Source organism: Rhipicephalus microplus, chromosome 6, assembly GCF_043290135.1.
Source record: "Rhipicephalus microplus isolate Deutch F79 chromosome 6, USDA_Rmic, whole genome shotgun sequence".
In the NCBI taxonomy this organism is placed as follows: domain Eukaryota; kingdom Metazoa; phylum Arthropoda; class Arachnida; order Ixodida; family Ixodidae; genus Rhipicephalus; species Rhipicephalus microplus.
In genome coordinates this window covers 161,569,667-161,640,496 of record NC_134705.1, presented here as the reverse complement: position 1 = coordinate 161,640,496, position 70,830 = coordinate 161,569,667, and the positions used below count along the sequence as shown (strand labels likewise).

The 70,830-nt window shown below is 49.5% G+C and overlaps 4 protein-coding genes across 4 annotated transcripts; all 4 read left to right on the top strand.

Annotated features, from left to right (window-relative positions):
* The first annotated feature begins 5,841 nt into the window (after positions 1 to 5,841).
* Positions 5,842 to 8,358, top strand: LOC142766067 (uncharacterized). Its single transcript, XM_075867892.1, has 3 exons — positions 5,842 to 6,133; positions 7,158 to 7,335; positions 8,053 to 8,358. Exons 1-3 carry the CDS (start codon positions 5,889 to 5,891, stop codon positions 8,356 to 8,358), a joined length of 729 nt encoding a protein of 242 aa, XP_075724007.1. The 5' UTR covers positions 5,842 to 5,888.
* Positions 8,359 to 9,094: 736 nt separating this feature from the next.
* Positions 9,095 to 11,217, top strand: LOC142765016 (uncharacterized). The gene is made up of 2 exons (XM_075865560.1): positions 9,095 to 9,428; positions 10,591 to 11,217. The coding sequence occupies exons 1-2, from the start codon at positions 9,159 to 9,161 to the stop codon at positions 10,990 to 10,992; spliced, it is 672 nt and encodes a 223-aa protein (XP_075721675.1). The 5' UTR covers positions 9,095 to 9,158; the 3' UTR covers positions 10,993 to 11,217.
* A 23,996-nt stretch (positions 11,218 to 35,213) lies between these two features.
* Positions 35,214 to 53,878, top strand: LOC119168377 (iris). The gene is made up of 5 exons (XM_075865559.1): positions 35,214 to 35,665; positions 45,582 to 45,802; positions 47,261 to 47,492; positions 52,338 to 52,657; positions 53,337 to 53,878. Exons 1-5 carry the CDS (start codon positions 35,516 to 35,518, stop codon positions 53,668 to 53,670), a joined length of 1,257 nt encoding a protein of 418 aa, XP_075721674.1. The 5' UTR covers positions 35,214 to 35,515; the 3' UTR covers positions 53,671 to 53,878.
* A 2,452-nt stretch (positions 53,879 to 56,330) lies between these two features.
* On the top strand, positions 56,331 to 67,289 carry LOC119168378 (iris). Its single transcript, XM_075865558.1, has 5 exons — positions 56,331 to 56,638; positions 58,522 to 58,742; positions 63,070 to 63,301; positions 65,241 to 65,560; positions 66,701 to 67,289. Exons 1-5 carry the CDS (start codon positions 56,489 to 56,491, stop codon positions 67,059 to 67,061), a joined length of 1,284 nt encoding a protein of 427 aa, XP_075721673.1. The 5' UTR covers positions 56,331 to 56,488; the 3' UTR covers positions 67,062 to 67,289.
* The last annotated feature ends 3,541 nt before the right edge of the window (positions 67,290 to 70,830 follow it).

Below are 70,830 nucleotides of genomic sequence, written 5' to 3'. Positions count from 1 at the left end.
TGTTAATCAGTCAGGATAACGCTACTATACATCCGCAAATTATTTACGCACTGACATGGAGTTCACGTGTGAAGACGACAGAAGCGCGTCTGTCATAGCATTTTTACTTTAAACATCTCCATTCTCCAAAAAAGTCAGTTTCGCCAAAAAGGCAAATGAATGCGATAGCAACATATTCGAATGTTTTGCGAAGCATAACTAGCATTTTTAGGAGCAATATTAATTGTAGTAAACATGCGCTTGCTAAGTAACCAAGTTTCCCGCGGCGCGAACACAGTAAGATGACTACAACAGTGCTCGTGCGTTGTGACGGCGTTGATATACGAAGTGAGGCTGGCAGTCAGCTCATTTAGATCCGATCTCGCGTAAATGTACAAAACGCTGGTGTAAGGAAACACAGCCGCTCCAGGTGGACTTTTGGCACTTTTTTTTCGTGTTGAAAGACAAGCCCGTAGAGGCTCCCGCCTGCTGTGGGGGGGGGGGGGGGGGGCATAAGGCGCGCGGTGATCGTTGCCGCAATAGCGCGGCAACCATAAGCCCCCCTCCCCCTTGTTCGCTCACGAGATAAGCACGCTGGCAAGTAGACGACCCCGGCCAAAAATGATTCTCTGTATATATATATATATATATATATATATATATATATATATATATATATCTGAATGACGGCGTCAGCGAAAAACCAGCCGAGACTGTCCATATAATATACTTGCTATCACAATAAAACATCACATAACCCTGTGTATAAGTGCCATGTGATTTGTTATTGAAGCGCTATTCGCAATTCGTGCTTATGCATGTATGTTTGATGGGTCGCTATGTGGATAGTGTGGATTGGATGGCGTGGATGTGGATGTGTGTGGATGTGGACGGATAGCTATGTGAGTGGATCTGCGCTTCTGAATAACTACGCAATGTACGCGTGCTTGGTAGGTTTCACGTGCACATAAGCTTACAAATTTTACTCAGAACGTTTGTGTAAAGTACAGTCGTGACCACTGTTGAAGGAAGCACCTGATTAGTGTCACTGCTGGTGATGCTAAATACGAATGAGACGGGTTGATCTCCGGGAAATGTCGTTTCGATTGAATATTTACTGCTGCGAACCCGTTATACGCGCAGCGACCACGTTTAGACATGGTATACGGCCTTTAGAATGCAATTTAGGTGTCCAATTTCGCATGGGTTGTATAATATTCCGTCTAATATCATCGTGATAATTTCTACGGCATTTTACCATGCGAAGGGTTATCGCCTATCGGCAATATTTCCGGGATTTGGCCAAGGCCAAGTAGACAACAACATAAATGAGAAAAAAAGGGAATAAACAAATCTTCGGCCTTTTCGAGCACAGGGTTCCCAGCCGGTCCATGAGATCTGGCTAACCTCATCGTCTTTCTCGTCTCCCGCTCCTCTACCACGTTTTGCTTGTTTTTTATTTCCAAACTCATTTTCATTTAGCACAAGGTGGACCATCCACTGAATAGCTAATCATCCGCATCGGGTGCGCCACATATGCAAAGCAAATATCCACGCATTATTTTGAACAGTGATGCTTCCAAGAGTCAAAACCACCATTTATTTACAAGAAAGAGAGGCCGGGGGCACGTATTAATTTTTCCGGACAAACTTGGACCACCTATGATTCTTTTTGAAACGTGCAACTAAATGTTTGCGTCTAAAGAAGCGCTTTCGGAGATTCGCAAGCCCACCTATCAATGCAGTCGCGGTAGCAGGTATTCAATCGCGCATCCTCGTCATGCAGCGCAAGTAAGGGTCGGTGTTGTTAAGGTCGCAGGAGGAAGTTGCAGATGATGGCATCCCACCGTTGCCACCAGTTATTGCGAATTGGGGTCTACCCGGTCTCTTGTGGTAGCGTGGTGTAACCGGGTGGAGGAGACGAACGCTGACAAGAAGAGGATACGGAAAACAAAACAGGTTTATGGCACTATTAACACATATTTACAGCAAAGAAAGATAAGTGGTTTCACAAACCACGAGTGGTGGTTGAACCGTTACATGGTTCAGAGCGACGTCCAGCACTCTGCGGCGTCGTTTTAAGCCCTGTCGGGCTCCTCCTCTCCGAGTGGAACACCAATCACACACAACAGGTGAGGGGGACGAGCTTGCACGGCCCACGTGCACGTCCAATATTGAGTCGTGATCACTGCACTGCAAGGTGGCACCAGCAGGGCTCTTCCTCGTCGTGTGTGTGCCGCTAGTTGAGAGGTCCCAAGATCCTGACAGCATACATCAAAGGGTCCGCCGATTTGTTCGCTTAATTAGCGGGGCGATTTGCGGTGGCCGCCACGGTCTCTTGGTCTCTTCCAAGGAAGATGCTGTCTTTGTTGTCCTCTCTCGAACGGTTTACGGCGTCGTGGCGACACGACGTCTCACCCTCGGGCTAGCAGGGACAACGCCTGGCGGGCATAGGCAGCCCGCCGGTCAGCTACGTGATTGAGGATTAAAAGAGCGCCGCTCCCCTGTCAGCTCTGGCGCCGGTCACAACAGCTTCCCCATCGCCAGATGAGTCGCCGAGGCTATCAGTCACCGCTGCTGCTCGAAGGGACGACGAAAGGGTCCGTAGTTGAAAGTCAGGAACTCGCCTTTGCTTGCTACATGGTCTGGGTAATTGCCGAAATCTTCTACAGAGTCTGGCAGACTGGGCGCCGGAGGGATTGAGAGGCTCCCCAGTAGATCGGCTTACGCACAATGGCGTCTGCCCAGACGAATCGCCACGCCAAACGTAACAGTGTGTAGTCGGGGGTCTGCCCATAGGACTGGAGCGAGCCAAAGTCTCGGGAGCTGTAGAGGAGAATAGCCGTTGCTGTTAGCGGGAACTCTTAATAACAATATTTACATATATGTGGTTGCGTTGCTACATATGGTGGTAGCATCATGGAATTCTCTCGATGGAAGCTTCATGGGAGCTTCTCGGAGCTTGTAGGGAGCGTCTCGTCGCGCGAGTCTCATGGCCTGGTCTTCCCAGGATTTCCTGCAGAGAAAACAATAGAGGCCAGGCCAGTCCAATGAAATTGCCATTTTCACCTTCGCCCCCAGAAATGGAAGGTGAAACACCACTTCCTTTTCCACCCAAGAAACAGGGAAGAGGAACGCCCAGAATATACGTCCCATGGGGAAAGAGAAAGCACACCACAAACCCAATTCGCACGACACAGCACATCGCGAAGACGTTGGGTCCTACATGCAGACTAACTGTGTGGCCAGGGGTGCAGTGGTGACTGATCGATAAGGCATGCGGCGCCAGGCTGGCTAGGGCTCGTGGAAAACGGTGGCCATAAACTCACCACGGAGTACGTGAGAAACGCCCCCGCAGACGGATCTCGACCGCTTGGCTCACTGTCCGCGGCACCTTGACGTGCAAAGCAAGCAGCCTCGACAGCCAACAGCTCTTCCTAATTCATCAGTCGGCGTGTCCAAAGGGTTTTACGAGGGGCGGCCGGCGGCCCTGGATAATTTCAAGAACAACTTTCTTATTGTCGCCGCTCTTGTCGCATCTCTGGGAGTTCTTACGTTTGTACCGGCAGTTCGTCTCAGCAGACGCCACTGTGCGTTAACCGGTCTGCTAGAATGCTTTCAACCCCATCGGCGCACGGTCAGAAGCACCATGCACGACGCTGCCCTGTAGGTATTCCAGGGAGCTCGCTGTGCTCGGGTCACAACGAAAGCGTCGAGAAACAACCCTTTCGTCGAACGGGTTCGAACAACGTGAGACGGCGCCAGTGTGGCAGTTCTCATGGGGTCAGCCTCTCGACTCGGCAATTGTCGCCCCCGCGAGGTCGTCACAAAAGCACCGACAGTTCGGAAGCGTGGGAAGGCGTCGTAGTTCTCAGGGATTGAGCACCTGGCCTGCCGAGTTCGGGAAACTTCTGGAAACACTGCAGCAAAACGCAACCTTGGACCGCTGCTCACGTTCGTGTCAGCGGCCATCTCATCGGAGGAGCTCATCTTTCCCCCTCCACCGGACTCTAGCTACCTCCTCTCCCTTCAATGTCTTCAAGACGTGGGCCGAGTGCGTCATTGTGTGGTGCGCTCGTGCTACCATTGGACATTTGCGCCCGTATTGCTCATCAGCCGAGTGGTCCGATATCTGCACCCTTTCTGGTGGGTGGATAATTGATAATTAACGTCACCCGATTCGTGGCAACAGTGGTCACCACCTTCTTCAGACTGTCATGTAAAGAATCAACGGGCTATAAAAGCCGAACATATTTTGTTCACAATAGCTGAATATCTGTACAGTTTCATCTTTCTCATCATGTAAATAAACCTACGTTTTGTCTCTCTAAGAACGCGTCTCCTCACTGGCGAGCATGGTCTATGCAGACGACGGCGGGGAGCCAGCTACCATAAAGAAACCCGCCGTACCTGCCATCGACCTCTTAACCCCTAACAGAGCGCTGACACCGAATAAATCAGGGTAGGTGTCCAAGCGACGCCAAGCCAGGGAGGCCGATTATAGCAGGGTGAAGTTTCTAAAACTTTTCACGCGGCGCCAGTTCATAAACGAAATAAAAACAAATTCAGGAGAAAGCTGCCGAAACATAGCGCTTGCATTCTATAGTGGTTCCGCAGCTATAGTGGTTCCGCAACCACAGGAGCGTTTGACACACACACACAAACACACACACACACACACACACACACACACACACACACACACACACACACACACACACACACACACAAACACACACACACACACACACACACACACACTACTTATGTCTTATGCAATGTGTACACTGTTGGTTTTTTCTCTATCTTTTACCCCTTATTCTCCTCATCAAGTGTAAGGTAGCTAACCGGAGGTAGTCTAAGTTCCATGCCGTGCGTGTATTCCTTCGCTATGTCCCTCCACGCGAAGTAAACACACAGCTTTGTATTAAATAGCACATTTTCGTTTTTTATATATCTTGACATGTTGATTTTGTTCTCTTTTTACCACTTGTAACACGACGTTACACGGTGTAACACTTTACTTTTTTTCGCGAGTGTTACGTTTGGCCCGGCAATTCGTCTGGGCTCAACTTTTCCTCTCCGGACTCTACCTCCTCGCCCTGCAGTGCCTTCAAGGCGTGGGCCGGGTGCGTCTTTGTGTGGTGCGTTCCTGTTACCATTGGACCATTCCGCCCTGACGAGTGGTGCAATATCTGCACCTTTTCTGGTGGGTGGACAACAAAGACTTCGTCTCCTGCTTTGTGGCAAGAGTGGTCACCGCCTCCTTCGGACGGCGGTGACGGCAGGCTATAAAAGCCGAAGCATTTTTGTAAATAGAGCTGCATCATGTGCTGAATCATGAACTGAATCTCTGTTGTACATAATGCGGGATCTTCTGGATCCCTGTACAGTTCCTATCTTTCTTCCATAATGTAAATAAACCTTCGTTCAGTCTCTTTTGACGCGTCGCCTCACTGGCTAAGATCGGCTATGCGGACGACGGCGGGAAGCCAGCTACCTTCCCCGCCATACCATGCCATCATCATCTATAGATAACGATGGCATGGTATGGAAGGTAAGGAAGTATACTTCCTTACCTTCAACTGGTGACAGCGGTGGGATGCCATCAATTTCCTTTGAGCTTTTACACGACTTGCGCGGTTTATGCGAGGTCATATTGAGGAACCAAGCAACTAATCATTATCATCAACTATCATCATTACCAGCAGCATTTTCTGAGATACCTTATTATTCATCTTGTTATCTGATTCATCCCTCTTTTAACGAGCATTGTATAAATATTTACGTTATAAGGTAGAGTGTGGCCAATCCCCGTTGTGGGTATGAGCCAAAATCTTCTAGGCGACTAAACAGAACAAACAAAACAGCACGGCTGGGTCGAAGCGCCCACCGTGGGGAAGTCGGCCATGCCCTCGGCCGGCCAGGTGGGGACTCCGGCGGCGACGAGCGACGCGGGCTCCCAGCCGGTCCCCGCGGCGACGGCTTCGCAGACCAGCCGAGCCGGGTCGACGGCGACGCTAGATGCGGAAGTCTTCAACGAGCAGGCCATGGCTCTGTTCAGGGCGGCGCTGGACTGCAGCCCACCCGACGCCAACGTGCTCTGCTCGCCGCTCGGCATCGCCTCCGCCATGGCAGCCGCCGACGCGCCCAGGTATACACGACCTATATATACACGGACTCGCACTGTGGATTTCGTACTGAACGGTTGTGTCGTCCATAATCGCCGGTGCCGGCATATAGCTCTCGCCGATCGGCCCGCCGTCCGCGATTTTCTCGCGCCGCGTAGTTCTCGCCGATCGGTGCCCCGTCCTTGGGCGCCTTCGGCCGTGTCTCCCATATTTCCTATCTCTTTTCTCTATTTTCTTTCTGTCGCTCCTGTGCAGCAAGTTCTCCCTGTTGTTTACCTTCCTGCTGTTATTTTTATCCTCCTTTTCCAACAACCAACAAGGAGGAGCCTAGCCGTGTCGCCAAATCGGCAGGCAGACATTAGCTCCCTTTTGCTCTTCTTGAACTACTACTACGACTACTGATATATACATATGCTGACCACGAAATCTAGAGTGCCAGTTTTGCTTATAATAATCAGATTGGGGCTTTTGTTTTGCCTAAGTAATAGTAGAATTTTGCATTCGCTTGTCGCGTTTTTCGAGGCTTATTTGCATTTTCACTGCAGATATATCTAGTGATCATCACGTTCACCAATAGCGCGTTTGCCGATGACTTCGAGTAGTTGAGAGTTGAAGTCAATTGCGAGTCGAAGCAGGGAGAATCAACATTCATGGAACAGTTGTCAGAATGATGACAGTCGCTCCGGAGACCCGCTCACCGAAGTGGGCCGCCGCTCTGCGCAGCGCAGACCTCGGCATCCAAACGTGGGCAGTCCAGCAGGCCCGCGAGGCGGCGTTGAACAGAACAGAACAGAAGGTTTTATTGTGCTAAATGAAGAATACATGTGCATGATATACAGAAAGAGGTCCCATAGTCAGAGACTGCAAACTGAGCCAAGGCCTTAACGATTCCATGTGAGGACTAAGCCCTGTTCACATTAAACCTTGCCGGATGTCCAATAAGACCGTGTCCATCCATTGACAAACGCGCCTTCAACAGAATGGAAACAATGTTAGAAAACTGACAGTCTCTGCAGTGTATTGACTGCACCACACGATTCGTTACAGACGCGAGGCGGCCAGGACGACGGGTCCCTGCATGGGCGACGTGCAAGGCGTGGCGGCGTGTGTGCGTCGTTTTCGCAACTGCGATGCCGTCTGCATCGGCAACCTGCTGCACGTGGACGCCACGACAAGGCTGGACGACGAATACCGAGCGCTCTTCGAGGGAAGCCTGCAGGGAAAGGTATAGACGTCTTGCAGTTGACTTCATCTAAGCCGCCATGCTGTTGATACGAGCGATGCCGTATAGTCGCATCTGTTGTGGTAAAGCACGGCGGTTAGGCTGTGAGCTTCGGCACACACGCCAGCAACGATTATATAAAGTGTGTCGCGGTGACATTGAAGAGTGCAGTGGCTCTGCTGTAAGCGCGCGAAGTGCCCTGTTTCGCGCCAAACGGAGATTGCATGGTGATCGCACATGTTGGTTAGCGCACAAACATACGCGGAGATCTTTATGATATTTCAAGAGCTTGAAATATAATTCAGATTATACTTTGCCTTACATCACTGCTTACCGCCAACGTGACACTGCTGCGAAGTGCTGCTGCATTGTGTCATACAGTCACAAGGTGCTTTCGATTTGCTTCACATTGGATTTGTCCGTTCACCCTAATTTATTTAGCTTTTTCTTTGCCCTCACAGGGCCTACAATTTGACCATCTTATGTAATCGAACTGGTACTGCGCTGGGCGCGGAGTTTCCGTAATACACGATGCTCCCATCTGGAGAGAATCGTGACACGTCTTTTAAGCTGTATCCGCTGTATTGCCAGAGGAAGCTTTTGTCTTGGTACAGCGCCAGTCTGCAGTTCGTTTCGGGTGTCCCCTTGTATGTCATTGTGTATGGCACGTGTTAAGACCATTCAATGGGTAATTATACATTCGTTGCTGCGTCTTCGCAGGTCCGGACGACCAAAGCGGCCTCCGAGCGTGGAGCCACGGCTTCCAAGGACATCGGCGACTCGACAAACCTCTGGGCCTCCGAGCTCACCGGCGGCGCCGTGACGAGCGTCTTCGGATGGTCGGGAGCCGCCGCGAACGACCAGAGGGAGCCAGCAAAGCGTGCGGCAAGCACGGAGATGACGGCGCAGCTGCCGGAGCCGCCCCTGGTGCGCGCTCTTAATCCCGTATACCCACACCGCGGCCGCTGGGTCAAACTGCGCTTTGATCCCGCGGCCTTTTCTTTACCAGCACCTCCTCTATATTAATTTTTTTTGGCTAGTTCAAGCGAAAGTGTTCTAGTGGTTACGGACGGTGTATCGACTGTTGATCAGAAGGTCGCGGGAACGAATCCCAGCGGCCACGGCTAGATTTTCGATGGAGGCGAAAATGCTCGAGACCAGAGTACACTTCGATTAAGGTTCAGGTTAAAAAGCCGGACTGTCGTTATGCTGTCGTCACTTGGCGTAAAGCAGTCAAAACCACGCATAGAAACAGAAGATGAAGCAAGCGAGAAACAGAAAGGAAGAAGGGGGGAAACTGGAAGACGAGAAATAGAATTGACTAAAATATAGGAGAGAAATAAAAATGGAAGAGAAGGAGGGGAGGAAAGAAACACAAAACCGAGGACACAAAAGAAGACTTGTGTCTTTGTGTTATGACTTACCCCCGTATTCACAAACGCTCCTCGACTCGACTGCCACCCTTCCTTCACTTGACAGAGTTGAGCACTGCGCCACCACTCGGCTGAAAATGACGCTGCACTGCTCAAGAATCGCAGCAGACTATCGCTAAAGTGCAGTGACTTGCCGTACCCAAAGATGGCGTTCCCATCGGCTTTCTCAAGTGAAGGCAAAGCGTTATGTGAAGGGATGTTCTAGAATACGGGGGTTAGTGTCCCCGCTCTGCGCCTCATTCTAGGGCGATCGAAGCTTTCTTCGTTTTATTATTATTTATATTTACCCCGAAACTCGCCCCGCATAACGGTGCGCGTGCGCAGGCCGCGTGCCTGGTGAACCTGGTGTACCTGAACGGCTGCTGGGAAGAAGGCTTCACGGGGGCGGGCGACATGCCCTTCTACGCCAAGCCCGACCGCGCCCACATGGTGCCCATGATGACGCAGCGGGGAACCGAGATGCCCTACGTGCGGAGGCCATCCTTCTCGTGCCTCCGGCTGCCGTTCGACTGCCAGTCGTCGCACATGGCGCTGTTCGTGCCCTCGCTCCGGTCGGGCGGCGTGGAGAAGGAGCTGCTGCCGTCCATCCGACGGTGGAGCGACATGCGCGCCGTGCTCGACGCCCTGGCCTGGAGAACTGACGTCACGGTCACGCTTCCCAAGGTAACCGGACCGCAAGTTCTTCCGTTTCCAATAGAAATTCTCAGACTGTTCGACATACCCGGCAGCGCGAAGGCGTAGCGTAATGCACGATAACGTGTCCCCCAGTACATGGGCTTCTAACAATTTGCCTACACGAAAATGCGATCACCACGGCCGGTATCGAACCCGCGACCTTCGTGTCAGGAGCCGAGCACCCTATAGGCACTGATTCACCGAGGTGGATAATATAATTATACACACGTAGGTTTAGCGAAGTGACAACTCGTACGTGCATGTAACGTAAACCAGCGCCTCGTTTATGAAAAAAAAATTACACCATCTTCGCTAAAGTTAACGACGTGTAGATGCGAAACAACAGGCGCTAACGCTTAAACTGGCGGCGACGTTGAGCCTGGCGCTCATCGCTGCATTGCGTAGGAGAGAAACCTAGAGAGGCGCAAAGCACGCAGCGATAAACCGGTGTTTCCTACTGGACATGCCAATCACTGCTAATGGGCAATGTAAGACAGGCAACTCCGATTGGTTAACACGTACGCTGCGAATTTTTTTTTTTCAACAACGCACAGGAGGGATATCCCACCGGTCCTACATTGGAAGCCAAAAGTCTGTGAACGGTTGTTTAGCGCAAGCAGTTGGTTTTTTAAATCAAGAAACTCGCTAGAAGGCGCAGCCCGCGTCGGCGTTGCGAGGTGAGAGAGGGAGGGTAAGAAAGGAGAAACAGGGGACGTGCATGTGCAATGGAGGTGTAAAGGCCGCGGGGAGAAATGCCAGGAAGAGAAAGAGAGGGGATCGAGCAAAGGTTAGCAGAGGCTCCCTGCGTTGGCGTTGTGAGGCGAAAAAGGAGGAGCGTAGGAAAGGAGAGAGAGGGGAGAGTGGACACGCGTGCGCGGTAAGGGTGGTCACGCCGCACGCTGGATTACCTCGACTCTGAGCTGCTTCGCATCCAATAAAAGCGAGGAAGCGTTGCTCGAACACGCAAGGGCACAGCTTATGGTCCGACACTGCTTCATGTGTTCGTGCATGTGTTTCTGTGCGTACGCGTAAACTTCATAGCGTGTTAGGAACTCCGAAACCTCTGACTTCGCCACTGATACACACGTACAAGCACTCCCAACAATGTGCAAGTCCAGGTGCACCTGCAGAGAAGGCCCACACCTCGCAGGTGCTGCTCGAGTCGCCCACCATAGACCTGCGCAAGTGCCTAAAGACGCTGGAACTCCACCGGTCTTCTTCCCCGACAGACGTCTCCGGTTCGGCGCCAAACGCGGTGGCACCGGGCGGCCTCAATGCCTCTAAGGCGCCGTCCAAAGCCGAGAGCGTCTCCTCGAGCGCCAACGTCCAGGACCTCCGGGTGGAAGGCCTGTACCACAAGGCATCGCTGGACCTGACCACGAAAGGCGGCCCGTCTCCCCCCGGTTTCTCAACCCTCCTGTCCGTGTGCTCGACCATTCCACCCAACGAGCCGGTGCGGTTCGTGGTGGATCGGCCCTTTGTGTTCGCCGTGCTCGCCGAAGGACTCTTGCTCATGATCGGCCTCGTCAGGAACGTCCAGAGTAATGTCTAGGACATCGAAGGGACGCTCCGAAAAAGTACTTCTCGTGACATTTGGCCCGCCCGCGCATACTGCGCCTGGGTAGCTTGTGTGTTTTTGCACACACGTATTTTGTTAATTAAATGTTTATTGCCTTCTAAGGGACGAGTGGCGAGGGAGCTGGGATCCAGCGCGACGGTACTCTAGCTGTCCAAGACACGTCCTCTATGCCCGTAATGATCAATAAATTGTTTTCTTGATGGTAAACACGACTATGGTTGTAACACCTCTGTAACCGCTAGGGAGCGCGGACGCCGTGCGGAAGTAGCTCGAGAACCAATCGTGCATTGAGGTGCATGAGACCAAAAATCCAGATAAGTATTCCCCTAGTTTGACCGAAATGTTAAACAGGACATGACACGGTCACCGAACAATTTGTGGTGTTAAGCGAGAAAAACAGAAGTCGAGGGTCAATTACATCTACACATATATAAAAAGTAGACTTCCGAATAATACTTCACTGCAAAACAAACTCTAGAAGTCGCCAGCTGTACACCCCGCCGGCCATGCACCGCCATTTTGCAATGGCACCTGTGACGTTACATGAAGCAACGAGTGGTGCCATCGTCTTATACCAAACTGTTTAGAAATGAGAGCGCACTACTTGGACACGTACAGAAAGACGGGGACATGTCTGTGCGTGTCTAAGTAGTGCGTTTTCATTTCGAAACAGTCGTGTATCACCAACTCGCCCAATCAACCATATCGACTTATACCAAAGTTTCTGTCGCTGAAAATCGTCCAATTTCAGTGTCAAGCTAAAGAAGGATAACGTACCTCGATTTCACGCGCAGCCTAGTGCGGAATAATTCGCCGCAATACGCTCGCACAGCTATCAACATGTTAAGGCCTGACCACAAGTACGCGTAGCAAAGCGTCAGCGCATTTTTTTTTTACGCGGCATCGCGCCCCTTTCGTACGACGCACGCGACCCCGTGACGCCTCCACATGAAGAGATCGCGACGCCGCGTCAAAAAAAAAAAAAGCAGGCGTTGACGCGCTGCAACGCATGCGTGTGGTTAGTCCTTTACGTCCCGGCTCGCTAGTGCGCCAGCGTTGCCCGACTCCCCGATCTCTCGCGTGTTCGTCAAAATACTCGACTCTGAATTCAGTGCTCCACCGAATGCGGTAAGATTTCGCCGGCTTGTTTGTGAACCAACTTACGTGACAGAGATTGTGCTCGAAACTGGGTGTCATGACTCACGGATCCTTTTCCTTTAAAGGAAAAGGATCCGTGATCCTTCACAGTGCGGCTATGGTAGCGGTGAAGCACGGCTTCCCCGGGAAGCGGGAAATTCACAAACCAGCCATAAGACGAGGGCCTTAAATCGGCGAGGAAGCGAAAACATAACGGGTTGAAAAACGTGCCCCCCCCCCTCCCTCTCCTCCGTATATATGTAGTCGCCTCGTTTTTCTAGCTCGTTCGCTTGAGGAAAACGAAGCAGAAAGCACTCACGAGGTAAAAAAAGAAAAAAGAACAAAAGAAGAGAAAAAGGTTGCTCTGTGGCGCCGTGTCTCGTTCGCGAATGCTTCAACAGGGACAGTGGAGCAGTTTACGAAAACGACACTACACCAGCGACAGCGCACTGGCGACCACGTATACTCTTACGGGTGGGCAGAGTCAAGGGCGAAGCAACGCTACAAGAGAAAAAACAACAACAAAAACAAATGTACCCAGCCACCATCTTTCCCGATCGCGCGCGTATCGTAACAACGGATGTAGGCGCGTAATGCGAAAAGCTACAAAAAGCGAGGAATGAAAGCGAGAGCTCTTAGAAAGGAGCAAGTCGAGTCGGGAATATGTCGTCTCCGGAGAGACACCATATATCTCTCTCCTCCCCCTCCAACCTCCTCTTCGGGTCATTCTCCGTGCGCGCCAGTCTCGTTCAGCGGCGAGTTCTGGTTTCTCGTCGGCAGCAGCAGCAGCAGCCACACGCTCGCGACAGGTAAACGAGAGAAAAGAGGAGCACAAGCGATCGCGTCGTCAGGCCGTTGACAGCAGCGACGGCCACGCGCATGCGCAGATGACGCGAACGGAGAACGTGACGCAGGGGCCCCAACAAGATGGCCTGGTGGGTTCAGTTGGTATCGCATTGCACCTTGCGAACGTCATAGCGCAAACGGACGGATCAAATAAAAGACATCACAACACACAACGCTGACGTCTTGAGTTGTCTTCTTTTGTACTACCTGTGTGCGCACTCTGTTTCTAAGATGCGGCGGCACTGCTAGAACCGTCGACCTTCGAGTGAAGTGATACAAAAGTCGCGGGTTCAGATCACAGCCAAGGAAATTGTGATTTTTCGTTCGCTTTCAACATCATCATCATCAGTCTGACTACGTCCACTGCAGGACAAAGGCATCTCCCATGTTCCGCCAGTTAACTCGGTCCTGTGCTTGCTGCTGCCAATTTATACCCGCAAACTTCTTAATCTCATCTGCCCACCTAACCTTCTGTCTCCCCCTAACCCGCTTCCCTTCTCTGGGAATCCAGTCAGTTACCCTTAATGACCAGCCGTTATCCTGTCTACGCGCTACATGCCCGGCCCATGTCCATTTCCTCTTCTCGGTTTCTACTATACGATATCCTTAACCCCCGTTTGTTCCCTAATCCATTCTGCTCTCTTCTTGTCTCTTAAGGTTACACCTACCATTTTCCTTTCCATTGCTCGCGGCGTCGTCCTCGTTTGCTTTATTTTATTTCAATTTAAAGGACCTCTCAAAATACAAAAACAAAAGAAAACGAGTGCGCATTATTTCCTCCTAGTGATTCCCGCGACGTCGACAGTGCAAATGCTCTCGATCAGTGCACACACGCGAAATAATCAGGCGTGATTTGTCTACTGCACTGCTTTCCCACGCAGTCGCCCTCGCGCCAACCTGGACCACATTATCTGGACATGTCCCCGCAGCGACACACGCAGTCAAACAAAGCGCCACTCCTACATTTAGGATAACCACGCCTGAGCAGCGGGAGGCCGTGCTGCTCATCGCGTGTCCGGATGACCAACCCTGTGCAGTCCGGCTGGCCGAAGACGTAAGGTCTCGCTGCCACCTGAGGAAAGGGGAATCCAGTATAAGGCTAGTGTCCCGGCAACGACCTCGCTTGACCCCCGGCAAGGACAAAATCTAATGCATTCTTTCTCTCTCTCTCCTTTCGTCCTTGTCTCTCGTGAGATGATTATCATGGCCGATCAACTGATTGTAGTTCATTTTGTGAGTTTCCAACCGCGCCAGCGGCGAAGCAGCGATAAGAGCGTGGCCCCTCACCACCCCGAATTGAAAGACGAGAGAGTTGTTTTCTCCTCGCCTTCGCTGCCCGTCTTTCCTTCGTTTTATATATCTTCCTGGCAACTTAGTTTTTAAAAAGATGTGAACACCGTAAGCTCAAAAGCGCTTGAACCCACCAGGACTTCGCGCTTTTCGGAACCATTGCAGTACAGTCAAGATGGATGAATGAAGAACTTTATTGGGGTCGTAAAGTATTCCACCCCCGTTTTATAGGGCTATGATCGCGGTCCGCTCCCACGTTGGGACGGGGAGGCCTAGCCTCACCGCCGCATCGTGGGCCTTCTGGACAGCCTTGAGTTGTTGTGTGAGGACCAGACTCGTGAGAATTAAATGAAAGGGGTTTTCAGAAAATTCTTCATTTCTTTCTTTGTAAAAAGGGGCACTTCAAGAGCATGTGGTTAAAATCACTGCAATTGTGGCAGTCCGCACAAAGTTCTGAAATATCCAGCGGAGTAATGGCTATAGGTTACGAGGCTAGGGTATATTACCGTCTGGAGCATGCGAAGAAAGATTGCCCTGTGATTCATTGATTGATATGTGGGGTTTTACGTCCCAAAACCACCATATGATTATGAGAGACGCCGCAGTGGAGGGCTCCGGAAATTTCGACCACCTGGGGTTCTTTAAAGTGCACCCAAATCTGAGCACACGGGCCTACAACATTTCCGCCTCCATCGGAAATGCAGCCGCCGCAGCCGGGATTCGAACCCGCGACCTGCGGGTCAGCAGCCAAGTACCTTAGCCACTAGACCACCGCGGCGGCGCAGATTGCCCTGTGGCCTAGACAACTTTTCATGAGGCAACGGAAAACCTACGGCCTAATTGATAGTGCTTCGTGATCTCGTCGAAGGTAGACAAAATTTCCCTAAAATGAAGGTTGAGGGCTGATTCCTCTGTCTGAGAAGCACAAGTACCGGCGCGGTAATTGAAGCCTCGCGCCTTGGAGTGGGCTAGCTCGTTGACATAGGGAAGGTCCCCGACTTTCAAGCCAAGGTGAGCAGGGAATCAAATAATAGGGTGTACAGTGAAGAAAACACTAATGATGTCCCCTATGCTTTCTTCTACTTAATGTCCATCGGTTTCAATAGTGGTGTACGGACAATTTGCCTTACTTTCGCACCTAATATTCGAAGTCACACAATCAACCGACGACGTAAGGCGACAATGTTTCTGTTGAATTCTTCTGTGTTTAATCCTACATACTCGGGAGCGCTGCAGGAAATTTCGAATTGGAAGGCTCAGACGCCACATGAAGCGCGCAAATTGACTCTCGGCGGCGTCAGCGTCCGACGTCGACGGCGTCAGCACGAGCGATACAAAAATAAACGTCGGCAGGAAGTGACATCACAATATGACGCCATTACGACGTCACAGATCGTCAAAATTTGTGTCGTCCTTGCATGACATTGTCATTTGTTCAAAGGTGGGCTGAAAACGGAGGCCATGCAACACCAGAATGGGTGCAGAAAACTTGCACTGCCTCCGATCTGGAGGCAATACAAAAATGATGGACCATCTTGCCGAAGGGAACCCTGATGGGATGCGAAGTTGCAGCGGTACACGCGGCGTTCACCCGGTTTAAACAGGCGTCGACACGGGTGCTGGACTAACGGCTTGAAGCGAAACTCGATGTAGCCTTCACTTGAGTAAACGTTTGCTTTAAACGCAAAGACACGGGAGGCGGGTTGGGTTTCGTGTAAGTTTAATCGCAGATAAACGAACCGAAAGAGTGTTTCCACTCGATGTTCTGTCGAGCGTGGCGGGCGATGGAGAGAGTTAAGCGACAGAAAAGTGTGTTGCGAACCGGAGGATGAGCCGGCAGCTCCACGCACTGTGGCGAGCGTGCTGCGCGTTAGAGAGAGAGTGACGCCAGCACGCACCTGCGAGCAGCGTGCGAGGGGAGCGTGACGTCAGCACGCAGCTGGGGCGTGACCTACTCGGCACGGCTCCAACATTCGAGCGAGGGGAATGCATTGCTGCGCATTCGTACGGACGTACGCACGGCGTTACACATGTGAGTCAAAGAGATGCGTCGCATCTAAACACGTAAGGGACTGAAAGCTTTAGGAGGGCAGTGAGGGACGATCACCAATCGATTGAGAAGTACAAGGAGATGGTGATTATTTTTGCCTTCGGCTCATCTAAGGCGAATACATAAGGGACCTTGTAAGTTTATTATTATTATTATTATTATTATTATTATTATTATTATTATTATTATTATTATTATTTGTTGTTGTTGTTGTTGTTGTTGTTAACAACGTGAGCATCTTTATGCCTTCATGTGCAACTCATCTTGCTCGTCCCGTGTAAGCTCTGGCTACAAAAACAGTTTCGTAGCGGTAGTTGTTCTCAGCTTTCAGAACAAAATTTACGTTGGAAGTATTTTTTTCTCTGCGCGATAAAGAAACATTTTTCAAGAAAGTTTCTTTTACTTTATTCAAATGAAGTGCCACACAAAAGTGTTTCATGCCTCTGTCCATCAATCATTCACTTCTGTCACCTCCGTCACCGAAATGACGTCAGTGAAAAATGCATGCTAAATATTCAAAAAGAAAACTGCTCAAACTCCTAGGTCTTCGGGGACGTTTCGGCCAACTCTCTAATACTTACCTTAAGTACGTTTAAAAATAGGAAACGTGACGTGTAGTGAGTCAGTAAAGATGGTTAAGGGTTATGATTTAACTAATCTTGAAGCGCACTGGCACGGAGACAGAATAAAATAGGTAAAGCGGAGAAGCGAAGCTGCTTTCGAAGGCAGGTCTACAAGTTACGCTCTTTAGGTAGCCTTATCGGAAACAGATATTACGACTTTTACCATTTCGTATACTCCACAAAACTTTCCAGCCAGGAGCAAAGTGCGGTTACGTTCACTTTTTCTAATTCGTCGATAGTGGATACCGCGTCGCGCTTCTAGGTACGCCAGAATACGAACATTCTTTTTTTTTTTTTTAAGGAACTCGCACAAGCGTGGCACGCGGCACTTCCGTGGCGGCGCACCGCAAATCCAGCCGTCAAAGCAGCAGCCGCGAAACAAAGCAAATTGGACGAGGCAGCCGCGCGCCTCTCACGCGAGAAGCCCGCTATAGGCTGCAGGCGAAAAGTAAAACGGGACACGTCAACCTTCTTTTGGGGCGGCGGAAGTTATTGCTTTCGCGCCCCTTTTATTCCGACGCTCCCGCCCAGATTTTTCTTTTTCTTTTTTCAATCGACCCGGACGAGAGCTCGGTGTGCAACGGGGAAAAAAAAAGGGAACATCTGAAAGAAGGTCCGCTAGGAGAAGGAATGCTGAAGGTAGAAAACGGCCGGCTTGTTTATTCGGAGGACGCGCACTACGAATATTTACAAAGCTTGTTTCCGTTTGTTTTGCGCCTTGGTTCTCCAGACCATTGCACGTCCCCGGTGCACCACCGATCCACCTTAGCGGGCGACGCTTAACGTATACCTGAGACTAAACAGTTTAGCTTTAGCGAACAGTAAAGCCACCATCGTCCAACTCTTAAGTAATGATATTAATCAGCAGTTAAGGCATGATTACCCCATAGCAGCTATAATTTTCGAACAGTTGATCACAATTAGGCAGCATAACAAACAGCTAGTTGACGTCAGGTAACATTAGCCAACACGAGCCAACAGTTGGGGATAATGAGCAAGCAGTAGCAAATTACATCAAATAGTTCGTCACCATGAGCTAAAAAAAAAAAACACCAGGCAACGTTGCGGAACATCAACGAGTACTAGCCAATAAAATCTAGCTGGTAGTCAACCGTAGCGAAGGTATACCCGAGATTACCGGACTGTTAGCCTATATCGGCAAGCATTACCGAATAGTCTTTAACCAAAATATCGAAACGCCAGGTCACAGTGAATCAACAGTAGCGAAACGTCAGGCAACATTAGTGAACATCAGCTACCATTAGCCAATAGAAGCCATAACTTGGCAAGCATTAGAGAATATTTAGTGACAATAAGCGAGTCAATCAGTCGGTCACCACAAGCCAACATAAGAAACATAGGCAAATTCATCGAACAGTATCATCATCACACAAAAGCAGCAGGCATTTAGCCAAAACAAGTGAACAATAGTGAACATTAAAGACAATTAGCCAATAGAAGCGAACTGTTCGCCAACATCGTCGAACAGTAGGCATCGGTTGGCCAGCAATAGCGAATGATTAGAACTATTAGCCGACATTAGCCATTTCCAGCTACAATTAGCCAGTGCGAGTGGTACCACAGTGCATAGGGTAGACTTCAAACAAATTGTACGCTTTATTCTTTGCAACCAATTGATATATTATAGTTAGGATTTCGTTTTGAGTGCCCTTTCATGTGACAGTTCATACTATACTTAACACCACTGAGGACAACTCTGCCGATTCTAACAAGGAGTGAGTGAGCGAGTGAGTAATCTTGCACGTGTGTGTGTGTGTGTGTGTGTGTGTGTGTGTGTGTGTGTGTGTGTGTGTGTGTGTGTATGTGTGTGTGTGTGTGTGTGCTGACGTGAGGACCGCTTTTCGATTTCCACTTCCTTTCCAGTGTGGTACTTCTCAATAATAAAAAAAAAAAAACCAAGGCCACTGTAGACCTTCTTAACGTCGAAGCACGCCACTCAAATATTGGCCTTGAGCAAAGACCAATCTGCTCGATGCGGAAAGGGTAGTTCCGGCAACCCCACGCTCATAGACACTTTCAACTTTTCGTCGTCGCTTTTCCGAATGGAACGGCGGACTTCACCAGGGGTCACCGTTGTGATTTTTTTTTTTTCGACAGTGGCGCCACCTTCTAAACTGCCGCGCGATTTCCCTGAAAGGCAGTGCACACAGACTCAGTGCGCCTTACAGCTCCAAATGCATATCGGGAGCGGAGGAACCCGTGAAGAAACACAACCACCTCATCCAATATACATGAGACCCTAGGTGAGTAAACACACCGGCGGCGCTGCGGAAAAAAAGCGGGTCGGGAAAGCCGCCCGAGGTATTCAGACGGCGTGCAGCGCCGAAACGACAGCCTCGGAGCGTCGTCGACCGGCTTTGCGCATACGGTACAAAATGCGCACGCGCGTGCAGATTTTGTTTCTACTTGAAACGTACGACCCCGTACACTCGCGCAAGCGCATTCAACAAGGCGGCGAGCAGGAAAGTGCGCGCGAGCTTTTGGAATTTTCGCCGTCTGCTATCGAGAGAGCAGACGGCACACCGTTTTCGCTTTCGAGAAATATAAAAAAACCCGAGAGGGAAGGAAAGGAAACGAAAATTAAAAAAAAAAAAGCCAGACGACAACGACGCGGCGCGAGCGAGACACCGGAAACGCAAAGCAGAAGAGCAAACGCGGAAGAAATCGTCTGCGGCGGCGTCTTTGCGAATCTTCTGGTGTGTATAATTTCGCTGCTGCACGCATACATGAGCGGGAGGCACAAAGCAAATTTGATGCGACCCGCCATTTATTGAGAATGGTCTTTAGGAGACACCCTCATGCGCGCACCGTGCATGAATATGTCGTTCCTTGATTCCCTCGCTGAGTCGATTCCCTCGCTTTTACTGGGCTTTTCGAAAACAGTGCTTTCGTGGCTAAAAAAAGCAAATAAATAACAGCACGTAAAGTCCTAATCTAATGTCGTTCCTGTGCAGCTCCTGGTGGAGCTCTATTATCATTATCAGCCTGATGTAGCTCTATAATCCAGTGATTATTGAAGCCACACTATCGCGAAACTAAGTGCGTCGCACGGGCAATCCGGTGATTAGCACAGCAACCACGCGCTTGCCACCGCCTCGGAAATCGCGCGCTTGCCGAGGAAGTGGCGCCCTCTGTTGCACGGCGTGGGTACAATACAGATATGTTTCATGGAAATTTTTCGCGATTTCAGGTAGATCGCTGTGATAAAGACTTGGTTATTTCTGCAGCCTGTATTATTTTAGATTTCATTTGTTTAGCCACACCGCCGTGGTCTACAGTGGCTAAGGTACTCCGCTGCTGATCCCCAGGTCGTGGAATCCAATCACGGCTGCGGCGGCTGCGTTTTCGATGGAGGCAACAATGCCGTAGGCTTGTGTGCTCAGATCTGGGTGCATGTTAAAGAACCCGAGGTGATTGAAATTTCCATAGCCCTCTACTATGTCGTCTCATGATCATATGGTAGTTTTGGGACGTTCAACCTCAGATATCAGTCAATTAGTTTATTTCGCACTGGTTTTGGAGTCTTGCTAACCTCGTTTTTGAGCTGTACTGACTACTGCATGATCATGCGACAGGACAGGAGATTTTGGATGATACACAAGCCAAGCCCCTAAAGTGATATGCACTTGCAGGGGGGGGGGGGGGGGGGTGTCTCTAACCACCCCGACAACAGGCGTAGTCTCTGGATGTGTATATGTGTATTATATGTGTGCTGTGTAGACTTGCGTTGTCCGTGGCTTAAAAAAGTGTTTTGTCGCAATCTATTATCATGTCTCTCTTCTTGTAACCTTAAGAGACAAGAAGAGAGCAGAGTGGATTAGGGAACAAACGGGGGTTCAGGATATCATAGTTGAAATCAAGAATAGGAAATGGACATGGGCCGGGCATGTAGCACGTAGACAGGATAACCGCTGGTCATTAAGGGTAACTAACTGGGTTCCCAGAGAAGGCAAGCGGGTTAGGGGGAGACAGAAGGTTAGGTGGGCAGATGAGATTAAGAAGTTTGCGGGTATAAATTGGCAGCAGCAAGCACAGGACCGGGTTAACTGGCGGAACATGGGAGAGGCCTTTGTCCTGCAGTGGGCGTAGTCAGACTGATGATGATGATTATTATCATTTATCCAGCGGTCCAGCTCGCAGTGGCAATGTGAGGGAGACCGGTGTATACAGTGGGAGCAATTGCAGAGGGAAGGAGAGAACCTTTATTAAAAAAAAAACAAAACAGACTTTTTGCCGGCATCTAAAAACAGCTACACTCTGTATAGGGATGGGGAAGGGGACCAAACGATTTCACAAAAGAGAGGAGAAAAATATGAAAACAACTATTAAAAAATATGTAGCGACCAAGTGAACCTTCATGATATAACTATATACAATGTGGGTATCAGGTAAATCAAGGCTTCCCTCTGTGAGGTATCATATCGTTAGAGATCGATTGGAACATGCCCACTCCATGTTTCTTTCAAACGCGACAAATTGTTGTGCCAGCATAAAGTTTGCTAATGATAAGCGCCACAGTCAGTGCGTATATATTGTAGCGAAACTTCTGGGTTGCTTAAGCTATAGACACATCAGATGTCCATCCAGACGAATGAATAAGTGTGGGAGCAATTCCGCACTGTCAAGCAATGACAAGTCGACACGACGATTCCGGGAAGAACTCATTGGGGGTTTATTAATCTAATACAACTTAAATTTACACGATGCACTAATTCACAAATACAAAACATGAAAAATGATGGCATACACCTCGGCTTGCATGACTGGTCTCCGGTGGTCAGATGCGTTGTTGACCCCGAGTCCGCTCACCCCAAAAAGGGCCCGAGTCACTGCTTAAATAGGGCTTTCCAGCATCCACGGGTGCGCGGACCAATCAGGCAAGCCGAGGATAAGCAATGCCAACACGAGTTTTCATGGTCGCGTGAAGCCTGCCTCGCAACAAACTGTAGCAGCTTTTTGAAAACGGGCACATTCTCTAAGACGCGCACATAAATGCTCAAATGTCAGCCCCCGATTGCCTCGGAGGACGCAAGCGGCGGCTCGCTCGTTTGGGGCGGGGGTGGTAGTGGTTAGAAGAGGAGAAAGGCACTTAATTTCTGCAGCCCGGTCGGGAGCACGACACAGTGGCTGGTTTGGCGCGAAGCGCACAGTGACCGACCAGCTACAGCTTTTTCTGTTCAATCTTCCTCGAGGCGCCCTCCTCGAGACAAGTCGTTAAACAGCGCCCCTAACAAGAGCATCTGGCAAAGAACGAACTCCTGCTGTAGCTGAAAAAAAAAAAAAGCTTTCCGCGAGACATTGCCTTCGCGACAATATGTCACCGTGATTAACGAAGTAGTTAAACATGGTAGCCACAGTTGATCGAACGACTCTTGAACGGCACTGCGTAGCTTAGAAGTGTGGCAGCTTGGGCTAGTTGGTATGGCACGACGATAGTTATAGCGCGAGAACAAAACGACGACACAAAGACAAGAAGGGCTCGTGTCTTTCGTGTCCTTCTTGTCTTTGTGTCGTCGTTTTGTTCTCGCGCTATAACTATCGTCATGGACTGCGTAGCGTCGTGAAAACAAGTCAAGCGTGTCAACGTTCTCTTTCTCCACGGAAGTCTTCAAGGACGCCACGCAGTTTTGTGCAAAACACGCCTGCGAGCGTCTGGAAAACGCGAGCCTAATTGCACGCGGGGCACGCGCGGCAATCTTCCAATTTGCTCTTTGCTATTTCATCTCACGAGGACGGACTATTTATTCTTGGCCCATCCTGCTCACTGTGTGCTAGTCGTGAACGTGGTTTGTCAGCCGCTGCGGAGACCCTTTCACTGTTTACAAACACGGGACCTGCATGACATCCGGTTTCGTCCACCGATGTGCCTCCTTCTCTTATTTGACAGAATATATTCAAATAAATGTTCTTTTCAGCTACATAAAAATTAAGGAAAGATCTCCTTGTACTCTACGTGCGTTCATTTTATGTGAAAAACGAAAGAGAGATTTTCCTTACCCTTGAAAAGAACTGTAAAACGTGCTTTCAGTTTCGACGTGAGGATGAGGTGGTAAATAAGGTGACTGGAAGTTTTTTTTCGGGTACAACGCTTGCAACCTTGAAAAAGTCTATAGTGGATGATGCTCGGTTGCATACCCGAAGGTCGCGGGATGGAATCCCGTGCGCTGCGACCGCATTTCGAGGAAGGCGCAACCAGTAGAGCATGGCCTCAAAAATTACGGGCGCGCGGCCGCACGCCTGCCATCTCAGAGGCCATGACTAGAGGCCCGTGTGCTCGAGATTTATACACGTTCATAGCAATACCCGAAGTTTAACTCCCAAAACTACGATACAAGAGGGGCGCCATATAGTGGGGGGTTCCGGAAGTTTCGACCATCTGGCGTTCGTGCACCGACATTGCACAGTTCACGCGTGCCTCTACCATTCCGCCTCCGTCAAAATGCGACCGCCACGACCGGGGTCGAACCGGTGACCACTGGGTCGGCAGGCGAGCATCGTAGCCACTGCTCCACCGAGCTGGACGTTTATTTTAGACACGTTAAATATCCCCAGGTGGTGGAAATTTTCGGGACTCTCCACTCCCACACAATCATATCGTGGTTTTGGGACGTAAAAACCGAACAATTATAATTACTCTTTCGTGATTTATATAATTACCCTTTGGTAGACAAGATGCATCAATAAGTTCGAAGAGGCCAAGCTGTCATCAGGATTACAAGTGAGACGTCCCCGCTACGCCACCGATCGCAAAAGAGAGGGAAGAACACTCAACCCTTTTTCTCGGTTCCCTCCTGGCTATGCGTCTCAACCACTTTCCATACACAGGGATTCGTGCCGGCAAATGGAAGACGCTACGACCTGTTCCTGTTTACTGATTCATTCAATTTATTACTAACTGCAAACATCGTATACCCGCGTACATCAACCACTACACAAAATTATAACACATGATTTACATACTCGCGACGTTCGACACAGGGCAGGCACGTAAAGAAAGTAACTGCAACAATACAAGGGTATGCATATATAAAGAAAACACACGACGACACAAATGACGAAGTTATCAATGAATAAAACCACGCAATGTCTCAACGCGCCGCTTCCCTTCCTGCAAAGCTCGTCTAAATAGGGTGCATAAATTTCGTCTCACGAATGGTCCGCGTTTGTCAGTCTTCATCGTATTCGTCGTCTCTCTCAGCGATTTCCATCTTAATCTTCTTTCATAACGTCCCGCAATCACTCGCTTCCTCGTTTCCCATCTCTAACTTTCATTCCTCGTTATACCATCCCTGCATTGGTCATCATCTCATCGACTCTCGTCGCTATCTCTTCACGCCGTTATCTTCCTTTTCCATTCCGTCTCTCTACCATCTCGATCTCATCGCCTCGTCTCCTCGATCGCCGTTCCGTAGTCCCTTTTCGTAGGACACGACTCCGCCCCTCCGTGGCACCTAACCAATTGCCACTGTTGACACGACACATTTCTCTGTCAGTCGGTGTGTGTCATCTTCGATGGCCGCCCGCGGCCCACACTAGTAGAAAACCCTCTCCCAAGCAAAGCCGAGCAAGTAATGTACAAACTCAAGCCTCAGAGAGAGAGATGGGCGAGCTGTCCGAAGACACGTGAATTACGGGCGAACAATGGTCCCAATGCCCCGACAAAGCGCGTCGTCTGTAATGGACAACGTCCTGAGTTTGCAGTGTTGTGCCGAAATGTTTTCGGCCGAACCATTTGCCCCGGTTTCTGGTACCCGATGACCCGATGTCCAGATCGAGTCTCAACGCCTCCATGCAACTCGGTGTCTCCCGCGAAATTCTCCGCAGCGCCGCTTCTTCATCATTCAACGCCGCGGGTGGCCATCCTCGCAGAACGCAGTAATGAGCCCTGGAGCCACGGAGGCTGACGGAAAGTCAGGCCGGGCCCGGCACAGGCGCTGCAGCACGGTCGCATTCAACGAACCAACAAAAGGTACTCTGGTGCCCCCCCCCCCCCCCATGCCACAAATCTGAAGGGTGCGCACGGAACATTGCCACCGTATACTGTCCGTAGACAACAAGGCGCCACTCGGTCCTGGTGTTTCCGCGGGGGGGGGGGGGGGGGGCGAGAACCGTCGACAGAATCCTTCCAGGAAATCCACTCCGGAATGTGCATTCGTTACCCAAAAAGTTTTCTTTTCCTTTTTTTTAATGAGTTGGTTTAAGAAATGAACGTAAACATCTTGAAAGGGCTGGGGTTCAGTCTGTGTTTGCGGGGACGTCACACAATGAGTAAATAAATATAGCGTGAGACAATTGAAAAAGAGTTGGAAAAACAATCTTACGGAACTTACATAAGGTAGTACGAATACTCTTATTCTAAGCATTACTCTTTCTTCACCATCGTTACTGTTGTTTTCTCAATATGAAGTTGTTGTTTTTCTTTTTGATTAGGCATAACATTTTCTTAAAAGCACGTTACCCGCCCATCGCGCCTATAGGGTGCTTGTCCCGAACGTGCTTCGTCATCGCCACCACATGCACCACTCGCAGACGCGTTTCGTATCGACATCGCCACCACCAGTATAATAAACCAGGTGGTCGGGCTCGTTTCAAAGCCGTGCTCCGACGGCCGCGCCACAGGGAGCAGCTGCGACCCGGCAGCCGATGCTCTCGAGACGCGCCGAAAGGGAGATCCCAAAGCGATAAAGAAATACGAAAATAAATACAGACACATCTCGCGCACTCCGTTCGCGGTTTCTTTTATCGGCGTGAAGCGAGACGACAAGCGCGGGTATAATCGAAGCCGGCTATACGCCTACACGAAGAAACAACAAAATGAAGGTATAGCGTTAAAAGAAAGTCGAATACGCACTGTTATAGCATCGTTTCTTTTTTTTTTTATTCAACACGTGTAACCATTAGAGAGGGCTGCTCTTCCGGTGGTCAATCGTGCATGCCCCTTCCTTCCGCAACGCAACGGCAAGTGTGTCGGCGTGAAATGCTCAAATGGCAAGGACTTTGCAACAATGGTGGACGGTATGTATGTATGTATGTATGTATGTATGTATGTATGTATGTATGTATGTATGTATGTATGTATGTATGCATGTATGCATGTATGTATGTATGTATGTATGTATGTATGTATGTATGTATGTATGTATGTATGTATGTATGTATGTATGTATGTATGTAAGTGTATTTATGTATGTGTGTGTACGTACGTACGTACGTACGTACGTATGCATGCATGCATGCATGCATGCATGCATGTATGTATGTATGTATGTATGTATGCATGTATGTATGTATGTATGTATGTATGTATGTATGTATGTATGTATGTATGTATGTATGTATGTATGTATGTATGTATGTATGTATGTATGTATGTATGTATGTATGTATGTATGGAATGGCAGCGATGGCGTAGTGGTTAGAGCATCCGCCTCGCATGCAAAAGGTCCGTGGCTCAAATCCCGGTGTCGAGCAGTTCCCAACCAGATAAAAAAAATACGCGTGTTGATGGAACTGCATTACGAGGCCTGGGGTGCGGCCTCACCGGTAACCACCACCGGGAACGCACTCCCTCACCAGAGAAGGATTGGCCACCCTGGTGGAGTATCTGGCCACTACCTCCCACATGCATACGTCAAATAACTCACGGCCCTCAGTCCCCAGCAGCTGCGAAGCAAGTGACCACGGCGGCGGTCAGATCTGCAACGCAGCAGAGGGTGCTAAGAATCTCTAGATCCGGAAAGGCCGCCATTGGAACCTGACCTTGGCAACGTTTAACGCTAGAACCTGATCTAGTGAGGGAAGTCTAGCTGTACTATTCGAGGAGCTAGAGGGTGTTAAATGGGATATAATAGAGCTCAGTGAGGTTAGGAGAACAGATGAGCCCTATACGGTGCTACAGAATGGGCACGTCCTTTGCTATCGGGGCTTGGCTGACAGAAGAGAACTGGGAGTGGGGTTCCTAATTCACAGAAACATAGCTGGCAACATAGAGGAATACCATAGCATTAATGAAAGGGTGGTAGGTATCGTAATTAAACTGAATAAGAGATACAAGATGAAGGTGGTACAGGCTTACGCGCCTTTATCCAGCCATGATGACGCTTCAGTTGAAAGCTTCTATGAAGACGTGGAATCGGCAATGAGTAAGGTAAAAACACAGTATACAATACTGATGGGAGACTTTAATGCAAAGGTAGGGATGAAGCAGGCTGGAGACCAGGCAGTAGGAGATTATGGCATCGGTACTAGAAACGCCAGAGGAGAGCTACTAGTAGAATTCGCAGAACGCAATAATTTACGGATTTTGAAAACCTTCTACCGAAAACGAGGAAACCGCAAGTGGACATGGAGGAGCCCCAATGGCCAAAATAAGAACGAAATAGACCTTATAATGAGTGCACACCCAGGCATCGTGCAGGATGTGGAAGTGGTTGGCAAGGTACGATGCAGTGACCATAGAATGGTACGGTCTCGAATTCGCCTAGACTTCAGAAAGGAACGACAGAAACTGATACGCAAGAAGCCAATCAATGAGCTAGCACTGAGAGGGAAAGTACAGGAATTCAGAGTCTCGCTTCAGAACAGGTACTCGGCTCTTAGTGAGGAAATCAACCTTAGCATAGATACAATGAATGATAATCTGACGAGTATCATTACGGAGTGTGCAGTGGAAGTTGGAGGAAGGGTAGTTAGACAGGACACTGGCAAGCTTTCCCAGGAAACGAAGAATCTCATTGAGAAGCGTCAAATCATGAAAGTCTCAAGTACAACAGACAAAATAGAACTGGCAGAGCTTTCGAAGTTGATTAATAGGCGTAAGGTATCCAACGTAAGAAGGTATAACATGGAGAGAATTGAACACGCTCTGAAAAACGGAGGAAGCGTCAAAGCAGTGAAGAGGAAACTTGGGATAGGCAAAAATCGGATGTACACACTAAGGGACAAAGAAGGCAAAATAACTACCAATATGGATAGGATATATAGTTAAAATAGCGGAGGAGTTTTACAGAGATCTGTACAGTAGCCGGGAACACCACGACTTTAATACTATAAGAACTAGCAACCCAGATGACACCCCACCAGTAATGATAGGAGAAGTCAGAAAAGCTTTGGAGAGAGAGGATGCAAAGAGGCAAAGCTGCTGGTGAGGATCAGGTAACATCAGATCTGCTGAAAGATGGAGGACAGATTGTGTTAAAAAAACTAGCCACCCTGTTTACGAGGTGTCTCCTGATGGGAAGAGTACCAGAGTCTTGGAAGACCGCTAACATCATCTTAATACATAAGAAAGGAGATGACAAGGACTTGAAGAATTACAGACTGATTAGCTTGCTCTCTGAAGTATACAAGCTATTTACAAAAGTAATTGCTAACAGAGTAAAGAAAACATTAGAATTCAATCAACAGAATACCAATCAAGAAGGGTGTAAGGCAGGGGGACACAATCTCCCCAATGCTATTTACCGCGTGCTTACAGGAGGTTCTCAGAAGCCTAGAATGGGAACAGTTAGGGATAAGAGTTAATGGAGAGTACCTTAGTAACCTGCGCTTCGCCGATGACATTGCATTGCTGAGTAACTCGGGGGACGAATTGCAACTCATGATTACGGAGTTAGACAAGAAGAGCAGAAAGGTGGGTCTTACAATTAATCTACAGAAAACGAAAGTAATGTACAACAACCTCGGAAAAGGGCAGCGCTTCGAGATAGGTAATAGTGCACTTTAAGTTGTAAAAGACTATGTCTACTTAGGGCAGGTAATAACCGCGGAGCCGAAACACGAGATTGAAGTAACTAGAAGAATAAGAATGGGCTGGAGCACATTTGGCAAGCACTCTCAAATTATGACAGGTAGATTGCCACTATCCCTCAAGAGAAAGGTATATAACAGCTGTATCTTGCCGGTACTTAGCTACGGAGCAGAAACCTGGAGACTTACAAAGAGGGTTCAGCTTGAATTGAGGACGACGCAGCGAGCAATGGAAAGAAAAATGGTAGGTGTAACCTTAAGAGAGAAGAAGAGAGCAGAGTGGATTAGGGAACAAACGGGGGTTAAGGATATCATAGCTGAAATAAAGAAGAAGAAATGGACATAGGCCGGGCATGTAGTGCGTAGACATGATAACCGCTGGTCGTTAAGGGTAACTAACTGGATTCCCAGAGAAGAAAAGCGGGTTAGGGGGAGACAGAAGGTTAGGTGAGCAGATGAGATTAAGAAGTTTGCGGGTATAAATTGGCAGCAGCAAGCACAGGACCGGGTTAACTGGCGGAACATGGGAGAGGCCTTTGTCCTGCAGTGGACGTAGTCAGTCTGATGATGATGATGATGTATGTATGTATGTATGTATGTATGTGTCGTGTGTTAGGTTCGTCACATAGCAAGGCGTGTGACGCGAGGGAGATGGAGACAGTGAGGAAAACAAAAGGGAGTTATATTGGACGAAGAACAAAAACTATTGCACATACAGTACTATAAGTTATACACACGCGTGGTTCACACACAAAAGAAAAGAGTAACCAGTCTCACAGTCTGTGCCGTAGGCCGGTGCCTCGAAGTGGGACCCGTTGCGTGCTCGGATGCAGTCGTCGCTTGGGTGCCAGGTAAGCATACCACTGTAGAGGGCATCACCAGGTCTAGGCGTAGCCGCACACTGTCAGCGACGTCGGCTCGGTAGACGTGGTCAGCAGCTCCGGTCTTTCGAGGGCGCTCGCCGTACCGGAGATGTCCACAGGACCACTCACCGAGAACTCGTGCTGGCCACGCCGACACGCCGTGCCCCGAGGACGTCAATGGCTCGAGGACAGGAACCCGGCCTTTCGAACCTCGCGCGTAGTTGCGGGTTCGCCCTAGGCTCCCTTGCGTCGTTTTGCCGGCGTCCGAACGGCTTCGTTCTCCGCGAGCGTCTCCTCTTCTTTTTTTTAATGGGCGCGCTGCAATGCCCCTTCATTCTTCTCATCTTCTAAATGATGTGGTGCTGTCGTCTGCTAGGCTCGCATTTTTAAGGTACTACATCACATCACCCCCCACTTAAGAAAGTTCTTCCGGTAGAAGAACTTGAGGGCACTGGGGACACGTTGGTTCGCAGACGGAAACACACACGTAAGCACCGCTGCACACTATAGCAGTTCCGAGCCCCGCACACTCGGCACATTCGGTCACAAAAGTACACACCAGGAAAAAAAAGACACAAGTCACAGAACTAAAGCGTCATTATACTTGTACCGCGCTGTAAGGTTCACATCATAAGCTAATAATACCATTGAGCATCGACTCTTCCTACAGACGTTGCTCACGGAGTTGGCAAACGGCTCATGTTATCTGCGCCTATGTTGTCTCTGCCTTTATATACTCGACCGAAAAGTCGTACTCCATAAGAATGAGGCTCCACCGTAACACGCAGCTGTTCACATGCTTGGCCGACTTGATGTACTCAAGCGGTTTGAGGTCACTCTTAACTTGCACTGTACGAGGTGCGTTTTGCCAGGAACATCCGCAAATACGTTCTCGTACCTGGTCAATAAGTTGGTGACTTGCACGTGCTGGGTAGGAGAAAGTGACTCCGATATGCTTACGTCAGCAGACGATTCCTTTCGTTGGAATGGTACGCATGGTAGCTCGTCACTTTCAGTGTCATCCGCCTGGAAAACAGCTGATGCTTCATGCCGTGGTGCAAGCGGCCATTCCTCATACTTCTTCAGTAGGTTTATATGGAATAGCGTGCTTCTGGTACCGAGGTCAATTAAATAGTCGACATCGTTTCTCTTCTCAATGATATTAAAGGGTCCCTTCCACGTCAAAACCAATTTGTTGGTATCCGGTGGAAGCAGAAGCAGAACTTTGTCTCCAGGGGATAATTGACGTGGTCTGGCCTTTTGGTCATAATGTTTCTTTTGTACTAGCTTCGCTTTCTGAAGCTCCTCCTTTGCTAGACGGCAGGTGTCTTCAAGACGATTCCGCAGTTCGACTACGTACCGATAGGCTGTTTTCACGTCATCATCAAGATGATCAGCGGCCCATAATTCTTTCAATATCCCCAGGGGACCTCTGACGTAACGGCCGTAGAGCAAGTCGAACGGGGAGAAGCCTAAGCTCGACTGGGGAACTTCGCGATAAGCGAAGAGTAAGGACGCCAGGTACCGGTCCCATTTCTTCGGACACTCCTGACACATTCTTCTTATCATTTGTTTCAGGGTACCGTTGAACCTCTCTACAAGGCCATTAGCCATGGGATGATATGTGGTTGTTGGCAATTGTTTGAAGGAGAGAAGTCGGCTTAGCTCCTTCATTAGGCGTGACGAGAATGACGTGCCTCTGTCACTGATTATCTCCCGTGGGACACCTACACGAGAAAACATCTCCAGAAGTGCCTCAGCGACTTTCTCCGTCTCAATGCTCGGCAGTGCTACAGCATCGGGATAACGCGTTGCCATGTCCACCATTGTCAGTACGTACTTGTTTCCGCCCTCTGACATCGGTGATAATGGACCCACAATATCAATGGCTACTCTCTTGAAAGGGGTGTCAATTATAGGAGTGTTGCCGAGAGGTACACGACCCACCAAATGCTTGGGAATAGTTCTTTGACATATATCACACGATTTAACAAATCGTGTGATGTCTGACTGAACCCCTGGCCAGTAGAACTCTTCGAGTACCCGGTCGGTAGTTCGTTTAATTCCCTGATGGCCCGAAAGGATGCCTTCGTGGGCCATTTTCATAACAAATTGTCTGAGGCACCTTGGTACCACAAGCTGATTCACCTGCCTCTTAGAGTGAAGGGTGTACTTGCGATAGAGGATACCATTCTTCGTGAAGAACAATATTTTAGCAAACCTGGTCTTGACCTCTTTGTTGACGGCTTCGAAGCATTTCCGCAAGCTTCTGTCTTCCTCCTGTTTGGTTTTAAAGTCCTGTGGGCTGATGTCTAAGGGGTTTATAACTGGAGCCGGAAGTAGATGTGGATTTCCTGCCTTTCGGTTTACTGCAGCAACTTTTGTCTTGCAACGTGTTTTCCTTGCAGCCGACGTTGAAGTCTTTGCATACAAGGGTCCGTGTGCAGAACCAAATTTTTTTGCGCCAGAGTACTCTTCTGCAGTGTTCTGGGTGTAAAGACGGCTCTTCCAATCGTTATCAGGCTTGTGAGCATCTCGAACGCCTTCCACATTTCCCAAGACAACATCATATAAAGGAGTATCCATACAAAGGGCTCGAGTTTTGCCAGTGAAGAACGGTGAAAAAATTTCCACGTGTGCTTCAGGCAGCTTCATCAACCGTCCGTCCAGGAGGTAAATCGAGGAAATCTTTCCAGTCAGCTTGCTATCCGCCACAAGAGACCTTTTGACAATGATTGAATCGCATCCGGTATCTCGCAGTACTGTTGCGGGATATCCTTCGAGTACACCTTCGCCCGTGGGCATCGATTTTTCCTTCAGCTTGGCTGGGCGCGTTTCTGCGCACTCCGGTTTATAAGGAACACAAAGGGAAGCCTGCGACTCTGAATTAATTATCTTGGCTCCATCTCTTTGTTGAAAAGAGCATGAGGCCTTCTCAACGCTGTTGGCCCTTTTGGAGCAGTCAGCTGTTTTATGCCCAGTGCGGCGGCCTTTTCCACAAAAGGGTGGCTTTGTACCTGGGCCCTTTGTGTTGGTCCAGCAATCAGCTGCTCTGTGACCCTTTTTGTTGCAAAGGAAACACTGCGGTCTCTCTTTGTCATCTTGCCGCTCAGACGTTCGAGTTTGACCTGGAGGCTTGCTCAGGATATCGCCTTTACATTTGCCAAGGTTAATCAACCCCTCGGCCTCCAAGTAGTGGTCTGTAGCCTCCGCAAGTTTTTGAAGGCTTTCACAGTTTCTTTCCTTAAGAAACACAGCGAGTTTCTCATGGCATTGCGCGAGAAACTGCTCCGAGACAATTTTGTCTCGCAGAGCATCGTAGGTCCGGTCTGTCTTGGCCATTTCTTGCCAATGGTCAAAATAACCTAATAGACGCCCGGCAAACTGCGTGCCCGTTTCAGAATTATCTGGTTTGGCTGATCGAAACTTTGTCCGATAGCCTTCTTTTGTGAACCTAAAGCGTTGTAGTAGCGTTTTCTTCAACGTTACGTAGTCCGTGGCATGTTCTGGTGCCATCCTACCAACTACACTCAAGGCCTCTCCGGTCAAGCAAAGGCTTAGTGATAGGGCCCATTTGTCTTGCGGCCAGTCTTGACTAGTAGCGACGCGCTCAAATCGCTGTATATATGCGTCCAGCTCATCGCGTTCCTCGTTAAAGGCTGGGATGAGTTTATGTGGACTTCGGTAGCTCTGCGTGGTGCCTACGGGCGCACCCTCGGTAAGCTGCCCAGTAGTTGTGCTACCTGCTGTCGCACCTAACTGATGAAACCTTAACTTGAGCTCAAAAACTTCTTTCTCTGCTTGTAATCTAGCGACTGCCTCTGCCTCGGCTTCTTTCGCGGCATTTCGTTCAGCCAGACGAGCGTCACGTGCCTCTTTTTCGCGTGCGCGTTCTTGGTCCATCCATTCTTTTAGTGCTGATCCACTTAACCCCAATTCCTTTCCGATCGCCATCAGCTTATCTGCCTCCATCATCGACCGTCACACACGCATATGCGATGTGATACTCTCCTTAGATGTAACAAGAGTAGTCCTGTCGCGGACGCCAGATATGTCGTGTGTTAGGTTCGTCACATAGCAAGGCGTGTGACGCGAGGGAGATGGAGACAGTGAGGAAAACAAAAGGGAGTTATATTGGACGAAGAACAAAAACTATTGCACATACAGTACTATAAGTTATACACACGCGTGGTTCACACACAAAAGAAAAGAGTAACCAGTCTCACAGTCTGTGCCGTAGGCCGGTGCCTCGAAGTGGGACCCGTTGCGTGCTCGGATGCAGTCGTCGCTTGGGTGCCAGGTCAGCATACCACTGTAGAGGGCATCACCAGGTCTAGGCGTAGCCGCACACTGTCAGCGACGTCGGCTCGGTAGACGTGGTCAGCAGCTCCGGTCTTTCGAGGGCGCTCGCCGTACCGGAGATGTCCACAGGACCACTCACCGAGAACTCGTGCTGGCCACGCCGACACGCCGTGCCCCGAGGACGTCAATGGCTCGAGGACAGGAACCCGGCCTTTCGAACCTCGCGCGTAGTTGCGGGTTCGCCCTAGGCTCCCTTGCGTCGTTTTGCCGGCGTCCGAACGGCTTCGTTCTCCGCGAGCGTCTCCTCTTCTTTTTTTAATGGGCGCGCTGCAATGCCCCTTCATTCTTCTCATCTTCTAAATGATGTGGTGCTGTCGTCTGCTAGGCTCGCATTTTTAAGGTACTACATCACAGTATGTATGTATGTATGTATGTATGTATGTATGTATGTATGTATGTATGTATGTATGTATGTATGTATGTATGTATGTATGTATGTATGTATGTATGTATGTATGTATGTATGTATGTATGTATGTATGTATGTATGTATGTATGTATGTATGTATGTATGGCCGTCTGCATTTGTCGACCACTCACCAGTACGAAAGAGCCAGCGATATTAGTAAAATACAAATGTTCGTATTTCCTATGATCCTAAAACAACAAAAAGTGCGTAAAAACAATCATGCACTCCTGGTGCGGCGGATTCCGCTGCAATATTTCGTTGGAGCACTACAGGAACGCACCACAAGGATATTTTTTTAATTGGCTGCATATCAGCGTGATTTGCTGAATATGTCCACGAAAGACAATAGCGTACGTCTGGAGGCACTGCGTGGGATATGGACGCCATCTGGCAGTAATGTCGGGAAACAGGAGCTTGTGCGAAACCCAGGGCCGCTGGCAGGTGGCAGCACCATATTGTCCCTGCACCATATATATATATATATATATATATATATATATATATATATTCTTCCTTTGTATCTGGCTATCAGTGCAGCGCCTGCTCGCGCGCGACGCTTACGTCACAGTTTTGCGTGGTCACGTGACCAGCTGTGTTTACCACTGCCGAAATTGCAGAAAAAAAAAGTGCGACATTTTTGTGTCAGTGCTCCTTTAAGTTGCTACCGAGGGCGCTACAAGCCGTACTCACGAACTGGGACGAGCGAAGAAGACAGCGGCAATACTGAAAATGTTTAACTCGTGTAATCAGTTCGCCGATTCCACCGAGTGGGTATGAGCCATAGTTAGGGCATCATTATCATCGTCCTCAAGCGCTCACGAGATTCCGCGTGGCACGTTCTGCATTTCCCAATCACGAGGAGAGAAGCGTCCATTAGACCAGGGGCACTGAATAAATAAAATTTAACGGCCGTATCAAAAAAAATTTAGCGGCCGTGGCTGGGCAAACCACCCACATTCCATCCGAACCGCCACAGCTCCTTCGATAGCGAGCCAGTCCACGTAGGCGACCAAATATTCTCTGCCTCTGCCTCGGCTGAACACAAACAGATCAGTAACCGCCCCTTTCCCGCTCCTCCAAGAAAGAGCTCCTCGCTTTCGCGAAGTCCTTCTGTGACCCGCTGTTTGGAAACCATCGGAGCCAAGCGATGAGCAGCACCGCGCTTCACAGGCCGGCCGCGGGGCCCCGGCGGAGTCATTCGGCAACCAGGACCCAACTGCAGCACCCGACCCGGGAGACGTCTGGAAATCCGGCCATAACGGCACTCAACAAGCTCGGCCTCGCCTTGTTCCGGAGGGTACGCTACTCCTTTTCACGTTCGATTCGTGGTGTCATGGAAGGCTACAGCGCACGTTTTCCAAGGACGAAGGTAAAGCACGCGAGACATGGCACTGATGAGGGCTGGTGTGTTCTACCTTCGTCCCGCACTGCAGTCTTTCACGACGCAGCAACTAGTCCATTAAGACATCCTCGTGATTTATGGCGTTTTCTAGCTGGTCATTCGGTTAATAAGGGGGCAATGGGGGCTGGTTGGTACGTCTTCTTGCTTGTGATCAGCTGCAGGGTAAGGAAAGAAAAAAAAACAGAGACGACACAGAATGATGCGCAAACAGAGTGATGCACGAAAAATGACGACATTGTTTCCCTCGCATCCGGGGAGAAGAATAAGCGAGCGAGCGTCGGTAAGCCTCCTCGAAGGGCCTAAATTGACGGTTGTTAGGTTTGGCCTGGGGATTCATCTCTCAATCCCTTCGGCGCCCAGTCTTACCGACGCTGTCAAGTATTTGAGTGATTATTCCAGTCCAGACGGCGGGTGTTCTGCTTTACGCGCTCAGCAAAGACACAACCACACGAGACGCTAGCTAGCAAGGGACTGTTTATTGATGGCTGCCGCGCCGCGCGCGCGCCCTCTCTCAAGGTGGCCAGGTGAGGTGGGATCATCCCGATTTATTAAGCGGTGGCCCGCCTGGTACATCCTCCTTTTTCTTTAGGTGATGTAGTCGGCAAAGCGCGTCGGTGCTCTACGTGGCCTAGTTGATCTTCTGAGACTCGAGTCGGCTGCTTCTTGTGCCTGGCAAGTGACCTTATGCTGGGACGGGACCACGTCGGGGTCCCTTGATGGTTGACTTGCAATGGGTGGTGCACGTGCAGCTGACTGGTTCAGTAGAGCATCCGATGCAGGCGCCTGTTGTGACGGATGTCGTTCCTTTCGTGATGCGGATGCTGTTGTCAAATCGGGCGCTGTATCTGATGTTGAATGTTGTCTATGCTGTATAGGCGACGGGATTATCGGTGCGACATCCTTGTCATCCAGTGGGTCTAAGTGTTCGGGCGTCCTTTTTAGATGCTGACGATTCCTTCGATAACGCCGGCCTTCATCTGTACAGACTATGTAAGATCTAGGGCCAGCAAGTTTCTCTACTCGGGCTTTCGGAAACCACCCCTTGTCGTTTCTTATTCTGACGACGTCCCCTTCGGAGAGAGGTGTGAGAGGTATGCCTTTGCCGTGATCCTGTGGATGTTTCCGCACTGACGATGTCGAAGCCGATGAGAAGTCTGGAAGTCGTCCCCGAAGCATCCGTCCCATAAGGAGCTGACTTGGTGTGCGTCCGTCTATCAGGGGCGAGATTCGATAATTGAGCAGTGCAACCCAAAACTCCTCGCCAGCGTACTCACTTTTCTTCAAGAGGCGCTTTACGACCTGTACCCCTTTCTCAGCTAGACCATTGGCCCTGGGGAAGTGTGGACTGGATATGGTATGAGTAAAATCGTATTTTACTGCAAACTGTCTAAACTCTCGCGATGTGAACTGTGGTCCTCCATCGGTACAGACTTCAATGGGTATACCGTGGCGAGCAAACATGGTCCCTAGTGTGTCCACTACGACCTGACTTGTTGACTGAGGCAACTGTTCCACTTCTGGGTAGTTGGAGTAGGCACAGTACGCAACCAGGTAACGCTTGCCCCCATGGTCAAATAGGTCGACACCAATTCGCTGCCACGGCCGCGTTGGGATTTCCCTCGATAACAGTGGCTCTGAAGGTTGCCGGTAGGCAAAGTGCTGACATGTGGCACACTTGCTAATGAGTGACTTGATGTCAGCATTCATCCCAGGCCAGTACATCAGAAGGCGTGCTCTGGCTTTGCACTTGCTCATTCCCAAATGGCCTTCATGAAGACGTTGCAGCATGGATCGCCTCAGACTCTTTGGGATTACCACCCTGCTGCCCCGCAAAAGCACTCCATCAACATATGACAGTTCTGACAAACATGGAGCTAGTTCGCCTGAGACTGGTCGTCCTTCCTGGAGTGCCTCCACCACTTGCTTGAGGTATGGGTCCGCCAGGATTGCAGAGGTCAGTTCAGTCTTCGTGTTCTCACTTACGATGCTGGCTAGCACGCGAGTCGCATGGATGCATACGTCTTGTTCGCTTTCTCCGTCACTCGGTTGGGTTCCTGGAATTCGGGACAGTGTGTCCGCCACTAGCAGATGCTTCCCAGGAACATATTGCAATTTGATATCAAAAGGCATTAGCCTCAAGAAATAGCGCTGCAATCGTGGCGGCATTTCACTCAGGTTCTTTTGTGAAATAGCAAGCAAAGGTCGGTGGTCTGTTTCGACTGTCACTGATAACCCCAGTACGAACTCCCGGAAACGCTCACAAGCAAACGTCACGGCCAGCGCTTCCTTTTCAATTTGGGCATATTTTGTTTCAGCCTTTGAGAGCACCCTTGAAGCATAACCCACTGGGCGCCAATCTTGGTCATGGAGTTGAAGAAGAGCAGCACCTACTGCAAAGCTTGATGCATCAGCTGAGAGTTTCGTTTGCTTCAATGGGTCAAAAACTGCGATCACTGGAGCCGATGTCAAAGCCTTAATAAGATCTTTCCATTCTTTGTCATGGTGAACTTCCCATATGAATTCAACATCATTCTTTATCAATGACCTAAGGGCGTCAGTTCTTTTTGAGAGATTAGGTATGAATTTGCCAAAGTAATTCATAATACCTAAAAACCTTTGAACTTCCTGTTTACTCGACGGCTTTTGCATGTTGGCAACGCATTCAATGAGACTAGCATCGGGTTTTATTCCTTCTTTGCTGATACAATCTCCCAGGAATTTAACTTCGGCCTTCGCGAACAGACACTTTTCTTTGTTCAGTGTCAGGCCAGCCTTTCTCGCTGCCATCAGTGCTGCACGCAGGCGTTGATCATGCTGCTCTTTTGATGCACCCCAAATTAAAATATCATCGACATATACGCGTGTGCCCGGCAGGTTTTCAAACACTTCCGTCATTGCCTTCTGAAATACTTCGGGGGCGGACGCGATACCAAATGGCAGGCGCAAAAATCGGTATCTTCCGAACGGCGTGCTAAAGGTGCAGATCTTTGAAGTGTCTTCGTCTAAGGGGATCTGGTGAAACCCGCTATTGGCATCAAGCTTGGTGAACATCACCGCTCCTGCCAGCTCTGCTTCTATTTCTTCACGTGAGGGTAGCTGATAATGCTCGCGTTTAAGGCTTCGATTAATGTACCGCGGGTCTAGGCATATTCGCATGCGGCCATTCTTCTTCATAATAAGAACAAGTGGACTCACCCAGTCTGACGGCTCTTCCATTTTGCATATGATGCCCTGCGAGACCATCCGGGCCAACTCCTGCTTAAGTGGCGCTCGCAGTGCGTGTGGCACTTTCCTCGGCGGCATGATCGTGGGGCGCGCATCATCCTTCATTGCCAGCGAATATGGTCTACGGATGCAGCCCAGACCGTGGAATAACTCCGGGAACTCGGTGACCCAGTCGGTGCTAACGTCACTTCTTGAAGATACATCGTGAACGCGGGAAATCAGCCCGAAACGTTCTGCTGCATTCAATCCGAGTAGGACTTGCTTGCCTCTCTTGACCACAAAAAAACTGATATTCTCTTGCTGCTCTCCTAGACGTAGTGGCAGACTGATAACGCCCAAATGATGTATTTTGCTTCCTTCGTAGTTAGTAAGTACTGTGGTCGATGGCCGCACCATGGTCGGCAAACGCATCCTGCGAAAGTACGAGTACGGCAATATGTTCGCTTGCGCTCCTGTATCCACTTTCAGTTCTGTCGGGTGCCCGGCAAGGTCCCCTGCCACCGTCCAATCCTGATTTTTGGACACGTTTCTGATTTGTACCGTGAGAACTTGAATGTCTTCATCGGTAGCGTCCGAGGACTCCTCCAGTGCATCTTCTGTTGCAGCGACGCCTAACTCATGAACGCCGCGTCTACTCCTGCAGCAAGCTGCAAAATGGTTTCTTTTGTTGCACAGCGTGCACGTTTTTCCAAACGCTGGGCAGCGTCTTGGTCCGTGAATCTTGCCACAGTAGCCACAGCGTCGACGTTGTCCGCTCGTACGAGACTGTCCGGCAGCGTTTGCAATTTTTTCGACTCTCTGCACTTTCGCTTCGCTTTCAAGAGCCCGGTTCTGCGTTGCTGCCAGTTCCGCGGCTTTGCAGATTTCTACAGCTGATTCTAGGGTTAAGTCCTTCTCCTGAAGCAGGCGTGCACGTAGCTTCTTGTCGACGATACCGCACACTATCTGGTCCCTCACCATCGAGTCCCTAAGTTCGCCAAAATTACAAGTCTGTGCTTTCAACTGAATGTCGCGCAAAAACTGTTCGAAAGGTTCACCATCCTGTTGTTGCCGACTGCGCAGAACGTACCTCTCGAATGTCTCGTTGCACCGAGGCGTGCAGTAGTCTTCGAAGGCTTTGACGATCGAGTCATAGTCCTCTCGTTGTTCTGCTGATAGAGGTAGGGTGTTAAACACTTCAATTGCCTCTGGGCCCGCGACGTGTAGAAAGATGGCAGCCTTCTGTGCTGGCGTCCGTTTCTTGTTGGTCTCAGTAGCTTTGAAGTAGAGTTCGATTCGTTGGCGGAACTTTTTCCAGTTGTCGGCCGGAGTATTTGTCAGTACAAGTGGCTCGGGTGGTGGTAGGCAGTCCATCTTCAGCGCAGGGTTCGACTGTTACACTTCTGACACCATGTTCTGCTTTACGCGCTCAGCAAAGACACAACCACACGAGACGCTAGCTAGCAAGGGACTGTTTATTGATGGCTGCCGCGCCGCGCGCGCGCCCTCTCTCAAGGTGGCCAGGTGAGGTGGGATCATCCCGATTTATTAAGCGGTGGCCCGCCTGGTACAGAGGCGAGTTCACGTCCTTCAAAAGCGGACATTTTGTCATCGCTTCAAGCAGAAGCGGTGACTAATGGACTCGACGACTCATCGGGCGACGGCAATGCTGGCGTGGCCGGCGCCGGAGCTGACAGAGGAGCGGCGCTCCCTTTTGATCCCCAATCACCAAGCCGACCGGACGACTGCCTATGCTCGTCAGGCATTGTACGTGCTAGCCGAAGGACCAAGACGTCGAGTCGCCAAGACGCCGTCAGCCGTTCGAGAGACGCCAACAAAGACGGCGTCTTCCTGAAAGAGACCGCGACGGACAGCGCACGCAGATCGCCCCGCTAATTGGGCGGGCTGTGCAGTGGACCCTTTGAAGTATGCGGCCAGGATCGTGGGAACTCTCGACTAACGGCACACCCACAACGAGGACGAGTCCTGCTGGCGCCACCCCAGTGCAGTGGGCATGTGGACCGTGCATGCTCGCCCCCCTCACCTGTGTGTGCGTGATTGGTGTTCGACTCGGAGAGGAGGAGCCCGACAGGGCATAAAACGACGAGGCAGAGTGCGGGACGTTGCTCTCTGAACCTGGCTCTGAACTATGTAGTGTTCAACCACCACGCTCGTGGTTTGTTAAACCACTATCCCTTCTTTTCTGTAAATAAGTGTAAATAATGTCATAAAACCCTGTTATGTTTCTCGTATCCTCTTGTCGGCGTTCAGTTCCTCCATCCGGAGGCCATCACCTGCAACATCTTCCTTCCCAAATCTTACAACTGGTTGGCAGCGGTGAGGTGGACTTCATGACATGGTGCTGTGCTGTGGTGAGTGCTTGGTCCTTGCTTTACTTTCCAGGCTTCACTTTGTGAGTGTGAGTTTATTAGAAGCTGGATTGTGTGTGAGTTAGGGAGATCACCTATTTGTGTGTTAGAGGGATCCCCTAAATTTGTGTGAGATGCAGGACCAAAGTACAACGGCAATCATGGAGGTGAAGACACTGCTAAAAGATGGTCTTTTGTATATTTGCGAAGACCTGGGTATTAAGGTGAAGGAAAGAATGGGCAGGTCCGAAATTTTAGAGCTAATTTTGCAAAACGCCAGTGAGGTGGATATTGGATACGCGTTAAAAGCTTTAAAAAGGTTGGAGGAACGAAAACAGAGAACAGAAAGGGAAGAAAAGGAAAAAAGGGATAGAAAAGAGCGTGATCGAGCACGCGCCTTGGTGCTCGAACAATTAGAAAAAAAAATCGAGGCATTGAGGCGGAAGATTCAGCCATCCGCAACTGTAGCGCACGAGAAGTGCGATAATCAAGTGAGTGAGGTGCAGCCCAGAGTTGTAAAGAAGGCGAGCACGTGTGAAGAGCACAGCAGGTTCGAAGATGAACCAACGGCGAGAGCTGCGAAAGATGCTACTCTAATGAGAGAGGCCACTAAAGGTCAGAGCGAGTGCGACGAGGTGCTGTGCCAGTTAACTGTTAGTGAAACAGCCAAGATAGCTGTAGAAAAGCTGGTACAGACCTCAACTGGGTTTGTCGCGACGGTGGATCTTGCAAACAATGTGGAAGTAATCAAGAACACCGAAGAAAGCTCAGAAGCAGCGAAAGTAGGTAGCGGGGATATCAGTGCAGTCGCAGACAGCTCTCAGCAATGCGAGCTAGAGTGTTTGCAGGAAAGCAGCTGCACTGTTCCTAAAAGCGTCAAGCTGTCCGCCGATCTAGAGTGTGAAATAGGTGGTTTTTTCGAAAATCATCTAGACGGAGCGGCGTCGACAGCTGACGAGTGTAGTGAGAGTGTTAGCCACCTTGAGCTGCGAGCGGTAGGCTCAGAGACGAGTCGCAGAAAGCGGCGCAGACGCAAAAGACGTCGCAAAGTCGCGAGTGAGACAAGCAGCTCTACGCATGTTCAGAAAAGTTTGAAGCCTATTAGCGCAGCAAGCAGGACTAGGCATTTTGCGTCAGCGTCAAAGTTCATTTGTATGCGTCTGAACTGCCGGACGAAAGAAAAGGGGACAGCGGGTCCTTTGCAAATGAAATCAAATGGAAGGCGCCAGTTTCGTGTGGGGCGTGAGCACAAGGTTAGCGCAAGTCAACCGGCCCGACAAGGCAACACTGCCGAGAAATCGAAGTGTCGAAGCAGTAGGGCAGGTGGTGCAGAAGCACCCTTGAGCTGTAAACCCATCGATGACGCGAACCGAGGCCAATTTCCTAACGATGCAGGAAAAGTTGGTCGCAGACGTCGCAGTAGACAAGTGAAGGGTACGCGCGCGACAAAGCGAAGGCACGAAGGAGGATGCAGGCATCGGGGAAAAAGGAAAGAGGGTGGCCCATCGGCCAATTCAGCGACGAGGCCTTTGTGGCGGGAAGTAAGGCGCCAGCGGCGAAAGGGTAGACCACAGCGCGCATTCGCGCGACGGAATGCGCGCCGGAGATTAAGAGCTTTGCGGGGACGGGAGTGTCGAAGGGGTCCTACAAGAAAAACGACAATAGCTAAACACCGCTCGGCTAGACCTAAGAGGACACCGTCATTCTTTCCCCTGCATTGCTCGGGTTCCCTCCGCCAGATTGACAAAGGCCCGCCGAAATCGCAAATGAGGCGTAGCGCTGCCGTTCAGCTTGTAGCACTTACGCGACGTTGCCTCGGGCGCCCTCGAAAGCCGCCAAGTCCTCGACCGCCGCGTGTGCGATTGAAATGAGGGACAGCTGTAAGCTGGAGAGAGTGACAAATGAATTTTCTTAGAAGCATGTTTGTTTGCTTAATTTTGGTTTTACAGGAGTGTTCCTTTGCCACCTCCCCAGCTAGTTCGTGTAGCAGCAGGTTTTCCCTTCTAGACTTTGCGTTTTAGTTGAGTTACTGGGAAATAGCCTACGGTTAGGGGTGCGATTGGTGTGCTGGCGCTCTTTGAATGAGAGTATGATGTCGTGCTAGGGCGCACAGCAATGTGCGTTCTTTAAAAACATGGGCTGACATGAAACTACATCCAGCAAATGAGCGTGTTAGTACACGAGTTGCATTTACCTTTGTTATTTTAGTATGTGCTCAGGAATCAAGTGAAATTCTTTAGCTGAGCGTTATGTTATATCGAACGTTGAGATTAGAGATGCGTTTTAAGGATTTACACAGTTGGATATCTTGAGAAAATTCACGTTCAGATGCGGGTTTAAGGATACCTAGGTGAGAGAGATATCGCCTATGGTTAGGTGCGTGTTGGTGTGCTAGCGTTCTTTGGTTGATAGTATGATGTCGTGCTAGAGCGCACAGCAAAGTCATGTGCGTTCTTTAAAAACATGGGCTGACATGAAACTACATCCAGCAAATGAGCGTGTTAGTACACCAGGTTTACTTCATTTTTGTTTTAGTGACGACTTATAGGGATCAAATGATCACTTGAGGTGAGAGCGTGGCGTTCGCCAAAATTTGAGGCTAGATACCTTTCTAGGATTGATAAGACGCAGTTTGATTTGATGTGAGAGAGTTTTGTTGGCATCAGGGTGTCAGAAAATTAGGCACTCACGACTACGTTAAGTATTAGAGAATGAAGGATGCGCGCAATTATCTTTCGTGGGTTCGGGCTGCATTTGCGTGTAATTTAGGTAGTGGTATTTCATGATGTTAGTCATGAAATTAAATGTCAGTTACAACTTAGTAGTGCGGATGGTAGGAGAAAGCTAGTTTTGAAGTAGTGTGATTACGGTTTATGGGGCCAAATTGTATTTGCCTTTGTGTGCTTTTCTCACACGGCAATTTGTTCCATCTTTAGTAAGCATCTCCACAGCCATGATTGTTGTAACTTTGGCGGCACAAAATTGTTTCAAAATTTTAGCGTACAGGTTTCTCTTTTGTTTGTGTTTTGAGAAGCCTGGAGGGTTTTAAGCGGGTCCAATGTGCTTGACTGCAGCATGGTATTGTGTTGTGTTGTTCGCCTTGCTGTTGTCGGTCATTGTGAGCTGGATTGGGAGTTGGTTTCGAGTACGCAGCTGGAGAGAAAAGCCAGGCCTTCGTCCTCGTCACCACCCATTCTCTTCGTGCCCAGCGGTTGGGAGCGCTGGCCAGCCGAGATTTTCCGGGCGGAGGAGCTGTTAGGTTTGGCCTGGGGATTCATCTCTCAATCCCTTCGGCGCCCAGTCTTACCGACGCTGTCAAGTATTTGAGTGATTATTCCAGTCCAGACGGCGGGCAGAGACGAGTTCACGTCCTTCAAAAGCGGACATTTTGTCATCGCTTCAAGCAGAAGCGGTAACTAATGGACTCGACGACTCATCGGGCGACGGCAATGCTGGCGTGGCCGGCGCCGGAGCTGACAGAGGAGCGGCGCTCCCTTTTGATCCCCAATCACCAAGCCGACCGGACGACTGCCTATGCTCGTCAGGCATTGTACGTGCTAGCCGAAGGACCAAGACGTCGAGTCGCCAAGACGCCGTCAGCCGTTCGAGAGACGCCAACAAAGACGGCGTCTTCCTGAAAGAGACCGCGACGGACAGCGCACGCAGATCGCCCCGCTAATTGGGCGGGCTGTGCAGTGGACCCTTTGAAGTATGCGGCCAGGATCGTGGGAACTCTCGACTAACGGCACACCCACAACGAGGACGAGTCCTGCTGGCGCCACCCCAGTGCAGTGGGCATGTGGACCGTGCATGCTCGCCCCCCTCACCTGTGTGTGCGTGATTGGTGTTCGATTCGGAGAGGAGGAGCCCGACAGGGCATAAAACAACGAGGCAGAGTGCGGGACGTTGCTCTCTGAACCTGGCTCTGAACTATGTAGTGTTCAACCACCACGCTCGTGGTTTGTTAAACCACTATCCCTTCTTTTCTGTAAATAAGTGTAAATAATGTCATAAAACCCTGTTATGTTTCTCGTATCCTCTTGTCGGCGTTCAGTTCCTCCATCCGGATGCCATCACCTGCATCATCTTCCTTCCCATCTTTTACACGGTCGATAACGGCGAAGGAAACAGTGTCATCACTGAGGATGTTGTCGAAGTGAACAGTAGTTCACTGCGACAACCGATACATGGTGTTTGATGGCCTTTCTTTGGCCCTCCACGCATGCACGGCGGCGCAGGAGGCGGGACGCGTGGAACACAACGTGCTCCTGTGCCCGGCCGCTGTGACGGCGTCCCTGATGGCGGCGCAGGCGTCCGCCCAGGGCGACACGCACCGTCAGCTTTTCAACCTGCTGGTCCAGGAAGGCGGCGAGCTCGACCACCTGGAGGAGGCCGTGACGGCCGCCCTCAAGGCGCTGGAGAAGGACAAGGCCAACGCGGAAGCGGCCCTCGTCTACAGGTACATGTGCATACGTTCTATAGTTTCTTTTGTTTCTTACTTTGCCAGTAAACAATTCCTCAAGCGCATCGCCTCTAGAGGAATGCCTCTAGCGCATCGTTATAAAAAAAACACAGTAGTTAGCAGGTCATAGTTCAACTGCTCTTGCTCTGGTAAAAAGTTCTAAATTAGCTGGAAAACAAACCGTCGTTGCTCCAATTTAAGATATAATACCCCTATCCCAATTATGGTGTTAGTGTCCATGTGTACCCATACATTAAAAGTCCGACTCGTTTACGTAATATGACTTGCTGCGCATGACTCTCTATAAGGAGAAACCTATAGAGAGTCGCACGTAGTTGCCAGGCTGACCACCATGATCAGCCCGACTACCATAGACCGACAGCACCCATTGTACGGTGAAAACCTCTATAATGCTCCCCTGCTTAACCAGGTCCTGAGCTTAATACGGCAAACCTGATCCCTGACAATTTATTACGCCCACCTAACTTTCTGCCTCCCACTGTCACGGTTGCCCTCCCTCGGAATCCAGCCTGATACCTCTTAATGACGTGCTTCGTACACAATGTATTTTAAAGGTTGACATCTGAAAGGCGCCCTTTCCAATATCTCGCACGTACGAGTCATTCTTTGAAGGGATTTGACCTGACAATTTCATAATATCTGTAACAATCTCCAGAATGACTTGAACCTGGATGTCGATTCAGTATCGTGCAGTTATTGTTTTTCGGTTACGTAACGCATGGTGACTGCACAACGTCTCACACACAAAAGAATGCTTGAGATAAGTAATGTGTGTGCAGCTCATACACATACGTGTATGTGCTAAAAAAATGAGGAAAAAATAAGACAGTTATGTGGGTCCGGACCTCTGGCGAAACGCCATTAGCCGCGTGTTTCAGGTATGACAGGCTCCCTGTTCCCTTGTTTGAATCGCATGGTTCTGGTCTGCGCTTAAGCTACGCTCCCAATGCCCCCTGATGTAGTTGGTCGAGTCCATCGGTTCTGGTCGGCGGTTGACTTGGGTAAGGAACCCTGTTCCCTTGTTCTAGTTGATCGAGTCTCATATGGTTATGATGCACGGTTATGTTCCCCCCCAAACTAGTTCGAGTCTATTGGTTATGGTCAGGTGCGTAGCCAAAGGTTGGAACACCAGGCCTGTGCCCCCTAACCAAACTTTTTTTGCCATGAGAGAGCGAAAGATGACTACGTCAAAGAGGCACGCCTCCCACCGAAATCATAGAGATGACCCCCTCTAAAAATATTTTTGTGGCTACGATCCTGCATGATCTGTGGTTGACTTGGATAAGGTACACTGTTCCATAGATGTTCGGGTCTATCTGTTATGATCTGCAGTGAAGTATCCTCCTTCATCCAAGCTCGTTGCTCTACTGCTATGGCTCTCATCTCGGCCCACCCTGTCAGACAGCTTGCACACAACGTATACAACAAATGCAGGCTGTTCGTGAGCCGCCAAGTCGAGCTGAACAAGGGTTGCGAGGACCTGCTCAACTCTCAGCTGGGCTGCTCCGTGGAGCGCCTGCCGTTCCACACCAGCTCCCAGGAGGACATCGCGTTCGCCGTGAACAGGTCCTTCGCCGACGGCAGTCCACTCATCGGAGAGGTGCTGCCCACCGCGGCCGTGGACACCAAGACCAACCTGCTCTTGATCTCGGCCTTCCACTTCAGGGTACGGACGATTTCACACTCGACACGCAGGCGCCGCCTTTTCTGGGGCGTTCAGGGAAAGTTTTCTCATTTTAACAGCGTGCAGTGATCCCAGAAACATCATACACCGTGAGTGACGAAGAATTTTTTCATGGTCTACAAGGCTTCCATTAGCCACTTTGATGACTGAGCAACTCTCGCAGGCTAAAGAAAAGCTGAAAAAGAAACTGCACATTGTGACTATGACAGCTCGGTACTTCCGTACTTAACCGCACGGAACTACTGTCGGTGCTACCAATTGATGTTCACACCACCGACCGCGACGTGCCTTTCATAAGGTATGCTTGTACGGTCACTTATGCATCCACCTAAAGCGACTGAAAGGCGAAAGCTATCTGCTTCTTCTCAGGCGATGTATTGATAAGCGTGCTCAGGGTTCCCCGTAACCCTATTATGGGAAAGAGAAAGTTCGTCGCAGCCCCCCCCCGCCCTTCGTATAATAAATCAATCTATGTTGCTGATATTGCGCCTCCCCCCCCCCTCTTGTGTAACCAGGGGGACGGCGGGGTCGCTGTCCGGCTTCTGACGTCAGCCAAATGCGCGCGACCATACGTGCAGGCTGGTGTGTATCCGTCTTTGCGGAGAAAGTGTGGCGGAGTTTTAAAGTTGCATTCGGCTACAAAACGTTCTGTTGCGGCTTCACTGCAACGCAAAGGTTACACCATGATCACGGGTGGTAGTCGTCGCAATGGAGACGTGCCACTAGGCATCAGCGTGGGTGCGCGCACCCGTCAGACGGTACTATATAGCTGCCAAACACCTATACACATGGTACAAGCTCTAATAGTTCAGAATACATTCTTGCTGGGCGAGTTGGAGCCTATGTGTGATGAGAATTGTTGCGCATTCGATCGGACAAACACGAGGGAAAAGACAGAGTAAACGGAAAGAGCGCGAACAATCGACTGGTTTTGCTCATTCGGTCGCTTAAGCAGGATTCACGTGGCGAAGGAATATTTGCAGCGGAAGGCGCATCGCATGATGACCCAGCCGTCGTCCACGTGTTCTGAACCTACCTGCGGCTACGCTAAGGGACCTCCGATTCCCTTCTCACCCCCATGCCCACGTCTTCAAGGCAGTTCACTTCCCTGGGGACTTTGGACTGGAGTACGGGCTGCAGAAGCCATCGCACTTTCCTCTTATTCCTCTCTCTTCTTTCAATCTTTATTCCCCTCTGCCCTACGAGGCGCTGAGACGTGCTCCCACTCAGGGTAGCGGAAATTGAGTCCTTTCCCTTCCTCAACCTATCGTCCTCTTCCTCATGACGCCCACGTTACGAGAACTGCCCACATTCACGCCATCTGGCCTCCTCCACTCGCGACACGTATCGAAATGCCTCAGGCACAAACGTGGTCTCGAAAAGCGTTTCCATCTTGCAATACACTATGTACTCGGCGTTCTAGCACAAGAAGCGTTCCATAAGCGAGAGAGTTGGGAGTGTCACACGCCAAAGACTATTAATCACGCCCTGTGCGTGTGCCCTCAATACGCGGTCGAAAGACAATCTCTGAAGTGCCTCCCTCATAATCTAGACTGCCGAACCTTTTCAGAAGAGAAGCTTTTGGGTGCTTGGGAACGCGTAGATCACGCCCAACGCAGCTTAAAGAGCTTGCTCGCATATCTAAGCAGGACAGGTTTAGATTCCTGTCTCTAGAGCACGTGCTATTGTAGCTATTGTAGAGACTTTTGTGAGTGTCCTACACCGAGCGGGACAGTGTGTGCAGTGACTCATTATGCTATATCACTATCACCCCTCATCACGCCCTTCTCTTTCTTTTTTCCCTCTACCCCCGTGAGGAGTAGCAGGCTATAAACATACTTTCAGGCCGACTTATCCTCCTTCTTCTCATTAAACATCTTCTTCGAGAGAGAGAGTATGCACGCGAATACGTGAGAGGGCAGTGTGCATGTCATAGTTCCCCAAAATTAACTAGAAGGGACTCTGGTGCTGCGATCGTTCAGCGACCATGGGAATTATGGATATATATGACATGGATTTGCCTAGTCTTCGTGTGTGTGGGCGGCGAGCGCATTTGGGACTTCGTTTATTGCTGTATTTCGGTTTTGTTTCGAATGAAAGAACAAACCGTTTTTAATTGCGTAAGCCGATTAAAAATGGTGATTCTAAAAGGTCTAGTGGCGAGTCGTAATGCAGCTGTCGAGAGTATAGTTGCGATGATTGCGTGGTCCCAGTTATGCGGTCACAACGTACTCGCGTTGCCCATGTCCGACTGTACAAAAGAGGTACACCTGTTGCAGTCAGCTACAACCAAGGTTACAACCACGTTTTAGTTACAACTTTCTGGTTACGACCGAAGAAACTGAAGCTCTACGCACAGAGCCGTCTGACCTAGTTTGCAGTAGTCCTTTCAGCCAGTTTATACTCTCAAAAAAGAGGAAGCAATATTTCTTTTTTTAATAATGAAGTTGCTAGGCGTATTGTAAATTAAACGTTGGGCGCTTTCGTTCAAAGTATGACATATTAATCAGTACCGATGTCAGTGTTTGTAAAAATTTTGGCTGAACTATTTGAGTTCTCACTGTTAAAACAGCAACAAGAACGCACATCCGTATGCTAAAACGCAAAGCTGTTGACTAGTGGCATTATCGCAGTCATTAACGGTGCACTTACTTGATCTTCACATCGCCCGCGATGAAAGCAAACTTTGCTTGGCTTTAGGCCCACGGGACGGCTCTAAGCTCTTCCATAGTAGAGTACCAAGTAGTCTAAATCGTTAACAACTTTTTCTAAACACAAATACGGCTCATTGTGTGGAATTACTAAAAGCAGCAGCTGGAAGCGGCAAAGAGGCTTTCCTTCGACGACGGCACACACGTTTTTTTTTTCGTACTAAAAGAGGGACAGCTGAATTTTGCAGTTGTTCCGTACTAGCCATGCGACCGTGCACTCTAGTACGCGTCTGGCAATTTGTCTGGGCAGACGCCATTGCGCGTAAGCCGGTCTGCTAGGGATGCTTTCAACCCCATCGGCGCACAGTCTTCAAGACGCTGCCCTGTACATGTTCCAAGTAGCAGTTGGGCTTCAACGAAACCTTCACGAGTCAAGCCTTTCGTTGAACGGGCTCGAACAGCGTGGCACGGCGTCACTGTGGCTGGTCTCATTAAGACAACCTCTCGACTCGGCTTTTGTCATCAACGCGAGGCCATCGCAACGCACCGACAGCCCAGAAGCGTGGGAACGCGTCGAAGAAGCCGTTCTCAGGAATCGAGCGTTTGGGCTGCCATGTTCGAGATAGTTCTGGAAGCCTGCAGCTGAAAGCAGCCATGGACCGATGCTGACGTTCGGGTCAGCGGCCATCTCCCCGGAGAAGCTCAAATTTCCTACTTCGGACTCTACCTCGTCGCCCTGCGGTGCCTTCAAGGCGTGGGTCGGGTGCATCATTATGTGGTGCGCTTGTTCTACCATTGGACCTTTTTGCCCAGCCAAGTGGTGCAATATCTGCAACCTTTCTAATGGGTGGACGACATAGACTTCGTCACCTGATTAGTGGCAAGAGTGGTGACCACCTTCTTCGGACCTGCGTGTAAGGAGACGGCGGGCTATAAAAGCCGAAGACATTTTGTAAAAAAGAGCTGAATCCTGAGCTGAATCATGAGCTGAATCACGTGCTGAATCATGAACTGAATCTCAATTGTACATAATGCGGGATCTTCTGAATCCCTGTACAGCTCCTATCTTTCAACTATCATGTAAATAAACCTTCGTTCTTCCTCTCTGAACGCGTCCCCCCACTAGCGAAGATCGGCTATGCGGACGACGGAGGGAAGCCAGCTACGTTAAAGAAAACCCGCCGCACCCATCATCAAGCTTCCTACTTTTTACAGCATGCATACGTGGTATTCTGTAAAATGTGATCAACTTGATTCATTTTGATTTTCCTTTTTTGTAACATTTGAATACACAGTGACCAATTAGATTTTGGCGCTCATTTGTAAGATGTACTCACTGTCTCTACTTGTTTTCCATGTTTCGTTTGTGTATGTTCAAATTCAGTGTATACAAGAAACTTCCCATTCTTAATGTCAATTTATGTCGTGAGCTCCTTCATGGCGTAAATGTTGTGGCCAAGGCCTCATCAAGTGTGAGGCCCACGGGACGGCTTTATGCTCTCCAATTGCCGAGTGCCTCATACTATAGAGTTTCCCAAAATTAACTAGAAGGGAATCTGGCGCTGCGATCGATCAGCTACCATGGGAATTATGGGTATGACATGGACTTGCCTATAGCCTTCGTGCTTGCGGGTGGCGAACGCACTTGTGACTTCGTTTGTTGCTGTGCTGCGGTTTTTTTTTTTCGAAGGAAAGAACAAACCGTTTTTCAATTAATTACCCGATTTGAAATGGTAAGCCTAAAAGATTAAGGCGGCGAAGCATAAATGCCGAACATTCGCCGATTGCTGTTTTCGTGACAAAGCAGCTTCAAGCCACGCGAAGCCAGAAGGAACGTAAAGTACGAAGACTAGGCAGATCCATGTACTACCCATAAATCCCATGCTCGCTGAAGCGCCATGCGTCGCAGCTCGCATAGACACTAGCGCCAGAGTTACATCTAGTGTATATTTAGAAAATTCTATGGTACATGTGCCGCCTCCACGGTCTCGTCGGATGGAACTGGTCACGTGACTCTTCGCTCCGCGGAAAAGCGGGATTTTTCCCTCGCGTGTGAATGCACATTTATATACTCCGTCTTGCCCCTCCTGTGTTCGTCCGATGGAATGTGCAACGGTTTCCATTTCGAAAATCTCACTCATCACTGCACAATAAGCAGTATATACTGCCTCCACAGGGCCTTCTGGATCCTCCGTTCAGGCGCAACGCGGAGCCGCGGCCATTCAAGACGAGCCTGACCGCCGAGGAGCTGATGGAGTTCCAGAGCTCCGTGGGCAACTTCATGTACGGCGAGATGACGGACCCCGTGTCCACCAAGGTGCTCCAGCTGCCATACCGCGGGGGCACCGCCTCCCTGCTGCTCCTTCTGCCGGACAAGGTTCGGCAGACCAAGGACCTGCTGGATCACATCACGCAGCCCTTCCTCGCCAGGGCCACCGGCTGTCTCAAGCCCAGGAAAGTGCACGTGGAGATACCGCATGCCAGGATCGAGTCCAGGTACGACAACGTTTGTCTTAACGTGACAAGATTAACCCTTTCGGCACTGCCGGTGTCGACTGACGCCCCCCCCCTTCCCTTCCTCTTCCCCAAGCACCTCGGAATTTGGGTAGAATAATACTTCAATGAGCCCACTGCGATCATCGATAATAAAACTTAGGAATGCTTCCGGAGCAGGAAGCCACGATGATGTCCATTACAAAAAGGAACATGACATAAGGAGACCTTGACGTATAGGGGCTATGACAAAGAAGACATAAAAAATGTATAGGAACCATGGCAAAGGGGACATAAATTAGTTCGTACACATTATCAACCAAAGCTACCATTGAAAAGAAAAGCTTTCCATTATCTCATATGCGGGTAATTTCTCAAGAGTGGGGCCAGGATTTCATACCAAAATACATCAACACCGATCTCCAAAATCTGGACACCGGTGCTGAAATGTTGTTTTTGTTTCAAGCGTGACCCCGGTTACGCTTCAACACACTGTGTCTAGTCACGGCTCTTTGCGGAACTAATGTACGGGACTGCTGTCCGGTAGCTTATGTTTGAGACCCATGCCCATGCATGACACAAATAGCAAAAACAAGTGGCCACCACAATTGTGTACATATAGGGTTAAGTGTTGCGGGGCCCTTTTGAGTAGCGTGTGTGGCTATCTCATTGCGGCGCTCAGATACCCGCTCAACACCACGCTGATCAACTCGGGCGTCAAGCTGGCGTTCCTGCCGACGGCCGACTTCAGCCAGCTGGTGACGAACGGCGAGGTGCACGTCAACAACCTGCTGCACAAGTCGACGCTGGTGCTGGACGAAGGCCTGGCCGCGGCCACCAGGCCCTTCGAGCAGCTGAGCGATGACGAGCGCGACAGGGTGACCGCGTCCGAGCCGGTAGCACAGGGCGACGTCCAGTTCGAGCTGACGCGCCCGTTCGTCCTCGTGCTGCGCGGAACCGCCGACGGCGCCATCCTGCTCCTCGGCGTCGTCAGGGACCTCAAGAAGATGAAGTAGCAGCGGCGGTCCGACGTCTCCATGTGCTCGGCCTCAATAAGAGTGTCGGTTCTTACACACTCCCTCGTTCACTGTATACATCACGTGTATGCTCCTTCGACTGTAGGCAACTTATTTAGGTCGCTCCTGCATGCGGTTGCTCCTATGGCCACGACTTTAGTAGGCTATGAGTACGTTCATACATACGGCTCGAAACAATTGGATGGAAAAGTCAGCCACCAATAAAAAAAAACGAACAAAAAGAAAACGCATTCCACCCCTATAGCGAACAATACGCGCCTGCGTGCGCACAGTCGACGCCAACATTAAGGGGGACAGTGGGTCCCCAATAAAAAACGTAATCTTGCACTCATTATAGCAAAAAATAATAATAAATCAATCATCCCTGATATAACAGAACAGATATAACAATGTAGATTGGTGCTCGAGTCCTTGCACGATTTCTGCGACAATGCTATAGGAACCGATCGGCACGCTTTAAGTGCTCCGGACTATAACCATGCTAAACAAGATTCCATATAGCGAACCGATTTGGGAGGCAATGACCCCTTTCTCGCCACCTATATTGAAGCAATAAATATTGCACCGGAGGCGGTACAACCTTGTATAATAGACACCCCGACGCGCGATACGTGCGTGACTCGCCGTCGCGTGTAGATTCGCAGTGAGGTGCCAAGCCTGGAGGAATAGCGGAGCAGAGCGGCCTTCCTCGTTTTTCTTTTTTTAAGGCGGAAGTATTTTCTGCCGGGTTCACCACAGCTCCACTGACGTATTTCCGTCACGGATACGACGTAAAATATATATACTATCAGTGCAAAGAAACAGCGGGGAAAAAAGTTCCATACAGCCGGGCGTCGAAGCTATGGCCTCTCGTTCCGGAGCGCGCTGCGCAATACCATTAGACCGCGGAGCCCATGTTGTCTAGCTGGGTAGTGGTGAGCCATTTATATACACCATATATCGTTGGCGGTACTCGGAGCTCAGAAAATTCAGCGTGTTTTCGTCAGCAGTAGTCCGCTAGCGCGAATGGCGCGAGCCTATAGGGCTCACTCTAAAGGTATAGTCGCAACGCACGTTGGTAATCACCTCACGCGTTTTATAACCACACTACGTGGTTATAAAAGCCAGTGGCTGTACTACCATACCAAAGCAACAAAAAAGCAGTGATACAACATATCAGAGCAAGCGAAGTGAAGGCTTCTTTGTTAAAGCTGTGTATAAGAGTGCTTCGGTCAAAATACATTAAGGCTATGCTACCTCCTCAGAGATTAACAAAACATGTTAACCACCAGGCCTGCGCGGAACGCGCAGTACTGTGAAGCTGTCAACAAAAACTGTAATAGGATAGAAAGGTGGGCTAGTTGGTAATTCATGATGGTTCAGCTGTGTGCCTCCTCTTTGCTTTGTGTCTGTGTTTACCCCCGCGCACCCAGGTCACATGAACCATCAACAAAAACTGTCACAGTGAAAGCTGGAAGAGCGGGCTTTCAGCGCATTTTGAACACTCTTCAAGGTAACTATCACTCACAATTACAGGGTACCCACTACGCCGTTGTATAGTATAGGCAGGCATTCGCCAGGCCGTTCTTCGCTATTCTTCGGAGAAGCGTGTTACTTGCTGCATATACTTGCAAGAAACTTTTTGCAATTTTTTGTTGTGCTGTGCTTGACGACGAAGAATTATGGCAGGAGATTTTGTATTACCCCCAATATCCCACAGTGGAGATGCGCCACAGTGAATATGCGAACAAGGTCGAGCTTTTGCACACGGTTGCAGCATTAGACGATCCACTCAGCGAAATTCGCAGTATAATTGTGACACCTGATTGTTACTTTGCTGTTATAAAACGCTTTATTATGCTCATCTCAACTCGACTCCTTTCCCCTCACCAAGCCTGCCTGGTCAGTTTGTAAGCGAGTTCCAAGCACTAGCGTCGTTCAGAGGTAGAATACTGGGCTGGCACGCAGGGGACCTGGATTCGAATCCCATTGTGTCATTGGCGAGTTTTTTTTTGTTCTTATTTCGTGCGATAGTGGTTACGTACACCGGCGGCGGTGGACAACTACGGCGCGCACGTGAACCGTGTTGAGATCTCATAACAGCTTTCGCTGAAAAAAAAAAAGAGCCGTAATACAACACACGTGAAAGATATGCAAAACATAGAAATGTATTAGCCTGACGACAGCAACGCCACATAGCTTGGCTATTTCATCGGCGTCCGCGAAGTGGAGCTGACTGAACTTTTCAATCCTTTAATACTTTCAAATATTGCTTTTAAAGTTCATAAAAACGAACTTTCTGTGTGGGTAAGAGCCACTCGAGCAGTATACGATCGTCGTCAGAAGCTGCAGTGCGTTGTTCTATCTCTTTTGTTTATAAATAATTCGTTTCTCGGCCAATCCCCCAGAGTGTGCATGAGCCATACACACGACAATCATCATCATCATCACCATCATCACAATCATCATCATCGTCGTCATCATCACCGTCATTGTGGTCGTCGTCGTCTTCATTAACATCATCATGTGATGATGACAATAATAATAATCATCATCACCATCATCACAATCATCATCATCGTCGTCGTCATCATCATCACCGTCATTGTGGTCGTCGTCGTCATTAACATCATCATCATCTCGCGCGCTAGGTACTCGCCAATCACGAGTAGGCTGCAGCGTCGGGCACGCGCAACACAGCCACGTTCGATATCCCAACCACCGCAAGTTCCTTCCAAGGAGAAGAAACCCGTCCATTTCGATGCCAAATCTTTAACCCTGACCCGGTGATTCGAAACCCTCGACGACGGTCCCAGCTATGAGCAGCACCGTGCTTAATAAACCGGCCGCGGAGCCCAAGAAGACCTCGTCAACCGCCCAGTCCCAGCAGCCCCGGGCGACAGGGGAGGCGAGCGGCAACCCGGCCGTAACCGCTCTCAACAAGCTCGGCCTCTCGATCTTCCAACAGGTAACAATAACACCGTATTTACTCGAATGTAACGCGTTTTTTAAGAGGATATAGTCTAACTTGGGATACCTGAACGCATATGTGTTGGTGTGTTTGTCTCTCTGTCTGCCTGTCTGTCCAGCGATTAACCACCCGGCCAAAGTTTAAACACCTGCTGAACGCCCGGCCATCTTGAACCGGCGGCTGAATTTATACTTGTGAACGTAGTCAACCGAAAAGCAAATACTACGCATATCTGGTGCGCAACATCAATACGTATAAGGTGGTGTATTCCTTTACTATAAAATACATAGACACGTAATTCAAAAGACCTGTGTGTATCTTACGCTGCGCCTAAAATGCGACGCTATATGCCCGAAAAAGATGGCCGGTCGAAGACTATCGTCTTTGAACGAAATTCGCCACGATGTGCGCAGACACGCGACCATTTCTTTTTCAATTTTTTGCCACCTTACTTAAGTTGACCCTCGCGTTACAATCGAATACCGAACTTGTTGTGTTGTGGTTCGCTAGCATAGTTTCGGTTTGGTTATCGAAGCTGCTAGGTGGCGCCTCGCTCAGCAACGGCGATGAAGACACTTATAAGGCACTTCGTAAATAAAGTGCGTGACGAGCACTCCAAGTCGAGTAGTCATTCTACAGCGCTCCGCATAGCTGGCGTCGTCACGTACTTCTGCTTCGCCGAGTCGCTTAGCCGCTACACGACCGAAATAATTTTATTTCTTCCTGGGCGTAATGTAGCCAGCCCTTGCGGCCCAGATACACCTTTCCAAGTAGCCATAGAATGAATTCACTAAAGGGGGCTTATTGCCTCACGAATTAACCATCACAAAAAATTTGGAATACGCCCAAAAGATTTGTCACACGCTGTAATTGTATTCTATTTTCCCTCGTTCCGACGAAAGCACTGAAAGCCGAGCTGCAGCGAGGGACGGCACGGGAGAAGAAAATGCGTCACGCGCGCCTTGTGACCTTGAGAACTATTTCTTCCCCCCCCCCCTTCGAATGTTCTGCTTTTCAGGGAGTTCGCCCACGTGGACAAGTCGCGGCCTCCCGCGGCAGCCCCCGTTACGACCGAGGGCGCCATGCTCAGGTCAGCCAATGGCTGATCTTACTGGCACGAGACGTAGTGCTCTTGAACGTGAAAAGTCATTTGACGACAAAAGAAAAAGCGATGTTTATAGCTGACTTTGACAAATTATTGAAGATCACTGGCCTCGTGCTGCGCTATAATATATGGAACGCGTGTTCTCAGGAACCTCTACTAACGACCGGAAGCGTTTTCTGGCCATGCCTAAAAAGTGTTGCAGGGCGCCTTTAACTTAGCATCTTATAGTTCACGGCGCGGCCGCTAGACGCGGGACTTTGTGAAAAACGTATTGTATTCGTTATTTTCCGCCAGTTTCTGTCTGAAACGAAGGCTGTTTCTACCGTGATCCTTGATGGTAGCGCATGCTGAGAGCAAAAGAAGACGTATTCGAGACACCACAGCACCAACTTTCAAAGCACGAACGTCGCACGACAGTTTTATTACCCGCCGATACCACTAATATATGTGCCAACAAAGGCATACGTCACGTGTGCATAGCTCTCACAACCATCAACTATAACCTACGCGCGTATACATCACAAGCCTGAAAATACATGTATCGAGGGAATTTCTCCTATAGTGCTTAACCAATAACGGCGATCAACTTACGCTACCATGAATAAACATGCTACCATACCAACAAGCCCACATTGCCACCCTCAGCGAGCGTTGTTACCAATTTCAGCAGCACCCAATCTTTCAGTCTGGCTAAATATCTCGGCGGCGAAAATTTTGTTCGGTGTAGCTCGAAGTCACTTTCCGGTTTCTTTTCCACGCACGTACGGCGACGCAGGCGGCGGAGCACCTGGACCACAACGTCCTCCTGTGCCCGGCTGCTGTGACGGCGTCCCTCCTGACGACGCTGGGGTGCGCCGAGGCCGAGACGCACCTCCAGTTCCTCGAGCTGATGGTCAAGGAAGGGGGCAAGCTGGAGCACCTGCAGGCGGCCGTGTTCGGCGTCTTCGACGCTTTAGAGAAGGACAAGGCCAACGCCGAGGCCGCCCTCATCTATAGGTACATTTGTTTTGAACGCGAAAGTGTTTTATCCCGCAATCAACCAAGGCATCAGTGACGTATTTCCGTCACGGAAATGACGTCGAAAACGCGCACGATCAGAAGACAAAGGAACAGAGTTCTGTAATGGGAGTCAAGCCCACGAACTCTGGTTCAACAACAATAGATTCCAGGCACGCTATTCACTTCACCACGGGCACATGCTTTGAAGGCTTGACGCATTTTATATCTACCACTATCCTCTCAAAGCACTCTTGGTTAAGTGCTGTAACGCATCACAACTGTGTCATCCGCAATTAGTTCCCCCAATGCGTCATTTCTAAGCGCCCCTCTCATTCGGCATGTTGGAAATAGAAAAGCGCAATTTTGCCAATTCCGCTCTAAATAATAACAAACGTTGTCAACTCCAAAATGAGTAGTTTAGTGCCTGGGAATGCATCGAATATATTTTTAAGATCGGGACCTCAACAACACTTTCACTTTCGATATTCGAAGGATGGATTCTCAGTGACATGTTATAATAGTGTGACGTCACGGGGAGACAGCAACTGGCGACGTGCTAGCGGCAGATTTGTAGTTTGCTCGTGGTGCACGTAAAAAACGACGAGCTAATTGTCGTACTAAGCGACGAAAACTTCAAAATAAAGGTAAAATATTTTATACCTGCTGTCTGACTCCAGTGTCACGGTGCAGCGCGTTAACACTGCTTGCTGGGGAAACATCCATTTTTACGATGTCTCAACATTATGAGTACTCCTTTAAAGGAGTTTTTCTATATCAAAAAAAGTTAAGGGTGGGGGGAGGGTCACACTAACAGACACGAACAAAGGAAGAATGACGACGAAAAACCGCACTTTGTTTGAGTATGTTGATGCACCTCCACTCCCCCTCCTTTTTAAAGGGGAAAGCCTTAGATTAGATGCCTTATAAACGAGAAAAGTGACCATTGAATATATGTATATATATATATATATATATATATATATATATATATATATATATATATATATATATATATATATATATATATATATATATATATATATATATATATATATGTCTCGTTATAGAAACCGAAACTATAGCCAGAGAAAAGAGCTGTCGCAGTAAATAGCTAGAGACATTGATGTTAGGTCTCCGGCCTTTCATCTAGGACACGGAGGAAACGAAAACTTGTAAAGTGCCAAACCATCAATCAGTTGTGTACAGTTAAATGGACACTAAAGTCAAATAACAATTTACGTGAAAGTGAAAGCTCAATGAATGACAATGTCTAAAACGACAATATTATCAACAGCATGCCCTACTTTCCGAGTAATTAAGGCAAGAGAGCACATGCACCGCACTAGGACATTCGCAAAATGATCCCGATGACGTGAAATGTACCACCTGCAAATAATTACTAGTAATAATACTAGCTGCACTAAATGAAGAATTTTTCGTGCATTCAGAGAGATAATAAAGTGCTACTTGTTCGTTTCTATTTGATTCATGAAAAAATGACCCGCCGGACGTTACTATGGCGAATGGCGCGAGTGGTTCAAGAGTTCAAGGTTCAACTGGACAGGCGGTGCCATCTAGCGGGGCCTAGTTGAACCAAGCACGTCTGCCATCATGGAGGCCACGACAGGACATTGTTAAATGGCCGTCGTTGCTCATGTGGCTCCCGCTGCTTTCGTTCTGTACTACTATGGTCTCGGCGGCCACGAAGTAAAGCCGGGCAACGTTGTGCACGGCAACAGTGACGTGAGACTTTCTGCTTGAGGCGGATAACTTGAAGCGCGATAACCCGATGCGGATCACTAAAACGCGACTTTACTTCAAAATGTACACTTCCTTGGCCCAAAAGAAACACTACCAGGTTTCTAGACCACTATTTCAGCAATCAACGTCGCCTTAATAGTTGCTTATTGAAGTGTGGCAGCTTGGGCTTTAGTGTCCCTTTAAACCTGAATATGGCGAAAGTAGTAAAACAGGCAATTTACTTCATATAGTCGCCAAACACTTCTGCTACTACTACTACTACTACTTTCTCTCTCTCTCTCTTATTTTTTTTCATGGTAAGAAACAGAAGAGTGTTCGAGTAAAAACACATTACAAAATTAAGGTAAATTCAATTACCTTTTTTTTTGAACCGGAGAATTGGCGACCTCGGCTCGATGCTGCGCCGGCAAATAAATGTGCTTCACGGCGGACGAACGTCACGCATGAACCCGAAATAAATGCAGTTCCGATGCACTATATTTATCAGTAAATACATATTCGCAAAAACCGCGTGCAACTGAATTATAAGACGACTAGACCCAGCGAAAATTTCAAATTCATCGCGTCGATCTTGCTCCGGGTCAGCACTGCCGCTACGCTATACAATCAAATCACGGATAAGGCGCTTCGTTTTACTGAGGCTAAGAGCCCCACCACAGCGGTCTTTGTGGTTATGGCACTGGAGATCACCAGGAACACATGAAGATCAGCCAGGAATCCTCCATACGCACAGAACGTTCTATATGGTTAAGTGTTTGACGCGACTGACGGCAGAATTGAAGAGGCAGTCTTGGATCTCGCTCAAAGCCGGTGAAGCACTGTCAGTTCTATTTTCGGGGACAATTACGGTATTTAGTAGTTATAACACGAACTTGTGTTCGCCCACAATAATAGACAGTCTTTTCTATATATCGCCTGTTTTGAATTGAAACTTTACCGGCGCTCTACCTACAGACAGTCTATTTTAAAAGCTTCTGTTACATTAGTTAGTGTAAACATTCTCGGCAGAAAATATCGATTATGTGTGGGAAATAAGGGCGTATATACATTACTTTTCATCGCTGGTTTGTTGTTGAGTAGAGCGGTACGGATGACAGCATCCTAATTATCTGCAGCATTATCGACAATGTTATACGGTACACTTAATTAATATACGGAACATCGATACCCGTGTAACTTTAAAACATTTTAGTGTCTCTATTGTATATGTATCCCTGGAAGTGTACTCCGGGATACGTTTATTTATCTTTTTGCAAAACTATCTTCGTGAAATTTCGTTATGTCGTCTATAAATATTTCTCAGTACTTGTATTTTCAGGCTTTCAGCACGTGTATTTTGATATTTGTACTTTCAGAGTACTTTGATGAGTGTATCTGCCCAGTTCTGAATAATGTGCATAGACGCGTTCCATTGTGCTGGAGCTACACAGGAACAGCATTATGATTGTGGCTCTTGTGAAGAACGCCTTGCTCTGCTCCAATGGTTATTCTGTGTGGCACTCGCAAGAGAGAAAAACATGAGAATTATTTCGTCTGTCTCTTGACGCACCTGCGCTTGAACCGAGAACAAAAAAAAAAAAAAGCTCAGCCAAACGACCAAGAAGTCTGGGTTTGTGTTCACACATATAGTTGTGAAAGCGTGTTTTTGCGTTAATTAAAATGGTTTGATCCATTCTTTCAATTGTTTATGTGTCTGTCTCTCTCTCTATCTCTTTTGCGTCAACGGGATTGGCTGTGCAGAGCCGCATCCATTCTGTATGAATAGCCACGCACAGTTCCAAGAACTTTCTCACTGACACGCTTGTGCCTAAAATCTCACGTCTTGGAGCTTCCCAGACCAAACTACATATTCTCTTTTTGTTGACTCAGTGTACAACTTAGGCAATAAGGAATCTAGGACCAACGTTAAACATATCGCACTCGTCATTTGAAAGTGCGGCAAGCAAGCGCCCACTGCGGCGCGCTTCAGGATGGATGGATGGATGGATATGGCTGTACCCTTTAGATCGGGCGATGGCTAGCGCCACCAAGCCATAATACTTAATGAACCCAAAAGTATATTTATTTATTTTTCCTTAAAAAGTGAGTTTGAGGATTCGTACTTTGCAGTGAAGAGTTTCATTTTCACTCGTGCCTTGACTTTAGCCACCAATCAGATAACCTCCTTCTGGTTAAGTCTACTTGCTTAAAGTCTATTTTGCCCTCCCGGTCCCTAAACCCCAGTGCTTTGAAAAACTCTGCGCCATCATCCTGAACTATAGGGTGAAGCCCTTTATACAGAACATTATCAAGTGTTCGGCAGTTTCCTCCTCCTCTCCACACGCACTGCATATTGTGTCTACCCCTTCGTATTTGGCCCGATATGTCTTGGAGAAAAGCGCCTCAGCGCCGCCTAGTAGTTTCCGTGCAAACGGCCACCCCTGGCGGACCACTCTCGTCCCACTACCCCTGTCTAGTTCACTATAGTACGGGTAAACTGGAGAGATATACTGAGAAACGCCACCTTCGGCCTGCGGTGGACTAAATCTGACTCATGATGACGACGACGATGATGCAAACGCAGGATGTTCGTGAGCCGACACCTCGAATTGAGCGCGGAATGCGAGGAGATGCTCAAGACGCAGCTGCGGTGCCGCGCCGACCGGGTGTCCTTCCGCTCGAGCACCCCCGACGACATAGCGTACGCCGTGAACGGGTCCTTCGCCGACGGCAGTCCGCTCATCGGAGAGGTGCTCGCTCCGCAGGCCGTCGACACCACCGCCAGCCTGCTGGTCGCCTCGGCATTCCACTACAGGGTATGTTTCACAGAAGGTCTACAGACCTTTTGATCGGCGAGAACAAACGCCGCCATGCTGGGCTTCGCACAGAAGTACAGAAATCGACCTGGCACAGACACGACAGTGCAGTTTTTTTTTTAGTGTTCATATGTCTTTTTAACGAGGATTATGCCGGCGTCCATAGAGCCATTTGTGAAAAGGCCTATGTATCTTTTTTAGGTCTACACACCTTTTCACAGCAGGCTCTCTGGGAGCCGCCAAAGTCAGCTCTAGGCTGTGGGAGATAGACCTGAGCTCGCAAAAACTGCACTGCCGAGGCGTCAATTTTCGCGCTAAACTTCACCGTCCAGAAAGGCGGTCTTTCTCGTGTGAACTGAGGAGCACGGCGCTGCCATTTCGGCCCCGCCCCCTTGTGCGTACATTGTAATATACAGTACCGGGAATGCACCTTTGCATACAATGCTCCCTGGATTCCGCGCCGTAATTTCCTCAGTGCTGTTGCAGATATGCGCGGGCTTCTAATCATGCACTGCACAGGCGGCGACGTCAGTGTGTGTTGACCTTCGGATATTTCTGTGTAACCTTGCAGAAAAAAAAAAGTTCCCTCTTTCTGAAGAGAAGGAAGCCTCCTTTCGGTACTGTGACACTTAGGTACAAATGCTGACGTCACTTCCGGGGAGAGGGGGGTCATAAAATTTCAGTAACAAGCATGCGCTAATCGTTGTGTGCTCTTCTTTGAGCCGCTGCGTGTTGCTCTATCCATTCATCGCAACATGCACAAAAAGAAAGAAAAATGCAGTTTAGCCTTTGTAAGCTTAGTTACCACGAGCATAAAGTACGCTTAGCTTGATTTCGCAAACAGTATACCGCCCACACAGGTGGCGACTGCAACAGCTTCGACCTTGGCACGCTTCCAAGCTTGGTATGTGCTTCTCTATAGCCTACAAATCTGGCCTGCTCCGGTGTTTCGAAAGCTACCCCACCTTTGCTTGAGATATCGCAGCCCGCCCTCTAGCTCCATCTACTTGATGATTGGATTCAGCCTGTCGCTTGCGCTGAAGCGCGCATAGATGGCCCAGCCGAGGCCCCATTCATAGCGTGAGCGAGCGACAAAGCGGCAGAAAAGCAGCCGTTAAACTTGAGCCTAGCTGGCATCTACGCGAAAATTCGCACGAATAGTTATTGCGCGGCGAGGTTACTTTGCCTCGAGTGCTCTGGGAAAACGGGTCATTGGGCCCGACGTTCAGCAAGAAAGAGTGGGACACGCTCCTGCCAAGCCCCCTCTCCGAAGACCAAATCTTGGCTGTGATCGGGCATGCGGACGCCAATTCATGTCGCTCCCGTCGTGAGATTAGACAGGTTCGCGTTTTTCCGGACCAAATAAAAGTTTAGTCACTCACAGTCACGTGGTCCCGCAGCCACGACGCCTCTCCGCAACGTATGACGTGGCGCCACGTATCACGAGGTGCCTCCTCTAAATAGAGGAGGCGCTGCTTGTAGCGAGCGAGGCGCCAGGACGAAAAGGCAGCAGCTGCAATGGCTGTAGCGTCCGAGCTGGCAGAGAGCCAATAGGGTTCGAAGTCTCGGATATGCGCTGTTTTGGAAATAATACCGACGAAGAAGACGCAGAGATGAACAGAATTACAGACGAGACAAAGCGCCTACTTCTGTCTCGTCTTGTCTAGTTCTGTCCGTCTCTGCGCCTTCTCAATCAGTAATATTTTAAAACAGCGCATATCCAAGATTTCGACGTCAACCAACTATACCCAGTCGTCGCTTTATCAAGAGAGCAACACGACATTAGCTCGCATCTATGCAGTCACGCGTTTTTTCTTTTGTAAAGGCTCCCCGGATGTGCCTTGCGTTCCGCATCGGCGGCTCAAGGTCATGGCGACGCAATGAATGACCTCGAAAGACACTGAGCAGTAAGAGCTTTCGCTACACACCAACTCCGCAGGGCCTTCGGGAGCCGCCATTCACGCGCAGCCCGGAGGAACTGTCCTTCAAGCCGACGGCGACCAGCCAGGTGTCGCTGGAGTTCCAACAGGGTGCGGGCTCCTTCATGTACGGCGAAATCGGGGACACCGAGGCGACCAAGGTGCTCGAGTTGCCGTACCGCGGGGGCGCCGTGTCCCTGCTTCTTCTGTTGCCGGACAGGGCTCGACTTCTGAAGGACCTGATAGTTCAGCTCACGCCGGCCTTCCTATCGATGGTCGCCGGCTGCCTCAAACCGAAGAGAGTGCGCGTCGAGATACCACATGCCAAGATCGAGGCCAGGTACGACGAAAGAAGCTTTCTTGGGCCACATGACGCATAAAAGGTGAATGCTAAAGCGAATCGGGGCGGACCACAAAGAAAGCACGAGAAGCAGCGTCGCTGCCTAGCAACTGTCGGGTATAGTGCCAGTGCTCGTCTCGATCGTCTCTTATTTATGGGTCCGTTGCGCATTTTGCGATAAAATCTGCACTTTTACAGATCCGACGCATGTCTTCGATATTTTTGGCATCCCCCTTTTTCAAACGGCGCGGCCACGAGTTCGCCATACATGTGTGTCACTATATACTGGACGCTTCACTGAATGTGTCAGATAACTTCCGCTGAGTCCCTCCAGGTGGTAGAAAAGTCACGAACGGGAATACTGCAGCGTGAACCCGTAAGTACCACAAAGATAAACAAAATCTATGCGAATTACGTATATAAACTTTTTTTTCATTCACCCTCCTTTGGTGTATACGAACCGAGCGCCAAAACAGAATCGTACGGAGTCCGGTCAAGATCATGGGAGAGACCTTTGCCGTACGTGAAGTGGATACGAAACAGACCGATGATGATAATGACTAATAGTCACGGTCCGCGTGACCCTCTCGAGCCGCTGGCTATATAGCGCTAATGTTTTATAAAATAGGTAGCACATACGATGGCACGCACATGTGCGCATGTGTCCGATTTTCCGGGAAAACATTTGGGGCAACACGTCCGCGAATACATCGCACCACCACCAAAAATTTACACATGCAGCCGTGAATGAACATATTCTTTGCTACAGCAAAGCTCTCATCGTTCGACTGATCTCTTCGCTGCCAGATAGCGTTACCAACCCGACCGCTCAAGTTTACAGCTGCGGTGCTCCGCCCAAAAACCTAGAAATTTAGAGAAAAAATAAAGAGATTGCCGCATAGTTACACCCGCAGCTTCGGTTCTCTCGAGTTTCACCTGCGATTACCGCTTAGTCCACGACCCCGGCAATTAACGCCATCTGTAGGTGTATCTGGGAACCGCGGAGCGCGACAGCACGGACTCTCGTCTGTCGTCGGGTACATTCCTATAACAACTCCACTGTTGAACACTTTCTAAGGGCATGCGCCAAACACGAAGGCGACGGCCCATACCGTTTCGTTGCAACGTCACTTCCTGCAGGTACACGCTGAACACGACGCTGATCCGCGCGGGCGTCAAGCAGGCGTTCATGCCGAGCGCCGACTTCACCCACCTGGTGCCCAATGGCGGAGTGCGTCTCGGCGACCTGCTGCACAAGGCCACCCTGGTGCTGGACGAAGGCAGGCCCGCGGTCACCGACAAGGAACAGCAGGACGCGGTGGCCACGTCGGCCGCCCCGCTCGGACCGGACGACGTCGAGTTCGAGCTGACGCGCCCGTTCATATTCTTGTTGCGTAACACCAGCGACGGCTGCATCCTGCTCCTCGGCGTCGTCAGGGACCTCAAGAAGATGCAGTCGCAGCCCGCGACCGACGGCCCTGTTGGGGTCGGCGTCCAGTAAAACGAGCGTTTTGTCCTCAGACATGTTATTGTAGATGCCACCTGGGTACCCTCCTTCGACCGTAGCTATTTCGCCTGGTCGCCACTGTTGACAGTGTGCGCATTGTACCATTTAGTAGAATACGAGTACGTTGATGCATGTGCAGTCCTGTCCAATGTTAATGAGAGCGGTCAGCCACTCGTAAAAGCAATAAGAGAAATGAAACAATTTCGTACCCTTATAAGTAAAATGCCCTCGATAAAACCACATGTACAAATCTTTACTCATAAATGATTCATTTTTTTAAGTTTTCAGCCGTTTCTTGGCGACGACATGATAGTTCACTGGCCTGTTGCGCATTCTCACGAATGCGTTCATTCATTGCATTCCTATCTACTACAGGCGGGACGAGGAGGTAAGTTGTATAGATTCTATGGCCGCCTCCTACCTAGCCTGCTAAATAAAATACTATTACCTTGCGCCTTAACTTATAAGACCCAGCGTAGCCAATGCTATCGTGTACTCTAGCGACACCGTTCAGCGGTCTGTGCGAGAAAAAGGCAGTTTCCTAGTATAATTCTTAGTAATGCTCTAACGGTCAAAGTGGTGCGTACCCCTGGGCTATGGCAACGTCTTCGGCCTGTTGGAGTGCCCAGAATAGCTTGCACAGAACTGTTCCCCTGGTCAAGTTCTGGTAAAGAGGAACAACTCTGGCCAAGCTATTCTATAGGAGATTGCCCAGAATATTTTATCCTCTGGTGAAATTTTGGTGGATTACGCAGAATAGCATGCCAAGGGCTGTTCCTCTGGTAAAGCTCCGGGGGATTGCCCAGAATAGCTTGTCCAGAGCTGTTCCTAAGGTAGAGTTCCGGTTTGTGGATCTCTGCATAGCACAGTATTCCACTTCTGGCGACCCCATCTGACAGCATTTGGCTAATCCAACAGGATGCGAGTCATAGGTATACGCATTTCCTCGCGTAGAGACGTCCGAATACACTGAACCTGGTAAACAGTGGCGTGTAAGCCACCGGGTTCGGCTTTGTTTAAAGCAGTCGACATACGGGCCTTCTCGTGCTGCTACCTAGTGCGTTTATGACTTTTCTCGCTAAGCTTCTTGTGAGTCTTAGGCCATGTCCCTACACTGGAGGTGTAGCTGTGCAACGTACCTACTACACGCTTACCGTAACTTTCAGGAAGTAGAGAGGTTACCACTATGCCACTATGGCACGAGTCATTCTGCTGATAACCTTGGTATTCACTGTTGCGTGCTGCGAAGAAGGCTCGTTGACAGGCGGACCGCGAAGCGAGAGCCCGCGAAGAAGAGGCGACACGAAGGTGGGGCCTGTATCGATATTGCCTTCTCCAACTTTCAACTGCAACCACTGTAGTTCAATATCCCCTCGCCACATACTTCATGAACCACAAGATTGTAAATCTTCAAAGGAAAACAAGTCTCACAGCTTTGTAATCAGTAATGTACTATAAAATTGCATCGGTATGTGAATGATTACAATTTGGGCATATATAGGTGTATATGCAATCCCCCCTATAACAACGTGTCGCGTCTTTATATGAGGAGGGCCGCATCATAGTGCGACTGCTTGTGAAACCTGAACTGTGTGCCCTGTGTGTGTTATGTGCCAAGTGTATCTCCTCCTCCTCTCTCTCGTTTTTTTCTTGATTGATATGTGGGGTTTAAAGTCCCAAAACCACTATATGATCTTCTTCATTCCCCTCTCCTCCCCCCGTGTAGGATAGCAAACTGGACTTAGTCTAGTTAACCTCCCCACCTTTCTGATATTTTTTTTTTCTATATCTCTCTCAATATGAGGACTCGTACGGGAGAGTCGCGGGTTCTTCCGGTCTGTTACGAGCTAGCTCCTCCATCATCGTTTACTTCTTGGATGGTACGGATGGAGGAACTTTATTTGTAGTCTCGAGAAACGCGGCTAGCGAGCAGTAGAGATGACGGTATTTTTTGCACTCTACTATTTAGCGCACCTTCTCTATACAGAAGTGAAAGTGCGCTAGTCAGCAGTCTATGAATGTCAACCGAAAGTTGCAATTTTTTAAAATTTTATATCAGGAAAGGTCTGGTATCCCTTTCGCACGCACTTATCGAGAAATTCGAGAAACACTTATCGATAAGTGTTAGTGAATGGCGTAGCCAGCGCATAGAGGGGGGAGGGGTTCTATTACACCCCTTCCCCCACAGTACGCTACTGGAGTTGATGCACGCACGAATAATCGACAACTAGGTTGAATCTCTCAAAGCGCTCGCCCCGTGAACGTTGCAGCACGTAATATAAGTTTTAGTTCGGCACCCATAGCAGCTATGCGGTGGCGCATTCGATGGCATGTTGACGAACGCTCGTCAACAAACGCTTAGAGAAACGACTTTCTTTTTCTTACATCACCTCGTTTTTTGTTTGAGTGTGTGTGTGGAAGGGAAATCCCCTTGAGTGCGCATGTGGTAATTATGGGGCGGGCTTCATTATAGTACACAAGGGGGAAATCTGGCGCTGGTATCTATGGAAGCTGCAAAGCATGGCACCTCAACCATCATGATGGTACATGGATTTGCTCAAGTTCTTTCTGCTCTGTGTGGTCCGGAGCCGCTTTGTAGCAAGGCCAAGTTCAGCTAAATGCTCGGCAATCCTAGTCCCGTCGCGATCGAGTCAATGCGGAGGCCTATAGCCCCGGCCATTTTCGGCCGAACAATTCGAATCGGCTGACGAGGTTGACAACCAGCCATTCTTTTCTCCGAAACGAAAACCATAACAACTATAAACAAAGCCGCAAACGCAAAGCCGAGACAAACAAGTGTACTACCCATCGATGGCCGAACCATAATCCTTCTAATAAATATTGTACGCAACACTACGAAGCCAGTTAGGCCACAAGGATAATCATCATCATCACCAGCCGCACTGCGCGTTCGCATCACGTTCTAGGAATACGCAGCGTCATCGACAAGAAGACGGTGCACGTGGCGGCATGCAGTACGAGGCTTGTGCTCGAAACGGATAAATCGAGAGAAGCGTCGTATCTGGGCCCAAAACCCTAGTCCTATCTCGCCGTCTTGCGATCAACCGTCGCGATCGAGTCGACATCGTGTACGTGAGGCAGCTGCACAACCAGCCAGCCGGTGAGTGCACAGCTTACGTGTACTTCCCTCCGCATGTAGACCCTTTTTTACGGGCAGGAGGCATCCTTCCATTCTGTTGTTGCACGAGAGTACAAAAGCCGACGTCACAGCCTACGGCAGTGCTATTTCGGGGGGCTTATACGCTTTTCAACAGCAGCCCGGAGTGGATTATTGCGGCGCCCAAAAAAGCCTTCGTTGACGAGGTGCATATAGGTCGCGCGAAGAGGGGGTGTCGCTGAAGCTATTCAACGCAGAAATTTTGGCTAGTCGGTGGGTGTAGAAAGCGCAGAACAACAAGAGAGAGAGAGAGAGAGAGAGAGAGAGACGTAAACAGGACGAGCACTAGCTGAAGCTAGCTTTTTGACCAGTGGTCTCGCGACTACGCCTTTAATAATCCGTTTCCATTAGCACAGATGGCGTCTCCTTCGAACCCGACTGCCCCGGATGAGAAGTCCCAGGACCCTCGGTCGCCGCCGGCGCCTACGTCTTCATCGACGGCCTCTCCGCCCATACCGCAGCCACCACCGGAAGGTAAACGACGGCTGGCCGCCAATGTCAGCCCGACGCCATCGGTCAATTCCCTGAAGGACGGCAAGGAGCAAGAGGCAACGTCGACGACAGCGGCGGCGGCGGCGTCAGCAG

Bases quoted from the DNA above. Each gene is read 5' to 3' on its own strand.
- LOC119168378 (XM_075865558.1), top strand. From the start codon at position 56,489: ATGAGCAGCACCGTGCTTAATAAACCGGCCGCGGAGCCCAAGAAGACC. The intron at 58,743-63,069 runs GTACATTTGTTT...ATGCAAACGCAG, and splicing joins GAGGCCGCCCTCATCTATAG to GATGTTCGTGAGCCGACACC. The intron at 63,302-65,240 runs GTATGTTTCACA...CCAACTCCGCAG, and splicing joins CCTCGGCATTCCACTACAGG to GGCCTTCGGGAGCCGCCATT.
- LOC119168377 (XM_075865559.1), top strand. From the start codon at position 35,516: ATGAGCAGCACCGCGCTTCACAGGCCGGCCGCGGGGCCCCGGCGGAGT. The intron at 47,493-52,337 runs GTACGGACGATT...CTGCCTCCACAG, and splicing joins TCTCGGCCTTCCACTTCAGG to GGCCTTCTGGATCCTCCGTT. The intron at 52,658-53,336 runs GTACGACAACGT...TGCGGCGCTCAG, and splicing joins CATGCCAGGATCGAGTCCAG to ATACCCGCTCAACACCACGC.
- LOC142766067 (XM_075867892.1), top strand. From the start codon at position 5,889: ATGCCCTCGGCCGGCCAGGTGGGGACTCCGGCGGCGACGAGCGACGCG. The intron at 6,134-7,157 runs GTATACACGACC...GATTCGTTACAG, and splicing joins GCAGCCGCCGACGCGCCCAG to ACGCGAGGCGGCCAGGACGA. The intron at 7,336-8,052 runs GTATAGACGTCT...GCGTCTTCGCAG, and splicing joins AGGGAAGCCTGCAGGGAAAG to GTCCGGACGACCAAAGCGGC.
- LOC142765016 (XM_075865560.1), top strand. From the start codon at position 9,159: ATGCCCTTCTACGCCAAGCCCGACCGCGCCCACATGGTGCCCATGATG. The intron at 9,429-10,590 runs GTAACCGGACCG...CACACCTCGCAG, and splicing joins TCACGGTCACGCTTCCCAAG to GTGCTGCTCGAGTCGCCCAC.